A 72,089-nucleotide genomic window follows, 5' to 3' on the forward strand; every position below is an offset into this window, starting at 1 on the left:
GTGCTCAGCGTCCTCGGCCAATAAAATTCTTGTATCTTCTGTCTTCAGCAGTGCTCAGCAGCTTTTCGTCAGGCAAGACAGAATGTCTCCACATTTATGGCAAAGTATTCCAAACAGCTTCTTGCCTCTTCTGAACTTTACCCAAAGTAGAAATACTTTGTCTTCAAGTTTGTTCAGGTCAGCCGCTGACCTGACTTCCTTGTCACACAACTCAACAGGTTCATCTTAAGGCTTTTAGACGAAAGCTTCTCGATCCTTCTTCTTACTGGGCTTGCGTTTCCTTCACCTTGAGCTGCGTTTTGATCTGCTTGGGCCGTGTGGCTTTCATCCGTTGACTTGGGCTTGACTTTCTCTTGTGGGCCTTTGGGCCTTACAACTTAATGTCTTATAAATTAAATAACTCAACATTGAACAAACACATTAGTACAAATAAATCAAAGCATTTAAATTTAATGTGTTAGAATATTTTTATCATGGAGATTTAATTCTTTTTAATAATTTTGTCAAATCAAAATCATATGGAAAGGTGTTTCAACAAACTCCCCCATTTTCATGTTGGCAAAAATATTCAATAAGGAACTCAGTGTTGAGCTCCCCCATGATAGTTGACCTTTTCTTAACTTCTTAAGATTCTCCCCCGTAAGGGTTGAACCACTAACTTAGTTTTACTTTAAACATTTTAAGGTTTAATCAAGTAAGTCTAAGGTCAGCTTTAGAGCAAGGTCAGCACTTTGGACATTTTGACTTTACTCAGTTTTGATACTTAGTGAAGCGGAAGATTAGGTTCAATTATCAGAGTGGAAGTAAACTGAGTAAATTAGTTGGGGCTGAGTAGTTTTACTCAGTGGCATAGTACTTGTTTAATATTTATGTTCACAAGTTTCAGATTACATTGTTCAATGAGTTTTAAGTAAGAAGACATGTGAGAGAGGTCATGCATTAGATCAACACAACAGATAAGTACAAATCGATAAGTCAATAACATAGTTGTTTGTAAGAAGATACGATATTATATTAACTCAGCACAACACGAAGCATAACATCAGCAAACATCAACATTTGCACAAGTTAAAAGAAAAGATCTATTTTCTAATATTGACTTGAACTTGATTCGATTTGGGTTTGGTTTGCTGACTCGGCTTCGATGTGTCTGGTCGCTGAGTTTGTGTGGTGGGAGGGACAGCAGAGGTTGATCCGGGATGTTTCTTCTGTTGAGTTCCTTCTACCGGTTGTTTATCTTTCTCCCCCATTTTGCCAGTATCACCGGGCTGAGGGGTGGAAGCATAGAACTGCCCCTTTTGAACAGCACGAGTCAGGAGGGTTGAGTATTGTTTCATTTGACTCGTACTTTCTTGGAGACCTTTGAAGACCTGTAGACCACCTGCCATGCTGGATGCGGGAATTTGCATATGAGCACTGATGACATTGAGTATGAACTCAAGTGACTTCCCCATCCAGGTCATAGAGTCGGTCATCCTTGCATAGGATTGATGATACATCTTGAGCATTGAGGCATCATAGATATGGCGCTGAGCATTCAGATTACGAACATGCTCAAGGGTCGATCGAGCACAGTGCATGATGTCATTGGTCTTTACTTGATCTGTCTCCATTTCTTTTCTGGTCAAGCTGAGTAGGCGCACAACCTCAGCTACTTGCTCAATTGTGCATTGAGAGGTGGATGTGACTAAGTCCCGAGTTATAGTCAGCTCAGAGTTCAGCTGTGTGAAGTGATGTGTCACTTCAACGGATTGGGCGATCGCTGAGTTTGCGGCACTTAGAGCATTAAGCTTCCCTTTGATGGTGTCCATGTGATGAACCATATGCAAGTGAAGGTTGGCCATTCGAGTTGCAAACTCCTGTGTGGGCTGCTGAGCAACCATATTTGTGAGCACACACATTAGCTCTTTAAGACTTTTAAGCTCAGTCAGAAGTTGCATAATGGTGGTCAGTTGAGTAGGCTCAGATGAAAACTCAGTATCAGATGCGTGAGTGCATTGGATGTCAGTGATCAGCTCTTGAGCAGCTTGAAGAATTATTCTTCCAGAGTTGGAAGTGGTAAGGAAGCTCAGTGGGTCTGCTGCAGATGTCTCAGGGACTGTATTCTGGTTAGCAGCAGGTGTTTGGAAATTTGTTTGTTGTCCAGAAGTTGAGGTGCCAGCTTGATTGAGTATGGGAGGTTGAGTGATGGGAGTGGCAGACTCAGTATTGATTCCAGCAATAGGAGCTGACTGGTTGGTTAACTGCTCTGTAGAAGGATTGGTGTGCGCAACAGTAACATCTACCTGCTCAGTGTCATTATAGAGCTGAGTATTAACTTGTGGAGGAGTCAGCTCGAGTGTCCTGAGTAGGAGTTTCTTTAGATGCTTGTTCATTCAACTGAACAGCAGGTTCTTCGATCACTTGCTCAGTAGAGGATGGAGCAACGGTGTCGGTAGAGATGAGGCCCTTAGTGGCTTTGGCTTTGGCATATTCCTGTTGGCCAAAAACAGAGGCTTGTTTTTCCTTGGCAAGTGGAGTTGGTTCAATTGGTTGTGAGAAGAAGTTGAACTCCAAACCGGTTAGGTCAGTGATTGGGTCACGTAGCGGAGAGTCATCCAGCACATCAAACACTGGGGGGTTTGCGTGATGTCCTCTTGAACCGCTTTTCCCTGGATTGTTTTGGAGAAAGGGCAGCATTGATGTTGTCCGTTATCTCAGGAGACACATCGAGATGGGTGGCCTCATTGTGCTCATGCTCTTTCTCAGGAGATGCCGCTTCGTTTTCCTCAGCTTGCACTTCTACAGCTGAGTTGTTGGGTTTACCAGACGTTGTCTTCTTCTCAGGGCTAACTGACTTCTTAGCAGTCGCTTCCTTAGTATGGACGTCCTGAGCTCGCAGAAAGAATAAGTCTTCTGGAATGGTGAAGTCCAAGGGTGGAGCATCCAAGGGTTTCATTCCAGTAGATTTCTTCCTCTTTAGGGGTTGCTCAGTCTCCTCTGGTTCGTCCTCAACCTCTTTGACAGGAGCAGGTCTTTTCTTATCAGCTTTAGCAGGTTCAGCTTTTTTCTTAGCTGACTCAGTTGGAGACGGTTTGGTCAGCACCACTTTAATTCTCTTGGCAGTTTGAACTGCCGGTTTAGCTTTTGGGTCAACTGATGAGTCTGTTTTTCTCTTTTTCCCTTTACTGGGCAGCTCAGCCTATTCTTCCTTTTCTATCACTATTTCCTTTCCTTTCTTTGATTTGGATTTGAAAAGAAGGTTGTGTGCTAATCCAGTAAGGATCTCAACAGTGATTTCCGTCCCCACTGTACTTACTTCACCCTTGAAGCTGAACTTATGATCCTTGAGGATCTTGATGATGAGTGAGCCCATTCGAAGAACCCTAGTGCTTTGTTGAATTGCCTCGATCAAAACTACGAGCATATTCAGGGGCTTGTAATTCAGCATGTGCCAGATGAAGCACTGCTCGAAGTTGGACGTGAAAGATGTGGCGTTGACCTTTGGGAAAAGGTAGTTAGTTAAAATATAGTGAACATGTCTCTGCTGCTGAGTGAGTGAGGTGCATGAGACTTCACCTACATGCCCTTCTGGCTTACAGAACTCTGCATTATACTTGACTCGTTTATAGTCATTGGTTTTCCTTAACTCAGTTCCTTCCTCCTTTAAGTCTAAAAGTACGGCCAGATATGAGGGGTTGATGATGATTTGTTTGTCATTAACGTAGGTTACCATGAAGTCAACATCATCATTTGCAATTAACAAGTTTGAATAGAACTCAATGACTAGTCTTGGATAGGTCATGCCATTGAGGGAGAAGAGTTTCTTCCATCCGTTCTTAGAAATCCATTCACGGTAGGGTTTCTCAGCTTCAACAAAGCTCTTTGAGAACCAACGTGAGGAGATGACATCAAGGTCCTCAATATCTATGAATGTCGAGGAGAAGGTTCTTTCCTTAGGCTTCTTGTCCTTGTTCTTCTTCTTCTTCTTTGAAGGAGTTGAGTGTTCAGTGTTAAGGTCCACAACAAGGATGCTGACTTCATCCATGGGTTGGTCGTGCTGACCATGAGCATGTTGCGTTTCTTTCTCTGAAGTTTCCTGGTAGTCCTGCTCAGGTGGAGAAGCAGGGTTGATATCTGATCGGTTGTCCTCGTATTGATCATCGGAAAGATTCTGGGAATCAAACATGGTGTTCTTGAAGGTTTCTTAAGAAATGGAGAGAGATTGGGGATTTGAGAGAGAGAGTTTGAGTGCAAAAATCAAGCATAGAAAGTGAATAGTGAGAAATCTTTCACTATTTATAGTCGGTAAGTGTTGATTTGATAGGTCAGAGTAACGGTGGGAATTTGAACCATCGATAGTCAGTTATTACTAACATTAATTGCGAGAAACGATGCATGGTTTTACTAATGATGACGTCTACGTCATCCTAAAGGCTACTTAAATACGCGTGCAAACCCTAATTATACAAGTTGCTCTACTCAGCAACGAAGGTACTCATCAGTTCAAGTGCTGAGTATATAAGTCAGATTTATAAATTTGCATAGTAAAAGCACTCAGCATGCATAGCAACTTAGCATGTAATAATCACTCATCATGAATAGTACTTGGAATTTTATTGAAGAGGATTAAACATACCGATAGCTTCTCTTAGTGTGCAAAACTGCTCACGAGCCAGCGACTTCGTGAAGATATCAGCAAGCTGCGCATCCGTTGGGACGTAGGTCAGCTTTATCTCACCTTTGAGTACATGATCTCTGATGAAGTGATGTCTAATGCTGACATGCTTCATCCTTCTGTGCTGGATTGGGTTCTTTGATAGGTCAATGGCGCTTTTGTTGTCACATTTGACTTCAATTACTTTAGTTTGAACACCATAATCCTCCAGCTGCTGTTTGATCTAAAGGACTTGGGCAACACAGCTTCCAGCAGCTATGTACTCAGCTTCAGTGGTTGACAAGGCTACTGACGACTGCTTCTTACTGAACCAAGACACAAGACAACTTCCAAGGAAATGACATCCTCCTAAAGTGCTTTTCCGCTCAAGCTTGTCTCGTCCATAGTCAGCATTAGTGTATCCAAGAAGTGTAAAATCATGAGTGTTGTGATACCATAAACCTGCATTCACTGAGCCTTGCAAATATCTAAGGATTCTTTTTACAGCTATGTAATAAGATTCCTTAGGGTTAGATTGATATCTAGCACAGTAACATATAAAGAACTGAATGTCTGGTATGCTGGCTGTTAGATAAAGTAGAGAGCCAATCATACCTCGATATAATTTGCTATCCATTGACTTACCATTTTCATCAGCACAGAGGACAGTGTCAGTGCCCATTGGAGTTGATATTGACTTACAATTGTCCATTTCATATTTCTTCAATATCTCCTTTGCATACTTAGTTTGACTGATGAAGATGCCATTTTTACCTTGTTTGATTTGAAGTCCAAGGAAGAAGCTGAGTTCCCCCATCATTGACATTTCAAACTCAGTCTGCATCTGCTTACTAAATTCTTTGCACATAGACTCATTAGTAGCACCAAAAATAATGTCATCAACATATATTTGTGCCAGCAGGGTATCCTTACCCTTTCTCTTAATGAATAAGGTTGTATCGGCTTTTCCTCTGACATAATTTCTAGTCAGCAGGAAACTGGTCAGCCTCTCATACCAAGCACGTGGTGCTTGCTTGAGACCATACAGAGCCTTTTTGAGTTTATAAACATGGTTTGGGAACTTAGGATCCTCAAACCCTGGAGGCTGATTAACATAGACTTCCTCGTTTATAACTCCATTAAGAAATGCACTATTGACATCCATTTGAAACAATTTAAAATTCATAAAACTGGCATATGCACATAATATTCTAATTGCTTCAAGCTTGCCACTGGGGGCGAAGGTCTCACCGTAGTTAATACCTTCCCGCTGATTGTAGCCCTGAGCTACAAGTCTTGCTTTGTTTCTGACTACATTCCCTTGTTCATCTAGCTTGTTGCGGAAGACCCATCTTGTTCCTATGGTCTTCTGGCTTCTTGGATTTGGCACTAAGTCCCATACTTCATTCCTTTTGAACTGATCAAGTTCCTCTTGCATTGCACCCATCCAGAACTCATCGTTCTCAGCTTCTGAAAAGTTCTTCGGTTCCAGAACTGAGACTAATGCTACATTGCTGAGGTATCTCCTGAGTTGATTTCTTGTCATCAGGGTATTCTCAGCAGCATCGAGAATGGCGATTTTAGAGTGTCCTCTTGGGATTCTGATTTCTTTCAGTAGTGTAATGTCTTGAGCTGGCTGTGTTTCAACAAGCTTTGCAGGTATAGATTGGTCAGTGAAAACAATTTGAGTTTCAGTTTTGTCTTTAGTCAGCCCTTGAGGTAGTGACTCAACGGTTGTACTTTGGTCAGCGGATGCTGAGTTTGGATCATCCTCCATTGGGTGATTGATATTTCCTGCAGGGTTAGTTTCATCGAACTCAATGTGTACAGACTCTTCTAGGACCTGAGTTCGTTTATTGAAAACTCTATATGTTTTGTTGCTTGTTGAGTAGCCTAAAAAGATAGCTTCATCAGCTTTTGAATCAAACTTAGCAAGGTTGTCTTTAGTATTTAGAATAAAGCATTTGCAACCGAAGGCACGAAAATATCCTATGTTAGGTTTTCGTCCTTTCCAAAGTTCATAAGGGGTTTTCTTCAATATAGGTCTAACTAGAGCCCTATTGAGTATGTAGCATGATGTGTTAACAGCTTCTCCCCAGAAGTACTTTGGAAGCCTATTCTCACTCAGCATTGTCCTGGCTATTTAAACCAAGGTTCTGTTCTTCCTCTCAACTACCCCATTCTGTTGAGGAGTTCTAGGAGCAGAAAAATTATGGTCAGTGTCGCTGGCTTCACAGAACTCAACAAACTGTTGGTTTTTTAATTCTCCACCATTATCACTTCGGATGTGAGCTAATTTTAGGTCTTTATCATTTTCAAGTTTTCTAACTAATGTTGAAAACATCTCAAAAGTTTCATCCTTACTACTCAGCAGGATGACCCAAGTGTACCTTGAAAAGTCATCTACAATGACCAAGGAAAATCTCCTACCACCTAAGCTCAGCGGCTGGACTGGTCCGAAGAGATCCAAGTGTAGCAACTCTAGTGGACGCTTGGTTGAGACCATATTTTTACTTTGAAAAGATTTCTTGGTTTGTTTTCCTTGCTGACAAGCAGTGTATAATTGATCCTTTTCAAACCTGAGTTTGGGCAGTCCCTCAACTAATTGCTTTCTTGCTAATTTGGCCAGGAGGTCCATGCTTACATGACCAAGTCTCCTGTGCCATAGCCAGGAATTTTCTTCCTTTGAAACTAAGCATATATTTTTTGAAAACTTCTTTTCAAGATTTAGCATGAAGACATTGCCAACACGAGGGGCAGTTAAAATCAACTCATTTGTTTTCCCCTCGAGTATTTTACATCAAGTGGCATCGAATATAACCTTTCTACTGCTGTCACACAGCTGAGCTACGCTCAGTAGGTTATATTCAAGTCTTCTAACTAGGGAGACTGACTCAATAGTAGGATTACCACCAACGGTTCCTGATCCTACTATCTTACCCTTTTTGTTGTCTCCAAAACTTACGCTTCCTCCTCGTTTAAGCTCAAGTGTGATGAACTAAGTTTCATCACCCGTCATATGCCTCGAGCATGCGCTGTCAATGTACCACAACTTTGACTTCTCAGCACATCTCAGGCCTACCTGCAATATAACTAGTTATCTTTAGGTACCCAAGTCTTTTTGGGTCCTCATTTGTTAGGCTCAGCAGGTGATACATCATACTTAATTTTATGACGGCACACTTTGGTAGTGTGGCCAGTCTTCCCACAGAAGTCACAATGGACCTTCCTCTGGGGACGCATTATTGGCGGGTCAGCACCATTGTGCTGAGCATGCCAACACACCTTTGTGGTGTGTCATTTCTTCCCACAAAAGTCACATTGGACGTTTCGCTGGGGAGTCCATTTCCACTGACTAGTACCTGAGTACTCAGCGTACTAATGGAAATTTTTCTTATTCGAAACCTTGAGCTAGTTCTGAATAGATGCGATGTCCTTCCTCAGTTTCTTAGAATCTGATTGGACCTCAGTGACATACCTATGCATGATCTTTAGATTTTCATCTTGCATGGTATTGTCCTGGAAAAGATGACGAAGGTCACTGAGGTTGACCTCCTCAATCTCATCACATCGCCTGCTGAGTTCTCGTACTTTCTTGTTACATTTTTTAACAAGTGTGTAGAGATCACTCAGGGCATTAATCATTTCATTTCTGAGCAGGGGTAGAGTCATTACCTCAGTTGATTGTTCCTTATTGTCAGATGCACATGAGGGGTCGGCTTGCTCAGACGGGCAGGGGTCAGCGAACTCATCAGCCATGAAGCAGATGTTTGCTGACTCAGTAGCTTCAGCTCCTGATGAAGATGATTCATCGATATCGCTCCAAGTGGCCACCATTGCCTTTCTACTGCTCTTCTTGTCCTTCTTCAGGGTAGGACAACTTGACTTGATATGGCCAGTTTGATGACATTCAAAGCATGTGATGGGTTTTGAGCTTTCCTTCTTGTATTTGCTGTCGCTTGACTCAGGTTTGTACTTGTCATTTCTCTTGAATGGCTTCCTGCTGTATTTGTCATTCTTGTGAAACAGCTTCTTCATCTTTCTAGTGAACATGGCCATTTCTTCATCATCTGATGAGTCACCATCAGTTGAGTCAGCTTTCATGACAAGAGACTTTTGTTTCTTATCCTCAGCCTTTTCCTTCACCTCAAAGTTCTTCATTAAGATCTCATGGGTCAACAGAGATCCAATAAGCTCACCGTACTTGTAGGTGGTCAGGTATTGGGCTTCTTCAATGGCTGTCTTCTTTGGGGAAGACTCCTCAGTATTTTCTTCACTTGCTCTTCCTCAATAAAGTTTTTTCCGAGCCTCTTGAGTTCATTGATAATGTTGGTGAACCTTGAGTTCATTTCAGAGACTCATTCTCCATCATTCATCTCGAACAACTCATACAGCCTCATGTGATGGTTCACCTTGCTGGTTCCTTCATAGGTGACCTCCAGCTTCTTCCAAATCTCCTGTGCCAACTCGCAACCTGAGATTTTATTATACTCTGCAGCATCTAACGTACAGTGAAGCATGTTTATAGCCGAAGCATGATTTTGTAGCTTCTTGAGGTCATCCTCTAACCACTTAGCCTCAGCTTTGACAAGCGTTTGCCCGTCAATAGTTTCAATAGGAACAAATGGGCCTTGGACTATAGAAAGCCATGCACTCATATTTGTTGCCTGAATGAAGTTTTTCATTCTGTTCTTCCAAAAGGTGTAGTTGGACCCGAAGAACAAAGGAGGCCTAGTAATGGACAGTCCCTCAAGAAGAATCTGACTTGTCTGATTTCCTGGGAGGAAACGAGTGTTGTTCTCAGCCATTGTAGGGATCAGCTCAAGATAGTTATATCTTGTTCAGTGAGCTGTTAGGCTCTGATAGCACTTGTTGGTCCCATGTAACGTGACAATATTAGTTCCAGGGGGGGTTAGGAACTATTTAAAATTTTTGTCAGTTAAGACTGACTTCTTTTTCTGAAAAGACTTTAACTTAGTCTTTAAGCACAGCAGTGCTGAGTAGTTTTAGACACAAGCCTAGTCAACTAGTGACTAAGTCTGTTTCTATCCTTGAGTCAGGAGATAACACTTAAGTCTATTCCTGAACTCAGCTTCTCAGTTCACTCAACTCAGCGTGTGTTCGTTTTAGTGTTTTACTAGGCAGTATTTAAGCAAGCAAGATATAAAAGGAGTTAAAGGTTAGAAAGATATTACTCAGCAGACGTATCCTGGTTCGGCCTCTCTGCCTACGTCTAGTCCCCGGAATTCCTTCCGAGCTTTTCAGAATCCTCTACTGAGCTTTTTAAAGGTAGAGCACAAACCTTTTACAATAGCAAATGAGTATACAAGAGTACATTCCTCTATTCCTCTACTCAATCCTATTTCTACCGCTGAGTACTATGACCGAGTACTCAACTTCTCCTTTCTATACTTCTAGAAATGATAAGTTTTTGTTTGTCCTAAACAACAATTGCTAAGACACTTTAGATGAATAAGATCACTCTAGACTTTTACACAAGATTGGAATTGGTGTAAGATTTGCTTTGCTTTTCTCACAGAACTTCGAATATCAATTTAGTCAGCGTTTCGAATTGATTGAAGATCTGCATCGAATAAAGCGTTTGAGTGGCCTATTTATAGTGACACTTGATGCACCGGTAATTTCGAATTTCAAAATTACCGTTGGAGGGAAACGGATTCCTGTCGCTTTCACTCAGTACGTGCTCAGCATCCTCGGCCAATCAAATTCTTGTATCTTCTATCTTCGGCAGTGCTCATCAACTTTTCATCAGGCTGGACAGAATGTTTCCACATTTATGGCAAAGTCTTCCAGACAGCTTCTTACATCTTATGAACTTTACCCAAAGTAGAAATACTTTGTCTTCAAGTTTGTTCAGGTCAGCCACTGACCTGACTTCCTTGTCGCACAACTCAGCAGCTTCGTCTTGAAGCTTTTAGACGAAAGCTTCTCGATCCTTCTTCTTGCTGGGCTTGCGTTTCATTCAGCTTGAGTTGCGTTTTGATCTGCTTGGACCGTGTGGTTTTCATCTGTTGACTTGAGCTTGACTTTCTCTTGTGGGCCTTTGGGCCTTACAACTTAATGTCTTATAAATTAAATAACTCAACATTGAACAAACACATTAGTATAAATAAATCAAAGCATTTAAATTTAATGTGTTAGAATATTTTTATCATGGAGATTTAATTCTTGTTAAATAATTTTGTCAAATCAAAATTATGTGGAAAGGTGTTTCAACATAATCTTCTGAATTCAGCCTTTAAGAGAGGGTGGTGGAAGACTTTGACAATTTAGGAGTTGAAATGTGTATAGGTGGGAAAGGAATCATAGGCTTCAACATGTTCATCAACTTTGGATAATTTTGTGGGCCTGATACACTTCGAATTTGGAGATGATTATTATTAGTCACTTGTTCATCTTTCTATTAGTTTTCCAACACATTTTGAATCACTTCAATCCGAGTCTGTATGAGGAAGATAAGTTGAAATACGAAAATGTGTCAAATATGTCCTAGTGTGAACAATTGGACTTTTATCTTACAACACCCATCCGCGACTTTAGGTTGTGTAAATTTCTCCCACTATTTTTACTAAATTAATACCCCTCTATATTAATTTGAAGAATTTCATAAACTCCTTAGTGAGCTAGGATCCTATTTAGTGAAGTTTCCCCCTATAATGACTCAAAACAGGTTAGCTTCATTCAATATGTAGATTCATGTAATCAATCACATATACCATGTGATTCCTAGGTTGTTTGGTTACTAACCACATTAGTAATTAATACATTTTAATATTAATTCCAACCATTTTTCCCACCAGCTTCAAATAATATGGATGATTCACTCAATTACTTTAGACTAGTTTAAATCGTTAACCTAAAGTCCCACAGATAAGTCGTGTTGAATTATAATATTAGAAGGGGCAACAGTTATAACTTATTTATAGACTTAACTTTTGTTTAGTGAGAGATTTATTTTAAGTCTCATAATCTAACCTAGTATTGATTTGCTTTAGCATACATCAAACCATACATTCAACATTGGCGGTTATGGACATATCATCTAAATTATTCTGTTGAGCCAGAAACGGAATAAAAGGTTAACCCTAGGGAAAATACTAACAATTACATATTTTTCCTCCAGGCCCTCCGTCTTTTCCTTGGCGCCTTGAATTTATAACAATATTAATTTCTATACTACTTATAATAACTTCAACTAATTTGAAAGGATTTAGGTGAGAAGAGAAATATAATAGAGAGTAGATAAGGCAGGACACACGGACCATATTTTCCAAAAATACCAAAAGACAACATAACAATTATATAGGGGTCCAATAATGTCCATAACGTCAACCATGCCAAGACTCAATTAAATAAATTTATTTAGTTGATTATATAAAACTATTTATGCAATATTTTAGTTAATCAAATTAACCTTTAAATTAATTTTACTATCAATTTAGTCATTTTAATCAATTTTACATCATTTTATATTTTATTCTAATTAAACTATAACAAATATAAAATATAACTTATACAAAATCTGTTCATATTTAATTGTTTTACAAAACTTATTTAACCTTTTAATTTAAATATATTGTATATAATTAAATTAAACTCTTAAATAATTTTTCAAAAGCAATTAAATATCAACAATCAAACAACGAGATATTTTGGAAAATATTAAATTAAATAATAAACAATATAAATATTTAAAAACAAAATTTTAAACTCGGGTTTGGTGTGGCTGAACTGCCCCAAGGCAGTCGACCATGATAATACCATGAGGCAGCATCAACTTATTTGTCATATGTATTTTTTCTTTATTATTTTAAATTTAATTTATTTATTCCATAATCTATTTTAACTATCAAATAATCAACCATAAACTTATCATTAGATTAATTAATCAAATCACATTTATTAATCAACCTAATAATAACTTTATCAAATCTCGTTTATTGTTTAATATTTTCATATATGAAATAACAGATTTAACACTCGCTCTCATACCATTGAAGGAAAATAGACAAGCATATGCGCAGCGAAATTATAAAATTTTATCTATTTTCCTTTCCCAAGATCTGTTAATCGTTATTTAATATAAAGAGGGATTAAACATGTGTATCTTTATTGACGAACTATCTACATCTGCAAACGAAGTGCCCACAAGAATATCAACTGTAAATCACGAACACAAACAAAAAACAAAGCTAAAACGTTAGTAATCAACCAATTAAAGCAACCAAGTGTAGATTGCCTCCAACGGTATCCACACGAACTAAAAAACGAATGGAACGAGAAAAGTAATTTATCGAATAAGGGACGAGAAGAAATTTTCTTCTCTAGGAATAGCATGACCCAAATAGATGAAACCGTAGGCGGACTAACTATTATTAAAACTAAGTTCAATACAGGAATCAAACAACTTGGCGGGACCAGAGTTTGTAGATTAGTAGAGTCGCCAATCAAATGATTGGAAAAATATAACTGGATTCCTTGCGGGAGACCGGTTGGACTCGAAAAAATGGGTACGCTATGGAAAAGCTAGCATTTTCAAAAAGAAAAATGGTTAGGCACCCTAAAAATGCTCGGTGAATCACCAGCCTCATCATCAATACTACTAAGTACTAAATGGTTTAATCACGTATCCTTTTAGGTTTGAAATTCATTTGAATATATTTCTTTTCTCGCTATTAATACATAGTTTGATAAAAAAAACAAGTTACACATAAATTACATCAAATATTATAGATACTTATAAGCCAATCTATTTAATGAGCCAAAGACCTACAAAAAAGACCTAGGCTATGTCCAAACATCCACAAAAATTCCTCAAAATAGTCCAAATCAATTTCCAACATCTTTACCAACAGATCAAATTCGTTACATAACACCATTTACAACAGAATATCAATTCTAACCATTTTTTATGAAACAATTTCGTCACAAAACCTCAAAATGTTATTCCAACATTTTTATAAACAGAATCGATTCATCACAGAACACTACTTACCGACAGAATCTCCTTTGTTACCATTTCTGAGGATACAATTTCATAGAACCTCTGTTTGTTACGAAATTTCCGAGTGAAAATTCCATAAACCTTTTTTTATCAATAAAAAGCTCAAAATAAATCTAACCATATACATTCAATCCCGAACATATCCTCATCGGATCATTGTTCATATGACGAGATTTAAGAATGGTATTTGTTTTTATAAATGTTGTTTTCCAAGCTAGCTAAAATGCATCATCGCTCATTGTAAGAGATTACAACACGTAAAAAGAAAGAATAAAAGCAAGAGTTACAACACAAGATTTTTTTCAATGTTTTTTCGTCAAAACATTTTTTTCTTGCTTGGGATCCCTAAAAAGTCTGCCCCATGCCTCGAGATTCATGCCCTTTTTTTCTAAGGGCGCGAATCCCGATCTGCCTTTGGACTTGCACCCATATGAGCGTAAGTCTAAGGAGGTCCCCCATTGGCTTGCGTCAACACAAAGACGGTGCTCGGACCCAACTGATGCTTGGGTGCGGCTTAGCCGCCTCCTGGACGTTGCTCGGGTGTTGTTTAAGTGCTGCTTGGGCACTGCTCGGGCACCATTCGGCCACCGCTTGAGCGTTGTTCAGGCGTTGCTCGAACATCGTATGGAAGCTGCCTGGGCATGATTTGGTCAGTGGTTGGGCAATGCTAATGCACAAAATCTAAATTTGTCTTTATTTATTATTTGTTACTCTCTCTATTCCTTTATATAGGTCATTCTAGGGTATTTCACACAAATTAAGAAATATATTGGTTAACTAAATTTTTTTTTTTTCATGTCACTATTGGGGAATAAGCATTGAAATATTAAAAAACACATATACCAATACAAAAAAATTTAATATTTGGACAAAAAAACTAAACTAAAAATTATTGGAATCCTAAAATGACTTATATTTGGAAAAAACTAACTTGCTAGAATGATCTATATAAGGGAATGGAGAGAGTATTATTTTTTCGAGCATAAATGATTCATTCATTTTTAGTTGTTACGTCTCTTGACCCTTTAAGAAAGTTTTCATCACGGGTTCTCCGATTCTAGTGTCTACATCATCCATAACTAGAATAATTTGAATGATTTAGAATTTATTTTTGTAGATTAAGTAAATTGTTTTTTTCCATTGATTCTGAAATGTCCTTTTATGAGCGAATTGAAGTTTTAGGAATTTATTTATTTTATTATGGAAAAGAATTATTACTATTAAGTCTTACATTAAGGGAAATCTGATTTCGATTTTAAATTAAAACGACAAAATAAGTAGATAGTCATTCTGATTTAAAAAATTAAACCAAACGCTAGCGTTGCACAAAAGTATAAAGAAAATCGAAAACCAATTTTCGAAACCGGAACCAAACTAAAAATAGGTCAATCGAAAAAGATGAACTAGGTTATGGTTTTTCATTTTAAAAACTAACAACTTTAATTTTTGAATTTTTCCATTTTGAAGTCGTTAATGGTAATTTTTATAATTTCAAACTAAGCTATAATTTGTTTTAACCAAATGAAAACTTTAGATGCTGTTTGGACAAAAAAAAAATTAATCCTTGTTTGGAAAGAGATTAATGGAAATAATTGAATATAAACTTTTAAATTAACCTTGTTTTGGAGCTTATTGTTGAGAGTAAATGAAGGTTGGAGAGAATTAATGGTTTATTTCTATTAATTCTATATCTCTAACCTTCAAAATAGTAGTTAATAAGAGTAATGTAAACTGTGTAATAGTTTACTCTCATTTACATTTCATAACTCCCAAACAAACAAACAAAGTTAACCTTCATTTCTATAATTTTTCTTTTCGTTGAATTAACTTCTTTAACCTCCATTAACCTCTAACTCCCGAACAAACAAAAGCAAAGGTACCAATTTCATAAAAACTAGACCCAAAAATTAATTAAGCCAAAAAGTTACACACTCCCGAAACGGCATTACACGATCCAAAATGGCTGCAACGACAGCAAAGATAGTTAAAACGACAAACAGTAATTTAGTTTCCCACATATCTGTTAGTCATTTCTAACATTTTACTAAAATACCAAAACTAGCCCCTCTCTCGAACAAAACCCCCTTCCTTTTTCTTCACCCTTCGGCTTACGTTGCAGAGCTCTTCTATCTCTCTTTCTCTCCCTCCTTCAAGTTTTTACTTTGCAGCTTTCTCCGATTTATCGATCAGACAGCCCAACTGTCATCATTCATGACTCTGATGACTCCTCCGCCATTAGATGTAATCACCATTAACTCTTGCTCTTGTCTCTCTGATCACACTTGCTCTCGCTGACCACCTCTCATATCTCTTTCTCTCTCTCTATTGTCTACTTCAATTGAATTGAATTCAATTTCGTTTGACATGTTGAGCTTCTACTATTCGATGTTTATTTAATTTAACCTCATTAACTCTTCAGTTCTGGACTTATATGATTAGCTCTTAGGGTTTCGATCAGCGGATCCGAAGTCTCGCATTGACTGTCTTTCCTTTTTTGTTTTATTTTTTGAATTTCAAAATTTCAGCAGCAAGAAGAAGATGAGATGCTGGTCCCACACACTGACTTTGCAGATGGCCCTCAGCCTATGGAAGGTACATTCTGTACTACCGGTGGCATTATTGTTTGACGGTGGTAAATAATGAAATCATGAATCTGTGATTATAATTGTGTTTTTGTTTTTTGTTTTTCAATTGCACGCTTTCTATTAATTTTAAACAATTAGTTCTTTAAATGCTTTAATTTGACATTTTTCCTTTAGCACTGCTAGCAGTTGTTAAAATTAGTTTTATATGTGGGTTTCTAGCTTGCTATTTGTATTGCTCTGCTAGTTATACTTGAGCTGGGTGTTCTTAGATAGTGGATGTCTCATTGAGCCGAGTCCTTTTTAGGAGAGTAGAATTATATTTATGGTAACAATTTTATTTTCCAGTCTCTTCTATGACTAGGCAACTATTTGAAAGTATCCAAATTTGAAGTTTTAGTTACTTTCAGTTCCTTTATAGCTTTGTCTATGTAAAATAGAATTGTATTGTTTTCTTGTTTATATGCTGTCTCATTGCATTCACACTCAAGTCTCAACATGTTTATTTGGTTTCTGATTCTGTGGTTTATTGTTTTTAGTAGCACCTGCAGAAAATGCAACTGCAGTTGACGCCCAGTCAGTGGATGATCCACCATCAGCAAGGTTCACATGGACGATCGATAATTTTTCAAGGCTTAATACTAAGAAGCTCTACTCTGATGTTTTTGTTGTCGGAGGATTCAAATGGTACTTTAATCTTTAACATTGCTGTTTTCTATACATCTGTTATTGTTTAGTTCAGTTGGACTTTTTTCTGAATTTTTAAATTTGGGTTGGCAGGCGGATACTGATATTCCCGAAGGGGAATAACGTGGATCACTTGTCGATGTATCTAGATGTTGCAGATTCATCAAATCTGCCTTATGGGTGGAGCAGATATGCTCAGTTTAGTTTGTCTATTGTCAATCAAATTCATCAAAAATACTCTATTCGGAAAGGTATTTTCTTACAACTGCAGCATGAAATGACCTATATTATTATCTGATTGTCAGAGTCCCTGTGTTAAACTTGCTGAATATTTACACTGATAAGTGATCTTGTGTGGTTTGGACATGTAAAATATATGTTCTTATTTTTTCTTTTTTCAGCCTTCTCTTTGTATTTTTTTTTTCATTGAGCTTATTGTCTCTATCATCTTAGTTTGTGCATAACATGTAATTTTTTTATGTTTGTCTTTTCACATGAAAGTCAATTGTGCTTTTTTTTTATTTTGGCTTTTGAAAGTGAATTTTAGTTTTTCTTCAATAGGTCTTGATGTAGTTCTGGATTGACAGATGTTTTAAGTTTGTGAGGGTCATGATTAGCTGAAGCATAAGATAATGTTTTGGATTTTCCTTCATCTGGTGTTGCACAAGTTATCATATTGACTGATTTTAGTTGAAGACCATTAGTGGTTTTAAACATATTTTGTTCATAAATAGCCGAGTTAACTCAAGTGTTATGTTATTTTCCTTCTTCTTCAAGGATATGATCCTCTTCATCCTCATAGTCATTTACAGAGTCAGTTTCCCCATGTATATCAACGTCTCTTCAAAGTCTTATTTTGTTGTTGTTGTTGTTTATTTTGGACACTAGATGTGTCTAATCCAATGGTGGAGATCAAAACCCTAAAAAATCATGAACCCCCAATATAGCGCTGACCAGGGGCACAGAGGTGTGCCTTGGCAGCAACACACGCCTTTGAAGGTGCTAAGGAGTTTGTCCTAGTGCGTTGTGCGCCTGGAGCCTTAGGCGTGCCTTTAGCAACTATACAACAACAACAACAACAACAAAGCCTTAGTCCCGAAATGATTCGGGGTCGGCTAACATGAACCATCATATAAAACCGTGAAAATCAAGTCGTGTCAGCGACACAGATTCGCTCCCTCCACTCCGTCCTATCCACTACCATATTTTCCTCAATTCCCAATAAACTCATATCACTCTCGATCACCCTCCTCCAAGTTTGCTTAGGTCTTCCCCTACCCCTCACCACTACATCCCTTTGCCACTCTTCGGTTCTCCTAACCGGCGCATCAAGCCCTCTACGTCTCACATGGCCAAACCACCTTAGTCGGTTTTCTCTCATTTTATTCTCAATAGATGTGACCCCTACTTTTGTCCTAATTATTTCATTACGCACCCGGTCCTTTCTCGTGTGACCACACATCCATCTCAACATACGCATCTCCGCCACCGACATCTTATGGATGTGGCAGTGTTTCACTGCCCAACACTCCGTACCATATAACAATGCTGGTCTAATTGCCGTCCGGTAGAATTTTCCCTTCAATCTATTAGGCATCCCGGGATCACAAAGGCAACTATGTGGATAGTTATTATAGTGATTGGTTTTTGTTGATGACGGTGATTATAATCAAGTTTCCTATAAAACTAGCTGAGTAAGCTCAAGGATTATATTAATTGGATTATTAGCATCTGTTTTGGTATATCACATGACTTTTGAACTCCACAATGCCTCCTTTTTTTTTTTTTTTTTTTGCTAAGAACTACACGAGTTTGAGTATTGAATTGTTTCATGAAGTGGAAGCATGGGGATACTAAGTTCATAAAATAAATAAAAGCTCAACTTATTCCATACTTGGTGAAATTTGGCATGTTAGAACCTTTTCTTTTTTGTGCGCGAGACAAACATGGGTCAATCTGGCCACCAGTGGCTAAATGATGGGCCATTTTTTTGTTTGACTTTATGGACCAATTTGGCCCCATGCTCCCACGTCCTTGGCGATTTGTTTGATATTTAATTGTTATGCATATTTTGTATGCCAGTCTTGTCTGCTCATTTCCTTAAACTGCTGTAGATATTCCCAGCGTTTTGAATTGTTATATTTATAATGGCTTCTCTTTACCTATTCGGTCATTTATGCAGAGTTTTCACACACAAACCAAGTTGAGATCCAAATTATTGATCATTAGCAATATGAATAGTTGAAGTTAATTTTTTTGAACATGCGAATAACCATGGGCTAGGAAGCAAACCATCACAATCACACAAATTGTAGGTGATCTCAGCATTGGGGGATTGGTCGTTTTTCTTGATAAATTTACACTTATCATCATGCTCATATAGGATCTCAGAGTAATCTCTTTGGTTAATTTTTGTTTCATTATTGTTAGGCACTTGATCTATATATCATTGAACTTGCAATCCAAAATGTTTTTTGCATTTTGGTTACTGTTCCCCATGCGTAGTGGCTCCTTGAATTGATCATTTTTAAGACTAGGAATGTTTATATTCATGCTTTCTTCTATGTACCAAGTTGGTGCATGTCAAGTCATTTAATGTAGTTTTACAACGAAACCAACTTTTTCCTAATTGCTTGCTGGTAAATGGTGGTTGGACACTAATAGTTGAATATTTGGTTGTTACCTAGTTTGGTGATTTCTTTGTCTATCCACATTAGCCAACTTGCAACTCCATATTTATTATTTTGGATTTTACAATTCTACTTTGACTTTATTTTTGGTAAAATACAGTTAACACTCTTTCAACATAATGATTATTGGATGAGTCATTTATCATAATGTGATCGTACATTTATTTGGGGATATTTGTAGAAAGATTCACTCTTTTAACTATATTTGCTACTTCAATTAATCTATGAGGAAACGTTTGCAAGCCTACTATTTAGGAACGGTGGAAGTGAAATTCCATGGTTATAATGAGTAATTGAGATGGTATTAGGTACTCAATTTAGGAGCATGTTTGATTGTTTATATGGTGCGAGATATATATTTACCCGTAAGGTATGCAATATGGATATATTTCTGATAGTCATACAAGTAGCGGATAAAATAAAAAATGTAATGTCATCTTATGAAAATCGTAAGTGTTATATGTTTAGTGTTTGAATTTAATAATTGTTCGTATTTTTTAAAGCATTTAATTAATTTTAGTTCTTTGCGCTTCTATTGTAGATATTAATAATAACCAAAGCTAAATATAAAAATAAAATATATATAAGTTTGTGCTGGTTTGGTTTATGAAAAACATAAGTGTTGTATGTTAGGGGTATGAATTTTAATAATTATTGGCATTTTTTAAAGTATTTAATTAAGTTCTTTGCGCTTCTAGTATAGATATTAATAATAACGAAAGCTAAATATAAAAATAAAATATATATAAGTTTGTGCTGGTTTGGTTTATGAAATACAAGTATGACGAAACTGTTGTTAGAAACTACCCAAAAATTTTAGCAAACCATTAAACTAGGATTATTTTGGTTAGGTTTATCAGTTCCATATTTTGATGTACAACCTGTTGTAGATGCATGAGTTCGGAACTAATAGGGAAAGGAGATAATCTAGATTACAAATATAAAGCCCAAGTACAAGCAAAAGATGTCTTTTGAGCTGTTACTTTTTGCAGAAAGGTCTAAACTGAAACTGTTTTGGTGCATTTTTTAATAAGGAATTCATGATATGTATCATGTGTATACCCTAAGGCATGTAAACTATTAGTGAATTTAGGTTATTCTTGTAGCAATTAGAACAAACAGAGATGTATCTTCTGATGACACATGTTGCAAAGCAGGACATTACTTATTGTTTTTTCAGAAAGGCATATAAATATATTGCACATATGCAATGAAGTCTGTTAGTTTGTAAAAGTAATGATTATGTTCTGTTGTCTTATGCAGACACACAGCACCAATTCAATGCACGTGAGAGTGATTGGGGCTTCACTTCTTTCATGCCTCTTGGGGAACTGTACGACCCTAATAGAGGTTATCTTGTTAATGACACATGCGTAGTTGAAGCTGATGTTGCTGTACGTAGGGTCATTGATTACTGGTCTCATGATTCCAAGAAGGAGACTGGGTATGTTGGACTTAAGAACCAAGGAGCTACCTGCTACATGAACTCTCTGCTTCAGACACTGTACCATATTCCTTATTTCAGAAAGGTCAGTGTGTTTAACTTCATAACTTGACCTATTGAAATTAATCACAAGCCATTGTTTGGAAATGCTACTTGCAGGCTGTGTATCATATGCCAACAACTGAGAATGACATGCCATCTGGGAGCATTCCTCTTGCTTTGCAAAGTTTGTTTTATAAGCTTCAATACAGTGACACTAGTGTGGCAACGAAAGAGTTGACGAAGTCTTTTGGCTGGGATACATATGATTCCTTCATGCAGCATGATGTGCAAGAGCTCAATAGAGTTCTTTGTGAAAAGCTTGAGGATAAAATGAAGGTATAGAGATTCATTGGTTGCATGTTTCTACTATTCATTGCTAAAGTGTATAGAGGATCATTGAAATCTTATTTCACTGGCTCAGGGAACAGTTGTGGAAGGAACCATACAACAGTTGTTTGAAGGGCACCATATGAATTATATTGAATGCATCAATGTGGATTATAAGTCAACAAGAAAGGAATCATTTTATGGTACACATTTGGGTTACACTGAGTAAGTAAATTACCAAGATTCATCTTGTGGGCCTCACGAGATTTTATATATAATTGTAGATCTTCAGCTTGATGTCAAAGGCTGCAGAGATGTTTATGCTTCTTTTGACAAATATGTGGAGGTGGAACGTCTAGAGGGTGATAATAAATATCATGCTGAACAACATGGGTTGCAGGTAAGGTTCTCTCATGGTTTGACTAAAGTACTTGTTTTGATTATTATTATTATTATTATTATTTTAACATTTTAACTTGCTTATAGAAGCACCCCAAGCTTGAAGCTTTGTTTCCAAAATTTATTTTTGATTAAGTTGATTTATTTGCAATTGAGAAATAATTGCTATAGACTATAGTCCATTGTTTTTAAACATCTCTCTCTGGCTTTGCTTTCTTTACCTCTATTTAATAGTGTATTTGGGAAGTACAAATCTAGTTTTACTTATACTTTTGAGAAATGTTACCAAAAGAGTTTCTGTAATATGTATTTGACATTTCCAGGATGCTAGGAAGGGTGTTTTATTTATCGACTTCCCCCCTGTTCTTCAGCTTCAGTTGAAGCGATTTGAGTATGATTTTATGCGGGATACTATGGTGAAGGTTAGTTGTTGACAACAAGCTGTTTAGTTTCCAGTTATATGTACATTTCTTGTGGCCAACTGGATTACCATAAAAGGGTAGCTTCACTTTCTAGTAGTTTGCCACCAAATGGTGGGGTTTAAACTTGAGGTATCTTGAATTACAGTTGCTAGTGTTACAAGATTGAATTGATTTATCCTCTTACTGATTGAAATCTAGTGGGTGGATCTAGATTCAAGAACCAGGGCTGAATTTTCTAATTCAGGAGAGAAGAGAGTTAATTAAAGTGATTTTCTTGATTGCTTGCTCAATAAAGTTCTGGAAACATGGTTTAAAGATAGTGTTTTCTGTTCATCATTCATCTGTCATGCTTCCACTTTTCTTTTTTATTTTGTTCGTCTTCTGTTTCTCCTTTTCTTTTCCTTTTCCTTTCTTTGTGAAAATATTTCTTTTAGGCAAGAAGTTATACTGCAATACCCTTCTAGCCTTCTAGGTATTTCTATACCTGGTTTAAATATGATGAAATTTGAAGGGATATACCCTTTAATATTTAATTCCACTTCTCTTACTGAGACTTATATTATGTATTGTACCATTGTCACCAGTGTAATCTTTGTATTGTATCAATAGAAAATTCTTGTAGTTTAATGCTAGCTATACATTATTATATGCACCATCCCTTGCTTTAGATGCATATATATTTTTAATTGGTTTTTAGGGTTTGAACTTAAATTTGACGGTTCTCTTTTGTCCTTTTATCGTGATTCACAAATGAGGGTTTTAATTTCCATTTGATAACTAATAGAGTTTCCAAACTATTTCTGCTATAATAGCCTATTTGAGACTCCTGTTTGTTCATATGGTGGCTGCTTATCAATACCTCAACTCTTATTTTCTTTTTAATTTTATTTTGGGGAAGTCTAGGTAAACAATCATTTTATATTTTCAAATAGGAAAAGTTAGAGCAATTTTGTTCATATCTTCTCCCTGTTGTACTGTGATCTGCTGCTTGCTCATACCTGTATATGAACTCATCTTGATGATTGATATAAATGAAGATTTTGTGCTTTCTATCATATGTCACAAATTGATGAGTTAATTATTAACCGAGATAGTTACTACAAATTGAGATTAAGTTTCACTTGAGTAATAAATTAACAAACTATTGAAACTGCATAAACTAACTTAACCATAGATCATATTGGCTGAATTACTCTTATTAGTGATGCAAGGTGTGTGCATATAACGATTTTTCTTATGAAAATCTTTCTTTTTTCCTAATTAGCTGCATTTTATATTCAGGCACATACAATGAAGAGTGAAATTAATCTTGTTAATTTCTGAAAAGTGATGATGAAACAATTAATAATATTCAAGGGCTCATAAATAACACAAATTAACTTTTTCCTTGAGGACATTGATTTGTAATGTATACAAATTGATTTTCCTGAAAGTTAGGCTTTCTTTAGTTTTGAAAATAACAATCACTTTCCATTTTCATTTTCCAAGTTTCTTTTCCTTCTTCTAATTTTCTTAGTTTTCCATTTTCCAAATAGAAAAGCTGAGAACATGTTAATTGTTTTATGGAAAATAAATTATATTGGTTTTTAAAATTGATTATTCATTTTTATGCTAAGGCAGTGCTGTAAAAAAGTTTTTTCAAATTAAAAACATGTAAATGATCAATATAAAAATTCAGTGAACTAAAAAAAAAGAACATAGTTGATTTTATATAAAACATAATAAAGAATATTGCTCAATTTGTTTAAATTAACTTCATATTTATTCGACTGGATTTCATATAAATATTATATATAATACATAAGTGAAATAATGTTTTAAATAAATATATGTAGCATTTCACAAATACAATCTTTTGATTTTAGTTCTACTATAATAATATTATAACAAAATTTTGGAAAATATGATAAACAACAAAAAAAACATTTAAAAAATAAAAGTCATGCTGCTTGGATTTGATCCCAGCAACATCAGGGGATGTAAGTGGAAAACACGGCATATACCTTATATTCCACTTACACTTCTATTAAAGAAAATATTGGATAACATCGTTAAGAGTTTTCCCACAATTAAGTATAAATCAAAAGAATAGGGAAAATGGTTTTTCAATGTTCCATTTGGAAATTTAACTAAACAATAGTTTCTATTTTTCAGTTTTCTAGAAAGTAGAAATGTTTTTCCTCAGCTAAACAGGCCCCTTAAGGTTTTACTACATTTCCTTTCTAGGAATAGACACTGTCTTTGTAATAACTTTCATCTTCTATTGTTGTATTGGTTTCTTCACTTGTAACTTCTTGACCTAGATACATTGTCTTTAGTCAAACTTGTGTTTTCATGGTCATGGTCTACTCCATTTCTTTGGAATTTTAGCAACTTTACTGCTTAATCTATTTCACTAATCCCTGCAGATAAATGATCGCTATGAGTTCCCATTGCAACTTGATCTTGATAGAGAAGATGGTAAATATTTATCACCTGACGCAGACAGGAGCGTCCGCAACCTGTACACTCTTCATAGGTAAATTTTTTATATTAACAAAGAGTGTGGGAATAACCATTAGATCTAAAAGCAGATAATTATTTTCCTGTAAAACTGATAAGTGATTAACTGGAAAGTGAATGGAATGAAGGAACATGCTACAAGATCGTCTAATGCATTTGATTAAAACTGATATGGCTCTTGGGTTCATTAATGGGAGTAAGAGAATCAGTAATAAGCTGCAGAACTCTTTAAACCAAAGAGAGAGATCATGATGAGAAAAAGATATAATTTTAAGACTAACATGTTGTAGGACTAGGATCTAGTTACGGGAAGGGTATGCATTTTTGGTTTGGTTGACTAAAATGCAAGGGCTTGTCAGAGAGAACCCTTATATCTCTTGAAGTTAAGGGCTCGTTTAGAGAAAACCCTTCTATCTCTTGAAAATAATTTGTTGGAAAACACTTGCTTGATTTTTTGTTTCATTTATTTCGGACTAAATAACAGTACAAACAGCAGTTACTTCTTTCCAAGAGCAGCTTCTCTGGATAAGCAGAAATAACTGCAACATAACTGCCTTCAATAGGCTGTCTACAGCAAACCAACGCAAGCACACTAACAAGCAGAATTAATGCAACTGTCCTACTGCGGTTGGCACATAACTTAATTTTGTTGAGAATATGTGAGGATGGAGGTGCAGCAGTAGCCATGCATACAAGTTAACTGATCTACATTCTGAAATTTGGAAAATAATGTTGACATTATTTATTTATATATTAGTTCTCTTGCTAGAGGATCCAGAATCTGATTTGGCCTAATGTGCCATTATAGTTCTATTCTTGGGGAATGCCTTTTTTCTGCACTTGGCAACTAATTACCGTTTTTTTACTACCTCATTTATAACTTTTTGTTGTCTGTATAATTATATTATTCTGCGACTACCTTATTGTGCCGATTGCTTAAATTTCCAGTTGATTGATGTTCATATCATTTGTTTATTGGGGCTGTGTCTATGTAATGGGTCTCTATTATTTTGTGCTGACTTGTTGCAACTGGCAGTCAGATTTCTGAAAAGAATATCATATGCCATATTATTATGTCATTTGCATATGTTAGCTAATGAATATGAAACTATTGACATCCATATTGAGATATAATTATCTGTTGTTCTTTGTTGTCAGTGTCTTAGTTCATAGTGGTGGCGTGCATGGTGGACACTACTATGCATATATCCGGCCAACTCTTTCGGATCAATGGTATGTGTTATGTTTCAGCCATCGACTGTCTCATCTCTTTCTTGATTTATGTTTTTTTATATTATTGGGAATTTTATGTTAGGCCTTGTTTGATAACAACTTTCAGCACTTAAAATTGATATATTAAATGCTTATTGGTTTTAAGCTTGTTTCATAATACAACTTAAATATTTCAGTTAAGTAAAAAAATCACTTATGCTGTCAAGTCAAAATATTTAACTTAAAATTTTAAGTTGAACATTATCAATTAATATTTTTAAATTCAGTACTTATTTTTTGTATTCATCAAACAATTACGTCATTTAGTACTTTCAACATTTATAATATTCAACACTTAAAATTTACTTATATTTTCAGCACTTACTTTTAATTTCTATCAAACATCACGTTACACTATTTGTGATTCAACTCGATAAGGTAAGTCTTAAGTCAAGCTATTTGCCAAATTCTGCTGTAAAAATGGGGTTGTCTTGTAACAGTACTAGCTTCTCCTTTCATATATCTTCTTTTGGACAACTTTTTCTGGAAGTCATTTGGCGAACTTGCTTATGTTACTTGTTTCTTGCTTTTTCTCTTCTAGTTTTTGTTGATTGATAGAATTAGATATTTATGAAACTAGATTGGTTGCTTGGGCTTTACCAACCTGCAATTATTTCTTGCTTTTTCTGAAGGAGACCCTTTATTTTACAAATTACAATGTGTCAAATAGCTTCTCTCCTCCTTATTTGTGGCATGTAGGTTTAAATTTGATGATGAGCGGGTGACAAAAGAGGATATGAAAAGGGCACTGGAGGAACAGTATGGTGGTGAGGAAGAGGTACAATGTCTATCATTATTTGTTTGTTTTCATTTGATTTCCTACTTTTATTGAGCGCTCATGTTCTTAATTTTATGAAGCAGTTACCACAAGCAAATCCTGGTTTCAACAACTCTCCTTTTAAGTTCACAAAATACTCAAATGCCTATATGCTTGTATACATACGTGAAAGTGACAAGGAAAAGATAATTTGTAATGTGGATGAAAAAGACATTGCAGAACATCTTAGGGTAAGATGATATTGTTTACCAATGCTGATCTTTTTTATATTTCGTTGTTTCACAATTACTCTGAATTTAAAATTTTCTTTTTTCAGGTAAGGTTGAAAAAAGAACAGGAGGAAAAGGAACAAAAGAGAAAGGAAAAAGCTGAGGCCCACTTGTATACAATCATAAAGGTAACTAACTACTTTGAAATCTTTTTCAGTTCTCTCACATTATTCTTCAAAATAAGGTACTACAAAAAAACCATCCACTTTATGTCCACATGTACCTATCCATCACATGCATTTTGTACAAGCAGCAAATCAGCCAATGATTAGTTATTCTCTGGATTTAGGTTGCTCGAAGTGAGGACCTACTCGAACAGATTGGAAAGGATATATATTTTGATCTTGTGGATCATGACAAAGTTCGTAGTTTCCGCATCCAAAAACAGATGTCCTTCAATCTATTTAAGGTACCTGCTGCTTTCTTTTTTCTTTTTCTTGTCCAGTCTCTTTTTCTCTTTGGTGTACAATTTAATGATGCCTCCCTTTTTTTTATGGGTTCTCACTGGTTTGGTTCCCCAAAGATTTTCAAACCAACGTTTTTGCCTTAAATTTATCTAGCGAAAGGGATGATTCTCATTCCAAAAGTTTATGAAGAAGAATTGTCAACATTTGCTAGAATCTATTGGCTTTAATTGATGTGCAGTACATACTGTGCGGGCTGGAAATATCCTGCAATGTAATCCTTATCCAGTGTGTAACTAGTGGTTTTCATTGCTTTCTCGCATTATTTACAACTACATTCAAGTAGTTGTCTCAAAGAAAATGTGCTTTTTATCTTAACTTTTGTGATTTATGAGTATGGAATGGACCATAGTTGTCAAAGGCGAAAGGCGAGACGAGGCGATAAGGGCAAACTATCGCCTCGAGGCAAGGCGACCGCCTCTCGTTTAACTTCTAAAGTTGTAAAACAAAATAAAACTTCTAGTCTAATACTAAGATCCTAATTCCTAATAACATATCAAACAAACATCATCATCAATCCAAATACTCATCATCAAGCTCAATGTAATCGTCAAGGTTTTCAACTTCTTCACCCACTTCCACTAATACTCATGTCCAAAAGCCTGCAAAATTTGGAAAATCAGACACTTGTAAGCTACTGTTTCATACACTTTCATATGTTTTCACAAGCTTTCAAACAGTTTCAAACACTTCCATAACACAAATCACAAAATTTGGGCAGCATAATACTTACATAAGTCATAATAAAGAGTAGAAATTTGGGAGAATGAAGATGAAGAAAAGAAAAATAGAAGCGAGGAGATTATAGAAAGAAAAATAGAACAAATGAGAACAGAGAAGAGTATAGAAAGAAAACTGAAAAAAAAAGGAGAAGAAAACTGAAAAAAAAAGGAGAAGAGACAGTACCTGTCTCTTGATCGGTGCTGTTGGGTGGAGGAGAGGAAGTGTCTGTCGATCGGTGCTGTTGGGTGGACGTGGAGGAGAGGAAGTTTATGTTGAAAGCTTCGGTCAAACGCTGCAGGAGAGGAAGTATCTGTTTATGTCAATTGGCAGAAGAGGCAGTTTCTGTAACTTACTGCCTAAGTGCAGAAGGCGACCGCCTCTCGCCTGTGGCGGCCAGGCGGTCGCCTTCTAGTGCAGAAGGCGGGGAAAGGAACGCCTGGGTCGCCTCTCGCCTCAGGCGACCCACGCTACCGCCTTTCACAACTATGGTATGGACTGCTTACATTAAGCTTTAGCATGATGTTAACAATCTCTTGTTTGTTGATGTAGCAGAAGGGTTTACACAATAAGATATCAATGATAAACTTGTAATTTTTTCTAGTTTGGAACCCTGTTTTTATACTTGGACCTATCACACACTTAAACTTGCCGATTGGCACCATAAACTTGTCAATTTTAGGCTTATGGCACCCTTATTTGTTGATTTGGACACTTCAAAGTTGATCACGCATGCAATGTGAATTTAATTTGAAGTTGCCAAATCGGCAAATAAGGATCTCGGAGGCCCAAAATTGGCAAGTTCAGGATGGCAAACGGCAAAATATTACAAATTTAGGTGTGCGATAGGTCCAAGTATAAGTACAGGGTGCCAAATGGAAAAACGTTACATGTTTAGGTGTAATTATGTATCAACCCAGATAATTACATTATGAATTATAGCTTTTCCAAATAACAAAATCAATTTTACAAAAGTAAAATGACTAATTACTCCATTGAAGTGGTCAATTATCATTAATGAAATTTTAATTAGTTCGTGAGTTTCTACCTACCCCTCCGTGTACCACAAAGTTATTAGAATATTGTTTACCATATCCAGTCCATTGTACATGTTGGAGCAAAAGAATTAAGAAATCGGAAATTTTCTCTCCCTACTCTTCTCTTCCAAGCACTCTTTACTTCATCTCTTTTTTATATCTACAATTATTTACTATAGCAATTCTGATAGCGTTAACTTCGAAGCTGGTGAACTTTCATCTGATTCTTCCTAAGTAAGCTCAGCCGCTAGAAGATCACAGACGAAAGCCCCGAGTACAACTCTTCTTCAAGATTCTGATCATTCTCTGCCCAAGGAGAAAAATTTTGGTCGCACTACAGTCATCCTCTGGTTTTTGTTCCAGCCTTTCGTGAACCATTTCTTCGCTAATCCGTTTCAAAGCCCATTAAGGACGATTATTCTCAACTGATAATCCTACTTTCTATTTTTATTATAAATCTGGACTAAAACAACTCGGGTGCTAGGGGAGGCGATCGCCTCTAGCACCTCGCCCGCCTTCTAGTGCAGGAGGCACTAGAAGGATCGCCTCGGTCACCTTAAATTTGGTTTAGAACTAGTAATCTGTTAAGCTAGTATGTTTTATTTTACTTTAGAACTAGTAAAACATATATGATACAATCATTTATGAATTTTGATGTTTTTGAGTTAATTTTTAGTTTTTGAATTTTCTAATTTTTTTGTCGCCTCGCGTGCGTGAGGCAGGCGCTTCGCCTCGAGGCGGTAAGAAGCCTTATCGCCTTTCGCCCTCCAAAACTATGGGTATACCAACTAGTTGGGATTAAAGTCCGTTCTTGTTGTATGTTAATAAAATTACTAATATATTTTTATTTATTTATTGAGTTTGGACAGTCAGACTGTTACTTGATAATGAAACTAATTTATTTTTAATGTTGCTGAACTTGTTTATGAATGCTAACTTCGCACTTATGCAATTAGACATTATTGTCTAGTAAATAATTTAGAGAATGAATACTCTATTTCTTGTTAATGGCTGCAAAACAAACCAAAGAAAAAAGAAAGAAAAAGAAAGAGGGTCCAACTAAAATAATCGGTCAAGTTTTATTTTCATAACGTGATGTTGATGATTAACTCATTGAATATTTAATGAATTGGTTAATTGACCATGAAGACTTTTACTCCGAATGATATAAAGATTGTAAGTGAAAATTATCTGCACAAAATGATTCTTAAAAACTTAGTCTGCAGGTGCAGGTTTCTAACATTTCTTATTAATTATTCACTAAAATGTTTTAATTATCAACTTTGCTGCCTCCTTTTTGGGTTTTTGTTGCCTGTGATATTCTAATTATCAAGCTCTTTGTAGGAAGAAGTTACTAAAGAATTTGGCATACCCGTGCAATTTCAACGCTTTTGGTTGTGGGCAAAACGCCAAAACCATACGTATCGCCCAAATCGGCCACTGACTCCGCAAGAAGAAGCACAATCTGTGAGTATATGTTCCTTTCCCTCATAGTTATTAAAGGCGCAAGGGGGGTCCTGGAGCCTTGGCGCACACAAAAAAAATATCATAAATTCATAATACTAGTCACAAATAATCACAAATAGTCAAATAACAACAATAAAACCATAAAATGCATGAGTTAAGTTCTAGTTAACTACTAAGGCATGAGTTAACTGTTGCGATATGTGAAGTAAAAATTGTCGATCTTTGTCTATCCATGTTTTTCTTTTATTTTCTGAACTTAAAAAACCCTAAAATACCCTCAAAACCCTAAGTAACCTCAACCCTAAAATACCCTAAGGTAGCTGAGGCGCGCGCCTGACTGACCGCGCCCGCCTTTGGGCTCCAGAGGCGCTAAGGCTGGAGCCTTAGGCGCGCCTTTAATAACTATGCTTTCCCTGTTACTATGCTAGTTTATGAGACATGTTATCTTATCTGTAGTGATGTAAAAGCATTCAATTAGATACGTTTTTGTGTCCTGGGCTTGCCTCTTCTTCAATTCCTTTTTGTTTTTTTTTGTTTTTAATTTTCTTCACTAATTTAAAACTTGAATTCATGTTGCCCCATTTTCAGGTGCCCTAGTTTGCTATTGGGTACTTTACTAAAGTACTAGATGTCTCTTGGTTGAGATGATAAATATATCTAACTTTAAAGCTATGATTAAACAGCCTATACTTTTTTTTTTTATTGAAATTAGTGTATATGATAACACAACACAACTATAATAGTTAACCTAATGACCAATATCTGAAATGTGAATGATGTTAAAAGTTAGAGAGACTAGAAAAATAGAAGTTTGTGCTACTTACATATTGTTACTCACAATACTGAAATTTGCATGAACTTCTGAATAACACGGGTTTCATTTTTGCATTGGAACGATAACCAGAATTGTAGAATTGGTAGTGAGGTACATTTTTTTTTTGTTTTTATTTTTATTTTTATAACATGATGGTACAACTTATGAGCTGGACTCTGTGTAGGCTTCAACTTTATATTTCCTTTAGTTCTTCTCAGTTCTTCTTTGGTTCTTTCCTGAGTAGATAGATTATTAAGATTAGAGTTATTTTTATCAGAACATTAACGTACCAGTCAATATTATATGTAATGTTGTTTATTTTGGTTAACTGATATTGGCACCATATAGTAATTTGTCTTTTCTCCTTTTTGTTTTCTACCTTCATGTATTATTGATTTTCTTCAACTTATCCTCCTATAACAACCTTGCAAATTTGCAATTTAACCCCAAAACCGGAATGCCGATTGAAAAAAAACTCCATTTCCATTTTTTCCGCGACTTCAACAATCAAACTGGTAATAAAACTTAAGCCCTTGTCACAAGAAAGCCAGAGGTCAATCAATATGCAAACTACATTTCCTTTTTCCCCTTGTTTGGAAACTTCCATTTTGAAAAATATTGATGGCTTTCAGTTCAATTAAATAATTTATTTTTAACAAATTTTATGTTTGGAAAAGGAGTAAAATGGAAGAATTTAACTGATTCTACAAGCTAATTTGAGGGAATTGTACATCATGTTGGATTGAGGAAAATATGGTAGTGGATAGGACGAAGTGGAGGGAGAGAATTTATGTCGCTGACACGATTTGATTTCACGATTTTATATGATGGTTCATGTTAGCCGACCCCGAATCATTTCGGGACCAAGGCTTTGTTGTTGTGAAGTAAGCTTCAGTTGATTTGTATAGTGTTTTAGCAGAGCTGCTAAAACATTTATGATAAACTTTATATACTATTATGACCATGCTCTTTTTCCTCGAATTGTTTTTTTAGATAATTAGGAAATGTTCAATATTTAGTAACACATCTGAAATTGTTTAGAAGCTATTATTCTAATTCTTAAAAAAAATCGCATTATGTGGACTGATTCCTTTGGATATAATCCTGTGAAGTCCAATTCCACAACATCTCTCCTGTGCTACTTTTATTATTCAAACCTTTTGCTGGTGGAAAGGGGTGTGCATCATTATTTCCAAATATTTACTATTGTAGCAATTAAAATGAAATGGAATCTACAGTAAATGTTTTATTTGACTACATTTATAATCCTTGAGAGAATGTGCAGACTGAACCTCTTTGAAAAAATTTCTTTTTCCCCTAGTCCATGTCTGAATTTGAACATTTTGCTTCCCTCTCTAGTGTGCAAGGTCCAATAGTAAACCAAACATTTGTTGGAGAGGAACTACTCTAGTATTTGCAGATAACATTCTTTTTTCAAGCAATATGTTATTATAATAATAAAAACTTAAACAATAATTTCTGTTTTTATAGGGTAAATTTTACGTTTTCCTATCTAATTTCTGTGTACGGTTGGTGTACCTGTTCTTTTTTGGCTGAAGTAACAAATTTAGTGTGTGAGAAGCTAGGGTCTTATATTAGTCTGAATAACAATGTTGGTTGCAGTGAAGGGTGTTGTGGTGAAGGTGTATTGTTACAGAAATTCTACCTTGAAATTTCTGTTCAACAGATTTGCATAACTTGTACACTGGGAGGTTAGGTTTGGGCACATGTACCCCAACTTTGCTTCTTTTCATGTAGGAGCACTAAAATAACTTTTGGTATTAGTGTCCCTTAACTTCTTAAATTCTCATCAAAGATATTAGTATGTGAAGAAAGAATATGTTTGTTGCATGCAGCATGCATCTGAATACAAATCCACAAAAGCAAAAAATTAAAAACAATTCAGTTTATATTTTTATTGTGACTAAATTCTTATGCTGCCATGTGCTGCTGCTTTTGTCTTCTACTTCTAAGCATGCACATGCTCTTTCTTGTATTGCAGGTTGGACAACTGAGAGAGGTTTCCAATAAAGCAAATAATGCCGAACTAAAGTTGTTTTTGGAAGTAGAACTGGGACATGTACCGTTCTTAACCTATAACATCACTTCTTCCTTTTTTGTTCTCTCTTAACTGAGTTTTGATTTTAACACTGGCGAATTTAATGTGGCTTATCATGTGTTGATTCGAATCACTATGATAATACAGGATTTACGGCCTATCCATCCACCTGAGAAGACTAAAGAGGATATCCTCCTTTTCTTCAAACTCTATGATCCCTCGAAAGAGGAGCTTCGGTAATCTCATTTCCCCAGGTTTATCTTGCTTGCATATTTATGTAGTTAGTCAGGCTCACCTTCTGGCATAACAGGTACATTGGACGGCTGTTTGTGAAGGGGAGTGGGAAGCCTATGGAGATATTGACAAAGCTAAATGAAATAGCTGGCTTTTCTTCTGATCAAGAAATTGACCTTTTCGAGGTATGCCATCTGGTTTTGATTTGAAGTATGACAGTGCTATAGTTTTTTGAACTGGTTTCCACATCAATAATTAGGCTTGGTATAATTCTCAATTTCCTGTTTTGTATTCAGGAAATAAAATTTGAACCTAATGTCATGTGTGAACACATTGACAAGAAGCTCACATTCCGTGCTAGTCAGGTACTTAAATTATATTTCTATTTCCATATTTGTATATGAGAGAGCTGCATGTATTTTTTAACTTCTCTATCTTTGCTGACATTTTTGTTTGCTCTTTATACAGCTTGAAGATGGAGATATTGTTTGCTTTCAGAAATCCCCTCAAGTTGGTAGTGGTGAACAGTACCGCTATCCTGATGTACCTTCTTTTCTTGAATATGTCCATAACCGTCAGGTATATAATAAAGTATTTAGCAAAAATTATATTTAGCAAGGATTATAATTTTCTATTATATTGCTGGTAGTTGCTGCTGTACTTGTTGTTATGGGTTAGGAGTTCGCATCATTCTTGTTGCTAACCTTGCATTCAACTTCATTTTATTTTGGAAACTTTCACAAATGCATATTAAATTAATCCGTTTTTAGTGATGACCAAAATGAAAGATTGAAATTTGTGCCCTAGGAACTTCCCCCGCTCATTATCTTGTCTATGCCTGTTTGATATTTGACTGAAAGAGTAAAAAAATCGAACATATATATGATAATCTGACATCAGAGTTACCTTTTAATCAGAGTCAAGGGGTGACTACTGGTATCTAAATTTAGTAATTCCATTGTTCCATTGGGTGGATCGATGGCTTTTGTATTTAATGTGGGCTTTTGTTTTTCCTTATCTATAGGTTGTTCGCTTCCGATCTTTGGAGAGACCTAAGGATGATGAATTTTGTCTTGAGCTGTAAGTTAATTTATAACTAGTCGGATACCCCGTGTGTTGAGCGGGTTATATGATACTGTTTAACAAACTTTTCTTTATAAATTAATCTATCTAGGAGAAATCCTCAATATTTACAGAACACATAATGTTATTATTCTAATCCTACCTATTGTATAATAGAAAATAAAAATTTGACAATCTTGTCACTTCCATGATTGCGTAGTCACTTTTATTAGCACGCCATATTATGTCAATTTTACCTATTGTATATCACAAAATCAAAACGTGAAATCCAGAAACATGGATGCTAAAATAAAATTAAAGTTCCAATCAAGATAAAAAATATTAGATACAGATTAGAGAAAAGACTGCATAACAACATGAATGTTATTAAATTTTGAATAAGCTTTATAACGTTGAGTTAAAAGACATTAAATGAAAGAATAAATGTTTGAAAGACCCTAAATGAAAATTTGGGAAGTAGCAGAAAAATTCATCAACATGCCTGCTTAATAAACACACCAACATTAGAATACTACTAATCTAATCCAAAGCGCATCAAAATAAAAAACAAAACAAAAAAACCCCCACATAAACTTACAGTGTCAAGACTCTTGACGCCATTTGTCCAGCCGCTAGAACGTACATCTTGTGCATTCCTTTCAAGTCGCGAAAATATTGAGACTGAAAATGTATTTTGTAAAACACGTTTACCATATATTTCATTTCGTCCTCCTGTACAACTCCAATTGGCAATGATTCATTTAGCAGATTTCCACAATCATATAAAGCAAATGGGCCGCATGATTGGCCCCAGACTGTCAACAAAGAGAAAGAAACACCTAAAGTGGGTGTTTAATCCTGGCATAAATTTAAGCATATGTTGTGACACCGAAACAATTAAATAGTGGCTATCTATTATTCTAGTCAGGAAAGGCTTGCTCCAACAGTCTAAAATAATGCCTATTGATACCTTGTAGCTTCAAACTTGAAATATCCTCCAACCAACAATAAAATTGAAGGAAAAAAATATCAGCTGAGGAAGATGATATTCATTAATCATACACTACTTTTAATGATCCATCAAATTCCATCTCATTTTACAATTAGTAGATAATGATATGAAATTACAGGATAAATTCATCCAAGTACAAAAGTAGAGGAGCTACCACTTGCAAATAAATGATAATTAAGAAATTATCTTTTAATTTGTTCACTAACCAGCAACTTTCTGGGGTTCACCCCTCTTCCCATCATAAAGAAACCCTTGGAGAATGCTCGTGTTATGAATACGGGTTTGGGATCTTGTTATGGTACCTTGCACTCTAAAATCCTCTAGGAAAGAATGCTTAAAAGTCTTCCTTCCCTTCTCTATCTTGTTGAAACGGTTAGGAGCTCGTTAAGAGAGAACCCCACGATCTCAGAATTCTTAGGAGCTCGTTAAGAGAGAAGTCCGCGATCTCTGAAGATTTTAATTGGATTTTCAACTGATGCTATTTTATTAATAATCTCCCATCTCCCCTTTAAATAGAAGAGACAGATTTACAATATAGGAATAATGCTAGCTAGGGCTGCATAAGAAGCAACTGATTAGGAATAGGAAACAACAACTAATTAGGAAAAGAGAATAACCACTAATTGCAGAAATCAAGACCTATCCTATATGTATTGTAACTAACTATTGCAGAAATCAAATTAATGCATGAATCCTAAATAGACAGAAATTACTATAACTGAAACAAATCCTTGATGGAAACTAATTAATACATGACTCCTGATTAGGACTCTAAAACATAATACCAATTAGGACTCTAAACAGCAACAGCTAATTCATGACATTGCCCTTCGTAAATGTGCATAATCTCATGCGCTTGAAATTCCATGGTCATCTTCCTCAGTTTCTGATTGTCGCTCCTCGATTCCTTCCAATAAAATAATTTCTTGCATTTATATCCGGCAGTATATTTTTCATCACAATTATAACAAAGCCAACGCTCCTCCATCTCTCTGTGGCTCAATCTTTTGATAACAGGAGGTATAGCCTCGTGAATTGTTTGTGACTATTTGACGCAGTTCTGGTTGGCTTTCCCTGAAACGGCTAGTTTGTCCTCCATATTATCTTGCAAGGCTCATTGCTTTTTTTAGATCTGGCGGATTCTGGAGTTCAACCTCAACTGCTATAGAATCCTCCAGACCATTCAAGAATAACTCAACTTCCTGTCGAGGTAACAACGCATCAGCCCTTCAGCTGCTCAAACCGTTTCTGGTATTCTTCCACTGTCCCTGTCTGTCGCAGCTTGGCTATTTCCCCCAATTTGTCGCTTCGGATTGGAGGACCAAATCGCAAATTGCAATGCTCTTTGAAACCTTTCCAAGATAGATGAAGCTTATCTCTTTTCAATTTGATAAACCATAATTGTGCATCGCCTTCTAAGTATAACGATGCCAGGCCCACTTTCTCTTCTTCCACTGTCCGTTGGTGCCCAAGAAAATGTTCACAACCACACAACCACGCTAATGGATCAGCCGCTCCATCATACTTTGGAAAGTCAAGTTTTGCATACCTTGGAACGGTGATTTACAAAATAGGAATAATGCCTAGCTAGGGCTGCATAAGAAGCAATTGATTAGGAATAGGAAACAACAACTAATTAGGAAAAGAGAATAACCGCTAATTGCAGAAATCCAGACCTATCCTATATGTATGGTAACTAACTATTGCAGAAATCAAATTGATGCATGAATCCTAAATAGACAGAAATTAATTACTATAGTTGAAACAAATCCTAGATGGAAACTAATTAATGCACGACTCCTTAGGACTCTAAACAGCAACAGCTCATTCATGACAGCTTGTTCTCGAGCATAGTTATTAATGGTGTGCCTTTGGCCGCATGAGGCACAAGGCCCTAGGCCTAGCGCCTCAGTACCTCCAATGGCAGGCGGTGTCACTCTACGCTAAGTGCGCTTTTGTGCACCTAGACATGTTGATAAAGGGCGCGCCCTGGTGCGCCTATGTGGAAAGATGGTTTTGAAAGAGTTAAATAGGGTTTGGAAAGAGTTAAATAGGGTTTAAAAGAGTTAAATATAGATTTAATATTCACCATTGGATTAAAGACACATCTAGTGTCTAAAGTAATACTCCCTCCGGTCCACAATATTTGTCTTTTAAGGTTAAAGCACAAGAATTAAGAAATATAATTAATTTTAACTAAAAAGACTTTGTTACCTTTGCATTAATTGATTAATTTTTAACTATTCCCAAAATAAAAAGGTAACTTAAATAGGGGTATATTTGGTAAAAGTCAATTAATTGTATGGATTGAATCAAAACGTCATGTATTATGGAACAAAAAAAATATCGAGAAAGACAAATATCATTGAAACGGAGGGAGTAATAAAAAAGAAACTTCTATCTGCCTCAGACTTTCAAGAGACATACAACGTTACAAAATTACAACGAAAAAAGGCATAATGCATAGCAGCGAGAAAAGAAGAAAAAAAGAAGAGAAAGAAGAAGTACCACAGACCATACGTTGAGTGATGAATTTGAGACTTTTGATGAGAATTAGCTATTAGTCAAGTTAGGATTTACTATTTACTTGAACAAAGGAACTGTACCGTAGATTTAGAATATGGCACGGAGTGTTGGGCAATGAAACACAGCCACATTCATAAGATGTCGGTGGCGGAGATGCGTATGTTGAGATGGATGTGGTCATACGAGAAAGGATCGGGTGAGTAATGAAATAATAAGAACAAAAGTAGGGGTTACATCTATTGAGAATAAAAATGAGGAAAAACCGACTAAGGTGGTTTGGCCATGTAAGACGAAGAGCGCTTGATGCGCTGGTTAGGAGGACCGAAGAGTGGCAAAGGGATGCAATGGTGAGGGGTAGGGGAAGATCTGAGCAAACTTGGAAGAGGGTGATTGAGAGTGATATGAGTTTATTGTGGATTGAGGAAAATATGGTAGTGGATAGGACGGAGTGGAGGGAGAGAATTTATGTCGCTGGCACGACTTGATTTCACGGTTTCGTATGACGGTTCATGTTCGCCGATCCCAAATCATTTCAGGATTAAGGCTTTGTTGTTGTTGTTGATTAGTTTTATGTCGCTGACACGACTTGATTTCACTGTTTCGTATGACGCTTCATGTTAGCCGACCCCGAATCATTTCGGGACTAAGGTTTTGTTGTTGTTGTTGTAAGAATATTGTCATGGTTATGAAAAATTAATAACATCGGAGCGTTTCCGCAGTCGAATTAATTTTGAATTTGATAAATGCATTGCTTGTGAAGTATGTGTCCGTGTATGTCCTATAGATCTGCCTGTTGTAAATTGGAAACTGACATTCGAAAGAAACGGTTGCTAAATTATAGTATTGATTTCGGAATCTGTATATTTTGCGGCAATTGTGTTGAGTATTGTCCAACAAATTGTTTATCAATGACGGAAGAATACGAGCTTTCTACTTATGATCATAGTTTAAGGCGAGTCAAGGCGACAAGGGCAAAATATCGCCTTGAGGCGAGGTGAGAGGCGACAAAAAATTAGAAAATCAAATAAAGTAAAATTAACTCAATAAAAACTAGTAGTACTTAAGGATAGTTTAATTTCTAAACTTGTAAACCAAAATAACTTAAAGTCTAATAATAAAGTGCTGATTCTTAAATCAAAATAGCATAATATCAAGCATCTTGCATTCGGTTTTTTCGATGCAGTAGAATCAGTAGCACTAACACTACCACTCATTTCCAAACACCTACAAAACAGAAAAAATATAATCAGTTCAAAGCATATCTCAAAACTAGAAATTCCCACAAAAATTCGGCAGCATAACGGCACAATTACATGGAAAGAAAGAAAATATAAGAAGAAATCAAAAGTGAAGAATTAGAAACCCTAACCCTAAACAGAAAAAGAAAGATAAAATAAAGATAATTAAAGAGGAAAGGAGAGAAAAAACATACCGGTGATTGATGATCGGCCGCTGGCCAGCTGGGAAGCAGAGACTCGGTGGTGGAGGAGAAGAAGAGATAGCCGTTGGAGTTTTGGGGGGTGTCTTCCAGTCTCTCTGTTTAATTTTATTGGGCTGTTGTCTGTTCCTTTTTAAAGTCTTTAAATAGATTAGGGGCTTTTTTTTTTTTTTTTTTTTTTTTAAGAAAAGGCTGACTTAACGCCTTACCTGCAAGAGACGATCGCCTCTCGCCTCAGACCGCCTCTTGCCTGAGCCGGTGAGGCGATCGCCTCTTGCAGGTCAACAATGGAAGGCGGTGGGGTGATCGCCTGAGGCGACAGAGGTGATCGCCTTTTAAAACTATGCTTATGATCGTCATGAATTGAATTATAATCAAATTTCTTTGGGTCATTTACTAATGTCAGTAGTTGATGATTATACAATTCGAACAATTTTAAATTCAACTAAAAAGAAGGATAAACCACTTTGATTGATTAAAAAGTACAATTATTAAACTAAAAAAGCGAAAACTATGTTTTGATCTAAAGGTATAGTGCCTAAGTGCGCTACGTGCCTTTAATAACTATGCTCTCGAGTACATTGAAATTGCATCCCCTTTAAATATAATCAGCACAATAGATACCGAAGCCACATGTCGAATCAGCCTTCGCGCACCAAGAATAATAATGAATATAATGCACCCTCACATTTTCTTTGCCACAACAAAATAGAGTCCTGAACCAAAAAATTATACATCAAACTTCAAAATTTTCTGGATCAATAAGTTAAACACATCTATGAAACCTTGTATAAGAGAAATTAGATGCAGTGCAGGTCTCTAAGGGAACCTTAGGCTCTACGTCGATGGCGGAAATGAGATCAGACAGTAAATCAAAGCAGAGTAAAGCATCAAGAGATTGTTGAGAAAATGGATCAACAGTGGACTCAAGTTGAGCCACCAGCAACACACCAAATCGCAAATGCGCCTAATTTCTTTGCCGACCACTTAGCGCAACAGTTCATTTGTTGATTCATGAGCTAAATAAGGAGGCTGCCTTTACATTAATATCTATGGGCATGTTCTCCCTCAGAAAAGTCTTTGCCATTGTTGAAGTTGGAGTCCAAAATCCGATGAGAGAGAGTGAAATTCGAAGAGAAACCAACCTCTCTTAGATTTTTGAAATCTGGCATGAGAGGCAGTTTCATTCCTCTCTCACATTACCATCGTAGTCAAATTTTGGGTGAGAATAGGGGGAAATTCTGGTTGTGGTAGAGACAAAGAAGAACAGAGACGCATAAAGATAAACAAAACAGGGAGTGGAATTTGTATAGAAAGATGAAACATAGAAGATGAGAAGACTCTAGATTTGTTTAACGGATCAAATAAAAAGAATTAATTAATGTGAGGAGGCCAAAACAAAGGTTAAAAAGGAAAAAAAAACAAATTTAATGTTTGTACTAATATTTTTACACATCAGCAATTATGCTGACTTGGCACAATTTGAGACTAATGTGTGTTTCAGCTATTATATAGAGTAATAGTTATGCTAGTCTGGGTCATAAATCCATTAGATGCATTGTATATTTTATTTTGCATTTTTGTTTTCTTTTACCATAAATCTTCAGGTCAAAGCTTCACAATTATGATGATGTTGTGGAAAGAGTAGCTCGACATCTTGGCTTGGAGGACCCATCCAAAATTAGGCTTACTTCTCACAACTGTTATTCCCAACAACCTAAACCACAACCGATCAAATATCGAGGAGTGGATCATTTGACTGACATGCTGGCTCACTACAATCAGGTATACCACAAAAGTTTTGATTGGTACAGTTATTGTTCATTTTCTTTTTTGGTCTGGTGGCTGGAATACACTCATTTCTTTTTTGTTGCGTGTTAGACAAGTGATATCCTATACTATGAAGTATTAGATATTCCTCTGCCAGAACTGCAATGCTTGAAAACATTGAAAGTTGCTTTTCATCATGCTACCAAGGATGAGGTCAGTGCAAATAATTGATTTTTTTTAATATATTTAATTGTGTGGGTTTCTAGTTTTTTATTTGGTAGATAACTGTGTGTTCTTAGGTGGTGATTCATACTATTAGACTGCCAAAACAGAGTACTGTAGGTGACGTAATTACTGACTTAAAGACAAAGGTAAAACCTTGTGCCTTTCATGCATAATCTTTTCTTCACGTGTTTGATAAGCATATTCAATTTGGCAAATATGGAAATTAATGAATGTGTTATATATTTTGTTTTCTTTTGTGAACAATAAAAAAAATATTTTTAATTGCATATAACTATTATTTTGCTGTCATTTGGATCAGGTTGAGCTGTCTCATCCTAATGCAGAACTTAGATTGCTTGAGGTTTTCTATCACAAGATTTACAAGGTATGAAGTACATCTTGTATAACGTTCTATTCTTAAAAAAATTAGTATGTTGCACGGAAGCCCCTCTTCAGTAGAGTTTCCGCGTTTCATGTCCGTTTTGGAAGCAAAAACGCCCGGAAACCAGTATGACACGTTTTTGGGAACGTTTCCGTAAAAATTGAAAATAGGAAGCACATTTCTGGTGTAGGAAAACTGTTTCCTCCGACAAACGCAAATTAATTCAATTCCGACTATGATTCTACCTAATTGAAACTTCCTCTTTAGCTAGAACTTCTTAATTGATGATGATTCCTATTCCACGATTTCCAATTATTCACATTTTCTTCCCATTGTTGTAGTTATCTGTAAAGTATAAATACCAATTTTTTATTATTATACTTCTAATATGAGGCGAGCCTTGGCGCAACGGTGAACTTTGTTGCCGTGTGACTGAGAGGTCACGCGTTCGAGTCTTAGGAGCGGCCTCTTGCCAAAAATTTGGCAGGGGAAGGCTTGCCCCAGTACACCCTTGTGGTGGGACCCCTCCCCGGACCCTCGCTTAAGCGGGGACGCGTAATCACCGGGCCTCCCATACTTCTAATATTTATAAATATTTTACACGTTTCCCCCACATTTCTGTTTCCTATGTCTTTTAGAACATGCAGCATAGAAAAATTATATTTCTAGCTATATAAGTTGAGGATGTTGTCATTGTTATCATTGATTAACTTGATAAGCTTAATCTTTTGTTTAGTTTCCATGTTATCCTTTTTCATTTCCTCCTTTGTATTTAATGTTGAATTTCCATCTGGTCAATAATGCTTGGCTGGATTGGATGGATCTTTTATGATAGAACTTTGTAAATTTCTAAGTGGCTTCATGGAAAATATCATTGAACAGATCCAAAATCTTTGACTGTTTTTAAATTCTATGGTACCTTCTAAATTTCGAAACATTTTCCTAATATCAAAAGGCAATTGCAAGTGTAACCAAATAATAAAGTTGAAGGGTTAAAACATTTTTTTTTAAAATATAATGAAGTCTTTAATCGGAACAAAATTATATTTTGAGTTATCCATAAAAGAAAGTGATGAAGTTCAATGACTTGCAGGTGCGTATTTCTTACAAAAGACTAGTTTGAGGTTTGAATCAAATAAAACAAATCTGTAGGGAGCTCAGTAGAATAAAGTGACAAGTTTAGAAACGTAAGAGTTTTCCATTACCATGAATGGAGTGTTTACAAGCCAACTCATAGTCCGCTACATTTAATATCTTGTTCCTTATATGGGTTGGCCAAGATAAGTTTCGAGGGGAATATATGGATAACATTGTATGGACAGGAGCCTTGAAGTCTTCAATGATGATCTAATTTGTGGCTGAATGAATACGATAGAAATCATTCTTTGCCCTATCCAAATCAAATGCTTAATAATTATGATCTTTCCTAGAAGGGCCATGTTGTTATGTGTCCGCAAATAGGATCCCTCACCTTGATTTCTCTGGTTGCTCCTGATCTTAGATAAACCTATGTTTAAAAACCTAATGGTGATTTTGAAAATCGTCTCTTTATAAATAGACTAAAAAGGTTACAGAGGAAAAGAGTCCCACATAGAAAAACTACTGAGAGACCTAATTAATTCTGACTTGTAAATAAAGAGGGAATATACTAGCTAAGTGACCCACTCAAACTAAACTACTATAATTAAGACATGCTGGAAGCAGGAATTAAACAAATAGGAAGCCTGAATAATAGGAAAACACGTTGGATTGATATTTGTCCATAACATTACTCCCCTTTTGGACTAAGCTTGTCCGCAAGCTCGAATTTGGGAAGTTGGGATTCGCATCTGTCATTCTCCTTCATCCACTTGTTCGTCATCAAAAGACAGATGAGTTTCTTGCACTTATGTCTTGGTGAGTAAAGTCCATCACAATTAAAACAAAGCCCTCGAGCCCTGCGTTTTGCCATTTCAGTTTGGGACAGCCTTTTGATTGGAGGTGGAGTGCTACTACTCATGCTTGAAGTTGTTGAGGTGTTATTTGCACAAGTCTTTTGATCATTGGTGGTGGTTTGAATAGAGGGCTGAGCCCCTTTGGAACTACCCACGAAGAAGTGGCTTGTCCCATGCTTGTTCCTTGGCTGCTAGCAACTTCCTTTCAAAAGCCCTCGCAAAATTCATGGCGGTAGCTAGATTTGGAGGATTTTGCAAATCCACGTCCATCCTTAAGGTTTCAGACAATCTAGCAGTAAAGAAGTAGACTTGCTCAGTTCTCGCTAGAAGAGTCTGAAATTGTTGGTGGTACTCTTCCACTTTCCCGTTTGTCGAAGATTAGTTAATTCACCCAAAGGATTATTGCTCAATGGTGGCCCAAAACGCAGCAAACAATAGGACTTGAACTGATCCCAAGTGAGTCCAGACTCCTCTTGTTCGAGTAGGTAGTACCATAATTGTGCTTCTCCTGTCATGTGAAAGGCAGCTAATCCTACTCTCTTCCGTCTGTATTTTGATTGCTGAAAAATTGCTCACGGCGATATAACCAGCCTAAAGGATCCTCCTTTCTGGTGTAAGGAGACTGAAGTCGGGTATACTATGGAACAACATTGTTTGAATATCGGTGTTGGCCACTGTAATTGCCTGTTGCCTCTGATTCGTTGCTTCCAGTTGCAGCTTCATTTCGGGTTCCTTTCTTTTTCCCAAAACATTCAACTCCAACAAACGTTGGATTCCGTTCATGCCTTCTCTTAACTCTTGCAACTTTTGGTTAAATTTCTTATTGGATTGGGTCAGCCGATGATCCAGATCTTGAACCTTGGCTGTGCATTGCTCAAAATCACCCATGACGATAGGCACTGATACCAATTTGTTATGTGCCAATGAATAGGATCTCGTCACAGGTCTGTTCTCCAAAAAATCATCTTGATTTCCCTTGTTACTCCTGATCTTAGATAAACCTATTTTGATCACCCACAACGATAGGCACTGATACCAATTTGTTATGTGCCAGCGAATAGGATCTCGTCACAAGTCTGTTCGCTAGAAAATCATTTTGATTTCCCTTGTTACTCCTGATCTTAGATAAACCTATTTTGGAAAACCTAATGGTGATTTGTGAGAGATCGCCAACTCCCTGAATTATTATTGTGACCATAAAGCAATACCCTTTTATTATTGAAAATCGTCTCTTTATAAAGAGACTAAAAAGATTACAGAGGAAAAGAGTCCAATATAGAAAAACTACTAAGGGACCTAATCAATTCTGAATTGTAAATAAAGAAAGGAATATACTAGCTAAGGGACCCACTCAAAATAAACTACTATAATTAAGACTTGCTCTTAACTTTTGCAACTCTTGGCTAAATTTCTTATGCGATTCGGTTAGCTGACGATACAGATCCTGAACCTCTGCTGTCCATTGCTCAAAATCATCCATGACGATAGGCACTGATACCAATTTGTTATGTGCCTGCAAATAGGCTGCGAATAGGATCTCGTCACAGGTCTGTTCTCCGCAAAATCACCTTGATTTCCCCTGTTACTCCTGATCTTAGATAAAGCTATTTTGGAAAACCTAATGGTGATTTGTGAGAGATCACCCGAGTCCCTGTGTTATTATTTCGACCATAAAGCATGCCCTTTTATTATTGAAAATCGTCTCTTTATAAAGAGACTAAAAGAATTACAGAGGAAAAGAGTCCAATATAGAAAGACTACTAAGAGACCTAATCAATTCTGAATTGTAAATAGAGAAAGGAATATACTAGATAAGGTACCTATTCAAAATAAACTACTATAATTAAGACTTGCTGAAATTAAACAAATAGGAAGCCTAACTAATAGGAAACACGTTGGATTGATATCTGTCCGTAACACATGTTCAGTTTTGGAATAATTTTCAACGACCCAACTGTCCTATCCGCAATTTCAAACTTTAGAAATTAATTTTTCTTGGTGAAAATTTATAGCTTATAAAATTACCAAGTTGCATTTGTTTAACTAGACATCTACTTTAGTTCGTTAGGGTTGAGCTCAGTTTATTATTTCCTAAAATTGCATTCATCAGGTTGGAATTGCCAAAATTAGAAGGTTTCATGAATTTGTGGAAAAATGTGGAAGGTTTGTATATTGTATCACCGGGCTTAACACAAAATGACAGCTCAAAAATAGATTAAAGGTCGACTTGTACTCAATGTTCAAGTTCGTCCAAAATGATCTTTTAGGTCCTTTTATCTGTAGTTATAAATCTATTTAGAACAATCTTATGATGGTCGCAAATGGACCAATTAAATGATGACAAATTACCAATCTGTTAGATTTTGTGCTGATATGGAGAAGATGAAGAGTTAAGATTACTTAAAAAGAATCTTGGGCCAGAATGGCATTTCTTAAAAATTCAAGAATGGATTTGACCTTAATTCCACTCAGAAGTTATGAATGTCAAGTAATCCGAAGAAAAGGATTATAGGAGAATTGTGAGTGAGTTGATATGTTTTTGAACTGATTACTTTGAATTTGTAACTGTGTGGCTGATTCAGATGTGACAAATTTAAGGATGGTGTCAACCTCCTTTCCTGTCAGCTGTAATAATGTCCAGTCATCTAGAAGAAAAATGATGACAGGAGTTCTGTCAGTTGATATTTTGAATGAATTTGAAATGAATTAATATCTTTATTACTCAGATGTGACCTTTATTAGATAATTTGATTAATGGCCTTATTGTTAAATTATTGGGAAGTATTTTGCTTCATTATTGTTTATAATAGAGATGACTATTTAGTGTTGAACATACGAACTCAGCCTCAACCTGAATTAAGAAAGGATTTTTAACTTTTAACCTACAAACCAAAATGACTCCAGCATTTTATAGTTGAACTTGTATCTATTTTCATTTTCAGATTCAAAAAGTTGAAATTGCAAAAAAGAGGAAAACAATAATGACATTATCAATCCAAACCAATATCTGTCCTGGTAACCCAAATCTGAAATATCATAGGGATAGACCACATTAAACACAACCTGAATGTAAATTGTCCTGTCCTGATCCTTGCACTTGTGCCCCAGTTGGCCCCTCTTATATATTTGTTAACAAATCTAAATTGTGCTGACCTGATTCTTTGATTTGTGCACAAGTTGGTTTTTTTTTTTTTTTTTTTTTTTTTTTTAATGTATTTATCATCAAATTGAGCTTTAAATGCATAAAATAAAAGATCTTCAAATTAGCACCACACAGTCTCTTGTACCACTTGAGTGCCAGTGAATGAGCTAGGTAGTTATGTCAACGTGATTTCTCCTATGTTGTTGATTAAAACTTCACGACTCATCATCTTATGTTTTCGTTGTATAAAAATAGTTGAATTTGGGTGTGGCTTTTTGGGGCTAAAAGGTGGTGGGGAAATTTATTGATTACGAGAATAGGCAAATATAACCTGAGATGTGGCACCATAAAACAATACCTTCTTTGGAATCTCTCTTAGCATGCAGTGAGTTATCAATACATTTTTTTCCCCAATGAATATGAATCGTTTCATGGAAATTTTGTTATCAACTATGTTGCATGTAAACGGAAACGGACACCTGGAAATGCTAAAAGGGCGGCCCGGTCGCACTACGCGTCCCCGCTGAGCGAGGGTCCGGGGAGGGGTCCCACCACAAGGGTGTACTGGGGGCAAGCCTTCCCCTGCCAATTTATTTGGCAAGAGGCCGCTCCTAAGACTCGAACCCGTGACCTCTTGGTCACACGACAACAACGTTTACGGTTGCGCCAATGAAATGCTATTTCTAAAAAAATTTAGCTAGGAAACGGTAATGGAAACAGACACGAAACGTGGAAACCCTAATGAAAATGAGTTTCCGTGCAATATAGGTTATCAATGTTTAATTCTTTTTGCATTTTTTTCTCTGCGTATTGCATCAACTGTTTATTTTTGCACTATGTGAATAAATTTTGGCCTTTCATGATTTTTCACATTTTTTTTTTAAATTTAATTTGCAACATGTGCTTTCTATGCTATCTCATGTCTGAGCAACTATGTTTTTCAGATATTTCCACTCAGTGAAAAAATTGAGAATATCAATGACCAGTATTGGACATTACGTGCTGAGGAGGTCAGTCTCTCTCTCTCTCTCTCTCTCTCTCTATCTTCATGTTGTTGGGGATGGTGCCAGGGGTGCAATCATGCAACCGAAGATGAATTTGAGTGGCAATAAGTTCAATTTTGTTAAGCTAGATTTTGCATGTAAACCTTCCTCCCTCTTACTACATATGAATGTTGAGGTTGATTATTATGAATTACCCGAGCCAGCTTATGTACCTTGTTTGACGTGCGTTGAACTGTTGAACATGAACTATCATGGTTTGATTCTCTTGCAGCATATTGGTCGTGCAATGTTCAGATAGTGAACACACTTGCGCTCAAGCTTTAGAAAGTCATATACAAAAAGAATATATACCATTGCTTTTGTTCCAACCCTTTTATTAGTTTTTTTTTTAGTTAAACTTTCTCCAATTTTTCTTTACATTCTTATTTATTTTCCCTACCTGTTTGTGTGTTTCACATGTATGATCTTCTACTCAGATTCCCGAAGAGGAGAAAGACCTCAGTCAAAATGATCGCTTGATTCATGTTTATCATTTTATGAAAGACCCGGCTCAAAATCAGGTGGTTTGAATTCACTTTTATCAGTTCTTCATTTTTAACTGCAGTTTTACTTCAGAGTTCATTTTGTGGGGATTCAGTTGTCCTAATTTGTAAATTTGGTGGGGAACTGGAATTAATGCTTAAAATTTCTAAACGGAGGTTAAATATTAAATTCAGACTCAACCACGATTAAAAATATAAGTCTTGATTTTTATTCTTACACTCTTAACTGCTACCATAATTCAACATTAATTTGTAGTTTGGTTATTAGTTACAGAAAATAAGTTAATCATGCTCTTACTTCTCAACTACTTGTGATTCCTTGTAATATTTAACAGCAGGTCCAGAATTTTGGGGAACCTTTTTTCCTAGTCATTCATGAGGGTGAGACATTATCTGAAGTTAAAGCACGGATCCAGAAAAAGTTGCAGGTTCCTGATGAGGAGTTTGCCAAGGTTAGATCAAGTTTTTGTTTTTTCTGCTTTTCCAATTTGTTTTTAGTGGTTTAGACATGACCTTTCTCAGTAATTGCAGTTTCTTTTTAGTTTTTGTGATCCTACTAATAGCATTTGTGGGATTAAATTTTAATGCACAGTGGAAGTTTGCATTTTTGTCGCTTGGTCGTCCTGAGTATCTTCAAGACATGGACGTCATTTCCAGTCGATTTCAGGTGTCTTGTTACCTTCCTAATCTGTGTCTTTTGATACCAGTAACATCTCACCTGTAAGTTGCATGGTATATTCAATTTATGTTTCACTTACTGTATGGTTTTTTCTTCTTGGGTTCAGAGAAGGGATGTCTATGGTGCTTGGGAGCAATATCTTGGATTGGAGCACTCTGACAATACTCCGAAAAGATCATATGCGGCTAATCAGGTATTGAGCTTTGGACTTTAAACTTGCCTTACAGGGTTAATTTTCCATAAAATAAATGAACTTCGAGTAATAAATTGATTGGAGGGACACAGTCGTAATCCTAAATTTTGAATTTTGCAGAATCGACACACATTTGAAAAGCCAGTAAAAATCTACAATTAGAAAAGAGAGATGGGGGTACCCCAATGGTATTAAACAGCTGCAAAATGAGAGAAGCATGGCGGGGAAAACGAATTATTAGGTGTGGTAGAAATGTGATTCTTTCATGTAGGCAACAAAGCGAGGACTTGATCATAAGACCTCACTAGTTTTGACTTCTCTCTTCTTGTGTTGTGCCTGTGTATCAGGTGAAATAGTAGAGATGGCATCCAACTCTTAAATTCGATTGTAATCTAGTACATAAGATTTTGTTGTGGGGGATGGGATGTATAGAGGGTATAGGTTTGTGTACTTGAGGGTTTCTTTCTTTTTTTCCATTTTTTTTCTTTCTGAATTTACTCTTTTTCCCCCTTTCCCAGTCATCCTTTTGTGATTTTTCATTCGCACGCTGTATTAATTAGAGAATGTTTAGAGTTCTGTATAATGTGCTATTCGGGTTACTCTGGAGCTTCCTGGATTTCTGCAAATACAATACCGATTTTTCCATCTTTTACCTTGTTTTTCTTTTATCTATCCTTCCATCTGTAGCACACCCAAATTATTTGCATGACTCAAGTAGCAAGTGTTAATTAGGTAGATGAAGATATAGACATTTCAAGCATATAATGCAGAAAACTGGTGCTGCTTCATGAAATACATTAACAAGTGGTAAATTACATCCATAGCCCCTTAATTTTTGGCTTACTTTCTTTCCAGCCCTTGAATTACATAAAAAGTATCTCAACTTTCTTTTAACTAACATGAAAATTTCTTGATAGATAGATATCTTTTGGTTTTGAGTTCATTTAGGTGCAACTTGTTAGGAGAAAAAGTAGTTGGTTAAAGAAAAATGGTGATTTGAATATTCCTTAAACATGGTCTTAAACCATTTTGAAGTCGTTAATAATTATTTTGATGTTTATTGTATGTGAGTAAATGATGAAGTGTAGAGATTTTTATGTTCGGTTCATAAAGAGAATAAAGTCGTGGTTATGGATGTAATTTACCCTTGTTAATAGTGGATTGTCCGGAGTCTCATTGAACATTGATTTGCTTAATGGTTTGCTAGTATCTAGTTTTAAGGAGGCTTGAACCCCAAATGTTCACAAAGAAAATAATATAAATTGCAAGGATGTGTTTGCAGGAGTATCCAAATTCATGCGCTTTATAACGTGAGAATATTCATGTATTGCTAATGTTGAAAATATTCATTAGAGAATATTCTTTAAACATGGTCCAATCCAATTTGATATGCACAAAAATTTAACATCAATTGAACAAGATATACTGTTAATTCACAGTCGAACCAATCAAATCGACAAATCCGATCCGGTTTTCAAACATTGATAAAAACAGATAAAGTAAAACAACTTATTTCACGCGGCATTGCAATGCCAAATCCTGTCAAAATCCAAAGTCTTCCACGACCTGGGAGAGTCGACAAAAGTCTGGGTTCGAACGTGGAGTAGTTGACAAAAAATCAGGGGTTGGTCGGCCTTAACCTGACTTTGTTATTCAAGATCAGGTATGAGATTGGTTGTAAAAATGGGTCTGGTTAATTAGGGTTGGTTTTGGACGGGTAATTGATTCCGTTTTAACCATTTTGGATACTGTTTCAGTTTCGAACATTTCTTTTTCTTCGTGCTTTTCGTATCCCAACTCGACAATGATAAAATTTAAATTTTGCACGCATGACAGGATTGTCGAACAAATTGACAAAATTGTTTCACCATTTTAATAGGACTAGTAATTTTGAGTTGTCTTTTAATTATGGGACAATTACAAAACTAGCACCTTAGGTGTTAGTTTTCTTTTCTAACTCCTTTTGAAAAACTCACCAAAACTAGCACATTTCATTATCTAAATTCCAACCTTGCCCTCCTCTCTATCCTTTTTATAACGTTGTCTTTCTCCCCATTTTCCTCTTTTCTCTCGCGCTCTCGCTCTCGCTCTCTCTCTCTAAAGAACAAATCGATTTATAGACAACGAACAACAATCAATCCAACCCACAATTTTTGCTTCAAGATTTTATACACAATCATGTAAGTCTTTCATTTATTTACAATATTTAAAGCTTCGTCATATTCATGGTTAAGATGTAGCATTTTGTTTCTCTAAAACCCAATGTATATTGTTGCTGTTGCATTTTCATGTTATTCCTGTTTGTGCGAATCCCTAAAAACAGAGACATTGTTGTAGGAAGATGCATATGCGTTTTGAACTTCACTCATCAGCGATTTTTTACCGAAAAGGTCGATAGCCATCGATATGTCATTCATAACGACAGACATATCGGCGTCGTTAGATGATGAATATCGACGTATATCGACGTATTTTTTCCATTCTAAATCATAATATTCAAACACAAAACACATAAAACATAGACAATAACAATATTTTTATATTAAAACAAAGAAAAAAAATACACAAACGGGAGAAAAACGGAAAAAAACACAAGAAAACACAAAAGTTCATAAACATTAAAGACAAAAAATACATAAACTAAACATTCAGGTACTCAGGACCCAAAAGGGCGTCAGCGTAGTCCATCTTGGACTTCTCCAACTGCCTTTTGAGGCGCCTAATTGTCCTCCTGAGCCGCCTGTTTGTTTCCCTAACTGACTCCAGATGGTCAGCCATGACCTCAGCAGTGAAAGACATGGTGCGCGCCATGCCCCTCATGAATTGGACTATCTCGTCCGTGTCACCATCACGGAAGGATTCGCCGAACGTAGCTATTAAAGCTTCGAACTCAGGAAGAGGAGGTGGTTGTGGTGGCGCTTCCATTTCTGGATAAACTAGAGTGTTTGATAGTTTTTTGAGAGTTTACTAGAATGAGTATACTATGAACAGACAAAGCGTCTATTTATAGGAGAAAGAACCGTATTGTTCATGGGGAATCTCAACAGACAAGCCTTGTATTTAATGCTTAGAGTGATATTCAAAGAAGAGTGAAAGTCAAAGTGATCATTACATGCATTTAACGCTCATTAACAGATCATTCTAGAAAAACATCGTTTGATCTTCCGTCGAAAGCAGTCGATATATGATCCGTATCGACAGCTACCACGAGAATGCATCGTAGATATATGTCAAATATCGGCGGAGTAACCAGTCTTATGTGTAGATATGTGCCGATAGGTGTCTATATTTTAGTTGTATCGTCATAGATCGACATAGGTCGACATATATCGACATATCAATAATATATAATTTCCGTTAGCTTTCTTTGTTTAGTTACAAATAATATATAATTTGAGAGTAGCTTTCTTCGTTTAGTTACAAATAATATATAATTTACTTCTGTGTTTATGATAATGCAGAAATATGTCCACCCCGAATATTTGTCTGTGTATGCTTTCGTGGGATGGAGAATGGAAAAAAGAGGGGCCTATGGACACTATGATATACGTTGGTGGTCAATCGAAGGTGCTCCATTTTTCAACGCTAACTGATTATCAAACTTTGAGAGATAGAATTCACGCTTCCTTGAATGTTGATGCAACCTGTTTTGACATACAAATGGCAATGCACACAACATACGGTCCAAATAAACTTTTTGGAAGATTAGCACACATAGTGGATGACAGTGATATTGCTGGTTTCGTTGAGTTTTGTAGATGGAATAAACCCGATGTGATGCCATTATATGTGACTATGACTTCTCGAACAAGTGTTGCGGTAGTAAGGCGACCAATGGTTGCTGAAGTACGGCGACCAAGTGTTGCTGAAGTAAAACGACCAATTGTTGCTGAAGTAAGACGACCAATTGTTGCTGAATTATGGCCACAAAATGTTCCTGGAGTAGAGGCAACCAGAATAAGTTCTTATGTACCTAACATAGCAATTGAGACTCGTGGTCCGGCAAAATATGTCATGAATCCATATACCCAATCTCCTCTTGGGCTAGACGATATTACATTGGATCACAATTATGGGTATGATAATGTAGTGCACGGGGATGATCAAGGATATGGTAATGGATGTGATAATGATGACCATGGATATGATAACGACTACAATGGATATGACAATGATGATCACGTATATGATAACGATGATTGCTAAAGATCCGTTTCAGAACCATCTATTGATGAAGCAGGAATGAGAAGGAGAACGGATCCATTTCGGTTTGTTCCACAAGTACCAGAGGATGGAGACATTCTGATGAAAACTACAGAATCTTCGGGGGATGGTGGGTTGAAGGCGCATGATATGTTCAAAAGCAAACGAGAACTGCAAGATGCACTTGGGAGATATTCAATTGATAATATGTTCGAATGGAAGATGCACAGATCAACTAAGTCTTTGTTTGAGGTCCGATGCAAGCATGTTGACGCATGCAAGTGGCGGGCTAGAGGTGGAGTCATACTCGATTCAGATATGTTCATGCTTCGGAGAATTGACAGTATGGACAGTCACACTTGTGATATGGGTGGACAACTATTGCCACATCATAGGCAAGCGGGGAAACGAATCGCAGGTATCATACTTAGTGAGAAGTTAGATATGGAGAATTGGGTGTACCGTCAAAGTCACATCATTTGGGAGATTGAAAAATTATTTTCAATCAACTTATCTTACATGCAAGCTTGGAGAGCAAGATGTTGGGCAGTAGATAGCACGAGTGGTACACCTGAAGAATCGTACATGTTGTTACCTGATTATTGTGAAACACTGAAATTTGTTAATCTAGGTACGGTGACACATATTGAAACTGACGATGAAGATCATTTCAAATTCTTCTTCATGGCCAAGGGTGCTTCAATTCGGGGTTTTAACGCACATATTCGCCCCGTTATATGTGTAGATGGAACACACTTAAAGGTTAAATATGGCGGGGTACTTTATGTTGCAGTTGGAAAGGATGGTAATAATCAAATTTACCCAATTGCATTCGGAATTGGACCGAATGAATGTAATGAATCATGGGCTTATTTCTTCACCAGGTTGAAAGAATGTATTGGTGATGTTGAAGACCTCGTTATAATATCAGACAGGAATAAGAGCATTGATTATGCAGTCAATATGGTGTATCCAAATGCGGTACATGGAAGTTGTCCTCAGCATTTGAAACAGAATGTGAAGGCTAAGTTTGGGGGCGGGAAAAAGTTAGACATAGCGTATTGGCAAGTTGCAAAAGCCTGGCGGATCTCTGATTTCCAGGAAAGATTTGCCAGACTTCGTAGTATATGTCCGGGGGCAGCGGACTACCTAGAGGAAGCTCGAAGAGAGAAATGGACACGTGCGTACTTTTGCGCACGTCGATATAACATTATGACGGCAAACATATCAGAATCATTCAACGCGAGAATGGGAGATGGTAGACGTCTACCGATCACATTGTTGGTTGAGTATATAAGGACAATCCTCCAAGCATGGTTTCATGAGAGACGCACAAAAGCAGGTTTTATATTAGGACATTGTCCCTAGTATAATGTACTAGGAGTTCTTATATGCTAATATATTGAAAATGTTTTTGCAGGGGAACGGGAGACATATCTGTCCGCATTTTATAACAAGAAGATGCATAAACATGTTAATAAGTCAGTTCGGTGTTCATATAAGCCCATTGATGCTCACAATTTTGAAATCGGCGATCGAGGTAAGGGTGGGATAGTGAATCTGCGCGCGGGAACATGCACGTGTAGGAAATGGCAATCGTCACAATTTCCATGCAGACATGTATGTAAGATTGCATCAATGCATCGATTAGAGAATGCATATGCGTGGGTGCATCGCTACTACAAAAATGAGACTGTACGATTGTCATACCATGAGCCCATACATCCACTAGGCCACCAGTCTGAATGGAAAGTTTGTGAGACTCCTAAGAGGGTGCTTCCTCCTAAAAAGGCTGCGCCTAGAGTGGGACGTCCGAGAAATCAAAGCCGAATACCGTCAAGGGGCGAGGAGGTAACTCCAACAAGATGCACCAGATGCGAGCATACTGGTCATAATCGAGCGAATTGTACTAGTATGTTACGAGTTCCATCTCGGCTTCCACCAACAATATCGAGTGAAGCAAGCTGCTCTAAAAACTCAGCTGGAAATTTGTGATTGAAATTTTGTGTATTTTTTCCATGATAATTACACGATTGAGAGTTTGTGTCTTTTGAATCAGGAGTTTGTGTCTTATGATCCCATATGTCCTAGTAACACGCCGATATAGTCCCATATCGACTATATAGACGCCGATATGATCCCATCTGTCCTACTTACACACCGATATGGTCCCATCTGTCCTACTTACACGCCGATATGGTCCCATATCGACTATATAGACGCCGATATGATCCCATCTGTCCTATTACCACCAAACTTCTATCACCAATAACAATTTACATGAATAAGTTACCAACAAACGTATTATAACAATAACAATTTACATTAATAAGTTACCAACAAACGTTTACATTTTACAAAAGTTTACAATCCAAGTAAATTAGGCCTTGTAATTAGATCATTCTGGTTGAACAATCGTTGATTGAAGAGTTCCAAGCACACCCGCAGCCTATAGAAACGTCCATCAGACCCGGAGAATCCATAATCCGTACATAATGGCCCTTTTTCAACATAATGCTGAGCAAACAAGCATAGGAAGACACCACAATCATTGGATTTGCACAGCTGTTGTGGGCATCCGCGAGCCCTCTCCCACTTTATCAATCGATTACCGTTATCAGGCCTCCCACTTTTATTCCAATAATCGGCCTCTTCCATTGCTCTTGTCATAATACAAAACCGGGGTTCTAGCCATTTGTCTATTGATTCGTTGGATGCATTTGACTCCAGACTATCATAGAACTCCATCCTCATTTCTTCTAGGTAGAACACACCGAGTAACCAGTGTTCTCCTTTATAGTTGATGGGTATTAGCACATGTTTAACCTCATACCAAGGCCGAGTGTGAAACTCTGCCATCCCATTGATTCGTTGCACAAACAACTTGGATTGTCCCCATTTTTTGGGTTTGTCATAATTCTTGGTCATATTTGCAAACTCCATAAATCCAAAGAAATTTGAGTCGATGGAAGTCCAATCCTGACTTTGATGGACGTATTTTCCGTTCAATAACCACAAAAATGCATTTACAAGCTGCAACACATGCAAAAATAAGTACAAACACATACAAAGTGAGCAATATAAACCAAAACATACAAAGTGAGCAATATCTTACTTGGCTGTCTATGTACTTTCCAGTTATCTCTGCCTCTTCAAACCACGATACAGTCTGTCCCCAATCGGTTCCACCTAACTGCCTCAACTGATCATGGGGGGTAATCTTCTTCCAGTCGTCATATGCCTGTAGGAGGTGTCCTTTTATACGATCGCGACCATCGTGTTGTTCCACGGGGTACTGATCATCATCATCAGCAAAATGATATTCCATCCGAGGATCAGTGAATGGTGACTTAACGTCTTTCCCAGGTTTCTTTTCTCGCTGGGGTCTCCCTTTCACTTCGAGTTCCTCCTTAATGTTTCCATCCCTTCCTCTCTTATTCCTCTTCCACCTCCTCTTCCTCCTCTTTTGCCCTTCCTTTCCTCCTCTTTTGCCCTTCCCTTCCTCCTCATGTTTAACCTCGATAGTCAAATCTTCTATTTCTCCTTTGTCTTCACGTGTAGGTAAAGATGATTGGACAACTTGGTTAACCAGAAGAGAAAGCTTTCCATGATCTATCTCAGCATCATGGTCGTCATGGCTCTCATCCTGTTAAAACACCAATTAGAAGCACAGATTATATCATTATTCTATGTTAAAAGCACCAGATTAAACATTAAAAATAAACTTACATCAATCATTATAACGATTTCCCTCTCCTCCTGCTCTTTCTTCTCCCTCTCCTCCTGCTCCCTCTCTCATGCTCTTTCTTCTCCCTCTCCTCATGCTCCCTCTTCTCCCTCTCCTCCTGCTCTTTCTTCTCCCTCTCCTCCTGCTCTCTCTTCTCTCTCTCCTCCCGCTCTCTCTTCTATCTCTCCTCCCGTACGTTTCTTCTCCATATCTTCCTGATCTTTCTTCTCCATTTCCTCCCTCTCCCTATTCCTCTCCTTATCCTCATGCTCTTTCTCCTCATTCTCCTCCATCTCGTTTCCTCCGATATCCATCTCATACATATCAACATCCCGTTGTGACTTCAGTTCCTGCACATCACGTTCTACAACGGACAATCTATTTACAAAGGCATTCATTTTCCTCTCTTGCTGACCAAACTGTTCAATTATCATCTTCTCTTGCTCAACAAACTTGTCATTCATTTTCTTCTCGTGCTCAGCAAACATCCTCCTCAGTAGTCGTTCCAGACCAGATTGTTTCTTCTTCTGGACAGGTACTCTAGGAGAGACAATGAAGGCATTTTCATCATTATCAATCTCAGATTCACTGTCATCCTCTACATCAATATATCCCCCTTCATATGTACCCAATCCCTCATGTTCCTCCTTTTCCATGCCTTCTTCATCCTCTTGCTCCCTTTTCCCCTCTTCTTCCACCTCTTTCCCCTTTGCAACCTCTTGCCCCTTTCCCTTCTCTTGCCCCTTTTCCTCCTCTTGCACCTTTTCCTCCTCTTGCCCCTTTTCCAAATCGGTAAACACTTGGTCATAATTACACGGCAGACCATCCACATGGTTTACTAGATGTTCATACCATGAGCTTTCTTTCTCCATGTCTTCAGTTGTAAGTTGCGTGGCATTTGGTTTTATACCCGACTAAAAATACAAATGTACAAATAAACAAGTCAGTCAGATGTATAGCACAATAGTGACACATATAGGCACAATGCTTGGTCAACTTACTTGAAAAATGGCTAGAACTTTGGGCAATTTAGCGATACCGGTCTTTTTCCATAGTAGCCATCGTGGGATGCGAGTGCCTTTCTTCTCATACCATGCATGGGTGGCATCCCATACTTCCAACAACCAAGCCTGCAACAAAGTTCCAATTCATTGTTTATGCCTATTACCAACATTTCTAGTATACAGAATATACACACATCATACCTGAAATACGTGTGCAAAACCATATAGGTTGTATGAGACACGGTTAGTCCTAAAATTCTCCCTATAAGCGACCAATTGATCAATTCGGTCTTTTCCACCATCTATCCCATTAACAAGAGACCTGTAGGTCACATCCCAGCCACAAACACCCCATGGGAACTCGTTAAACAAACTTGGAAATTCAGCAAGTTCCAACACCCAAAGAAGAACTTTTTTTGCGGCAGTGTTATCCAACACACAGCCAATGGCAAAATACAACATGGCAAATGAAACTGCATCCTGATCAGATTCATTCTTCCAAACAGTTTGCAGCATAATTGTGTCCACGTTTTTAAAGGTTGGTGTAGGGATGCCTGGAAAAAACTTATTCCTAAATCTATATGGCTTATTTATCGCACTGAACCTTTCGAGAAATGCTTCCATGTCTCCAAACCGTAACCCACTTAGGAGTCCAAACTCCCAATCCCCAAATCTTAACTCAACACCTCTAACTTTGAAGCAAAGCTCCCTGGGTTTGAGGTCTTCACGTATGATCTCCCTTGTTAAAAGGGTATGACAGAGGACTCCTGCAAATACTGTATTGATCATATCCAAATACTGGCCGAAGCAACTCTTCCTAAATAGATTTACTTGGTCTACTGTTAAACAATCCTTTATAACTTTTGCTGCTTCTAGGTTACACCTAATTGTGATGATGCTTTCCGTTCCAAATGCTTTTTTGTATTTATATCCAGATTTCTTCTTGGCTTTCTTCTTCGAATGAGAGCCATGCTCATCTCTCTTCCTCTTGTCTACACGATCATGCTGAAAAATGTTGTAGACATATCATCAAGGAACATACAATTAAGCTAATTATAACGTTGAGTTAGAGTGAGCTAGCGTATGCTAAAATAAGAGAGTTATCGGCAATAAATCGTCGTTATGAATGTTCTATCGGCAATAGATCGTCGATATGAATGTTCTATCGGCAATAGACCGTCGATCTGAATGTTATATCGGTAATAGATCATCGATCTGAATGTTCTATCGGCCATTAGGCTGTCTATGACTATGTATTATCTACAATTAGGTTACCGATGAACATACATATCGACGAATTTCAACCAAACCGAATGACTTCCTAACATCAGACGAACCCAGATAAACCCTAACACTAGAAGAAGTAAACGAAACGAAACGAAACGAAATATTCCTTGTCAAACACAACAAATGTACATACAATACAAGATAGAAATGCAAATGTAAAGTCAAGTTATTTACCCTCTTTTTCGTCCTTCCTTTTGAATTCGATTCGTTGTCTGAGCTTCGTGTTCTCTCCATGTCCACTCGAAGTAACAGAGATTCGCCAGATGAAATGTACAGAATCGGGCAATGAATTCCCGGAAAGTTAGAGAGAGGAATAGAGGGGTGTTAGGTTAGAGAGATGGAAGTTCGAATGTTGAAGAGCGGGAGCGGAGTGTTAGAGAGGAGGGCAAGGTTGGAATTTAGTTAATGAAATGTGTTAGTTTTGGTGAGTTTCTCAAAAGGAGTTAGAAAAGCAAACTAGCCCCTTAAAAGGTGCTAGTTTTGTAATTGTCCCTTTAATTATGGATATCATTTTTATCATTTCTAGATAAATTAAAGGGTAAATAATTATAAAGTCCTTGAGTTTTTACTTAATACACTAGTTAGTCCCTCTGTATTTAGAAATAATTATATAGTCCCTTAGTTTTTAGTTTCATCAACTCCTTAGTCCTTATGTTTGAGTCAATGGTCAAACTATACCAAATAAATTTTAAAATACCAAAATTACCCTTTATTCTATATTTTAATAATAAAACATCTATTTTTCTTATTTTATGTTTTTTTCCTTTTTTCCTACATAGTCTCTACAATATTTTTTTTCCTACATAATCTCTACAATATTGAGTAATTAATTTATTAAATTTTATATAATTATAGAAATTTAATTTAGTAGCCTAAATTTTATTGACTAAAAAAACGAATGAAAAATATTTCAAAAATTATCAAAATAAAAGCAAAACTATATAAATTGTAAAAAGTAATCTTTATTTATCTCTAATAAATTTTATAAATGAAAAAAAATATGATTTTTTAAAAAATTTATTAATATTTAATGCTAGTTTAAAGACATTATATTAAAAAAATAAAAATTTAAGAGAATAAAAATACATTTTTAATGATTAAAAAAATACATTTTTAATGATTAGTATATACAATTACATAAATTTCGGTATATATATACTTCATAAACTTTATTAAAACTATTTCGATTAAATTTGAAATTAAAAAATAAGTTTTTATTATGTAAATAACTAGGGGCAATTTGGACTTTATCTACAAAAACACATGAAATGACTAGAGAGTTGATTAAAATAAAACTTAAGGACCTTATAATAATAGGATGGACCTACTAGTATGTTAAGCAAAAACATGAGGACTTTATAATTATTTACCCTAAATTAAATACATAGTGTATAGACTTTAAATCAAATGATACTTTAGTATACAACTTATATTTTTACATACGAAAATATTCGAGCTTACTCGTGAACTATGGTGTATATGATCGGAAAATGATTAGACGAACTCCGATCAACGAGCTGATTTTCATCTCCTTTAAAATGAAATGTATGCCCCCACCTAGTTGATTTATTCTTATCCTTCTTTCAGATTTCTCTATCGTTTATCATTTTCACTCCATTTTTTTTTTCTATACAATACTCTCTGTCTAAATTTTTATCTTTAACTCTACAACTCCTTAATGCGGACATCTCCTACACGGGTTCGAAGGAAGGAGCCAAATTTCCAAAGGCAGCAAAACTGCCTCACACGCCGTGTGCATCAGGCCACACGCCATGTGAGGCCAAGCCAAATTGACTCCAAGTTCAAACTTGCAGTGACACGGCACATCCTACTCGGCGTGTCACCAGCCCCTCGGCACGTGATGCTCGTGTTGAGAGGATGGTTCTTGCCACCCGATTATGAAGTCAATGTTGAGAGGATGGTTCTTACCACCCAATTATGAACAATACATCTATATTTCATATCGGAGTTGTTCACAAGGAGGGAAGAGCGTACATGAGTATATTTTGGAGTTCTTGAGGCTTTTCGGTAAGTGTTAACTTGTCAAAAACTGAAAGCCAAAAGAATTCAAGGTATCTTGAAGGGTTGAGATATAACATCCAAGATATAATTGGAATGCAAATGGTTTTCCGGGTGCAAGACGCTTGGAATCTTACTTTGAAGGCGATATCTCAATGAAGTGTAAGAGTAAAAGATAGGTATAGAAGATCCAAAAGTGATGGGGCATATGACGGAAGGGAGGCTTCCAAGAGCCATGACAGGGGGAAGAGTGTAGCTAGCTCTAGCGGAACTAAGGCTCCTATTACAGATAAGGCACCTAGTGGGGATGTAAGGCCCTATAGGGCGGCACCACCTCCTAGGGGTAACAACCCGTATGCTAAACCAACTTCTTTCAAGTGTTTTTGATCCAATGAGTGCCCTAAAAGACGAAGTGCTAATGTAGTTGAGAGATATGCAGATGATTGGGAGGAAAAAGATGATGTGTTTTGTGAGCCGATTGATGATGAGGACAATGGGAGTTATGAAGATGACCATGTGGTCCATGTTGTGAGGCAATTGTTGGTCTCTAGTCAAGTTGAAGAGGACCAACAGCACCAAATCTTCCGCACTCATTGTCTTGTGCAAGGAGTGAAATGTAATGTGACCATCGATTGTGGAAGTCAAGAAAACATTATTAGGGATGTAGCGCGCGTGCGTGCGCACACACACACACACACACACATATATAAACCACCTTCTCATAGATCTTTCTATTGAGCTTCATCCCACATAGTGTTGTCCAGAATATAAGGTTCATTGACCTTTCGATGTCGACAAGGATCCTTCGAACATTGAAATTGTTGTCCAAAAGGGAACAACTACTAGGACTTTGTTGTGGTGTACATAGGGGGATTATCCTACGAGGCCTTTCATTTTCTACAGTCGTTCAACATCCTCTACATAGGCAAACGCCCCATCACGTATAACTTAGATTTCTCCTTAGTATCAGATCCGTTTTGGCTCGTCCTAGTGTGGGGTTTGTTCCCTCTGATGATGAGTTCCTTCTTGTTGTGATCTAGATTTTATACTTTGGTCCTACTGGAGCAATTTGTCTACTTCCTACAGAAGTGTTTGCATCCATCCTTGGTATGGTAGTTTTTCTTGTGAAACTTGCAGTACTTGTCTTTGGCTTATGTGAACTGTGGGGGAATGCTCAACTCTAGATGGTGGCAGGGTCTGTGAGATCCGAAGAGAGCTTTGTAGGCTTTTAAGGGCTTTGTTTGGTGTTTTCTGACGTCATTCAGATCCGAGAATTTTTTTTGCTCTGATAGCCCTTGCGAATCTAATGACAAATAAATATTTAAAGAGATTGAATGAGTCAATGGGTTCCAAGTCTAATCCCATGTACCATTCTTGTGCCACCCCCACCAAAGTTGTCGAAAAAACCTTGCACATGATGTTGTCTTCCTTTGAGTATAAGTTGATCATACTCATAAATATGTCGTAACTGTTCATTAAGTTATTTGATGCCCAATTAGGTAGGAAACTTAGGGGTCTTCTAGTTTAGTGAGAAGTCAGACTCGTTGATCATTGGATTAGATGTGTTCTATTGGATGTAATCTGGCCACTGATGACCCTACCTAGGGCCTTATTGTCTAGGAATCTCTAGAATTTTGTTTGCTACATATGATTACTTATTTGGGGTTTCAGTTTCTCGGGGGATGTTGGCTGTCGCGGGTTCATCAGACGACTGACCTCGTATAAAAAACACACAAAACACACAATTAAGAAAGCAGCCATAAGAAGTTCACATCTCATTGAAATTATACACACTGATATTTGTGGGACTTTTGATGTTCCATCTTTTGGTGGAGAACGATATTTCATCACTTTTATTGATGATTTTTCACGTTATGGATATGTCTATTTATTGCATGAAAAATCTCAATCAGTAGATATCCTTGAGGTGTTTATCAATGAGGTTGAAAGGAAACTAGATAAAAAGGTGAAAATTGTTATATCTGATAGAGGTGGTGAATATTATGGAAGGTATGATGAAAATGGACAGCACCCTAGTCCATTTGCTAAATTCCTAGAAATTCGTGGTATTTGTGCTCAATACACAATGCCAGGAACACCGCAATAAAACGGTGTTGCAGAAAGACGTAATCGTACATTAATGGATATGGTTAGAAGTATGTTAAGTAATTCATCTTTACCCAAATCATTGTGGATGCATGTTTTAAAAACTATTGTGTATTTATTAAATAGGGTTCCTAGTAAGGCAGTTCCAAAGACTCCTTTTGAACTGTGGACAGGAAGGAAACCCAGTTTAAGGCACCTGCATGTTTGGGGTTGCCCAGCAGAAGTAAGAATTTATAATCCACAAGAAAAGAAACTGGATTCAAGAACAATCAGTGGTTTTTTCATTGGTTATCTAGACAAATCTAAAGGGTATAGATTCCATTGTCCTAACCATAGTACAAGAATTGTTGAAACTGGAAATGCTAGGTTCATTGAGAATGGTGAAGTCAGTGGGAGTTTGGAACCACGAAATGTGGAAATTCAAGAAGTTAGAGTGCAAGTTCCCTTGCCTGTAGCTTCCTCTCAAGTTGTTGTTCCTATACATGTTGATTATGTTAATGAATTACAAGAACAACAAATTAATGATCCAACTCCACTAAATGAAGTTTCTATGAATGAACCTATCATAAGTGAAGCATAAGAAACTACATTAAGGAGATCTATAAGGGAAAAGAGATCTGCGATTTCTGATGATTATGTGGTTTATCTGCAAGAGACAGAATTTGATGAAGGAATCGACAATGACCCAGTTTCATTTTCACAAGCTATAAAAAGTAATAATTCTACTAAGTGGTTAGATGCCATGAACGAAGAGATGAAATCAATGGACCACAACAAAGTTTGGGACCTTGTTGAATTGCCAGAAGGTTGTAAACAGTTGGGTGTAGGTGGTTCTTTAAGACTAAACGTGACTCGAAAGGCAATATCAAACGTTACAAGGCTAGACTTGTTGCCAAAGGTGGGTATTGATTTTAAAGAAACTTTTTCACCTGTTTCTAGAAAAGACTCTTTTAGAATTGGTAGCTCATTATGATTTAGAGCTCCACCAAATGGATGTGAAAACCGCTTTTTTAAATGGGAATTTAGATGAGGATGTTTATATGGTTCAACCAGAAGGATTTGTGGTTGAAGGAAAGAAAAACATGGTGTGTAAACTGAAAAAGTCAATATATGGGCTAAAACAAGCTTAGTGAGAAGTCAGACTCGTTGATCATTGGATTAGATGTGTTTTATTGGATGTAATCTGACCACTGATGACGCTACTTAGGGCCTTATTGTCTAGGAATCTCTAGAATTTTGTTTGCTACATATGATTACTTATTTGGGGTTTTAGTTTCTCGGGGAATGTTGGCTGTCGCGGGTTCATCAGACGACTGACCTCGTATAAAAAAGTTGTCGCTGTGTGGGGTTGATCGAGCAAGCCTAATGGCTTGTCACTCCTGTTCTATAGGGGCTATTGGATCAGAGAAATTCTCATTGTTTTTTGTTGTCCTCCCATTTCAGTTTTTGGGCTTCGATCATCTTCCGCTAAGTCTCTACATACTGAGCCGAGGTGGCTTGGAAGCTTTAAAGAGTCTCCATTAGTACCGCATTAGGGTCGGTGCTTTCTAGCTCTATTTTGTCCTGTATGAATACGGTGTTCTCCAAGTTCTTATGGATCGACGTGCTTTCTTTTTCCTTATCTTTTAATTGTTCGGTGTTTCTAATAATATTCTCCATCGAAGTAGGTCCTAGGGGAGGAGTTCCGGCCATGTTTTCTTTCATTTTTGTGCAGAGAGATTTATCATTCTGTTTCACTCTCGTCGCACCAAATGATGAGGTATCGATAATCTTCGACGGAAGCTTTCCAGATTAGTTTGTCCTATGCTGAGAATGGTCCCTTGTGTATACTCTGGTGATCGAGTTAGAAAGATATAAGAGAGTAGAGAGGGAGTTTTAATCATTTACTTGGATGACAAAAGATGGTATTTATAGGTGTTGGATATTGGTAAAAAACTAAAATATATCTAGATATGACCCTCTATAACAAGATGAATCTAGACTTTTGTGAATGTCTCCTTTTGGGATTAGATTAGGACGGACTCATTGAACACTACCACAATAATCAATATGACATTGTTGGTATCTAATCCGTGGCTAATCAAATAAATTTTATTAGTTCCAAGCTTATTATTCAAATCTGAATTTTAAAATCCAGGATAGTGGTAAGTTTAAAAGTTCCAGCATCACGCCGCTTGAGAGAGAAGGTCCTCCTTCTCTCTAGATCCAGCTCTCTTCCACCACCGCTCTACACTTTCTCCGCTTTCAGTTTTCTTTTTTCTCGTCCATCCCTCTTAAATCACTAACCCTTCTCTTGCTTGTCTTCGGTTGCTCCTATTTAGTTGAGGAGGAAGAAGGAAGCTTGTCTTCCTTCTTCCTCCTCCCACCGTTTTTTTTTTCTGTTTTTGTAATTATTTTCTTTTGTTTGTGTCAGTTTTGAGTTGGATCCTATATATTTCATCGTATCTTTGTATCCGTTTGAACTGCGTCTGGTGGTTAAACTTTCTGTTTTTGTAACCATCTCTGTTTTAGCAAGGACAGAAACGGTAGATCTTATCAGTAGATCACTGGATCTACGTGGTTGCAGAAGAAATGACTTAGATTCGAAGGTTCAGAATGGTTCCAGAGCTGAAGATTGGACTACAGTTGCTTTGCGGCGAATTTGGAGTTACGATCTATATATAGTTCAAATGTTGTTTATGTTTAATGTACCTTTAATGACGTTTTTTGCTTTTAATAGTCGTTTTCTTGCTTTTAATAGTTATTTTCTTACCTTTGTGAACTATGTATTAGGCTTTTGCCTATATGTATGTAAGGTTTTATTTTTTACTGATCTTTTATGTACTTGTAATTTTATGATTTCATGAAATATTAGCATTCCTACAAAAAAAAGATAGTGGTAAGTATTGGTGAGATGAATACAGTCTACGATATAAACACAACTCAAATTTACATAGATTGCGGCTCCTAATTCTCATAGGTGAGGTCAACGGTGGTCAGATTACGGTGAAATTGATAACGCTCCATAGTGGTCAACAATTCACTATAATAATAAGAGAAAAAGAAGAAAATGTGGAGTTAGGCAGCTGCCCTTTTGTTTCTTTTGTTCACATTCTACCTCACTCTCTTGTTCACCTTTTATGACGGGTAAATTACACAAATTATACAATTCCTTGTTATTTTTATCCTTGATAAAATGAAAATTAATTATTAAAAAAATAAGTATCAAAATTTATCATGAGATATTTTTAAACAAAATCAATTTTAGTCATATGTTACCGAAAATTTAAAAAGACTGGTTTGATTTCTATTTAACTTTCATATCAAATCTTTTGAAGAAGTTTGTCGTTTTTAATTGATTATTTGTAACTATATTAGTAACATAATAGATATTTTAGACACTTTGATAAAAATAGTTGTGATTTTATGTGGAAAAATTAATTGTTAACATTTAAACATATCTTTTGTAACAGTGTTAGTAATACATTAAATATCTTAGACATTTTCTTAAAAAACAAACAAATATATATTTTAGATATAATTGATGTTTAGAAGGTCGGATATGACAATTAAATAACATCCATACCAGCATTTTCTAATTTCCGATAATATATGACTAAAATTGATCTTGCTTGAAAACATTAGTGTTATTTTTGAAAATTTCATATGTTAAGGGCCAAATTTGTACTTCGTTAAAAATGATGGGATCAAATTTGAGTCTTATTCCCTAAAAATAAGTATTGAATATTAAATGTTAAATATTATAAGTGATTAAAATATTAAACTATCAGTTTCAAAAAAAAAAACTATCTAAGATAAATAATAAAAATAAATATTAAATAAATATTATTTAATAATTTTTTTTGGTAGAAATTATTTAATAATTTTTAACTTAAAATTTAAGATAAATATTTTGATTTTTTTAAAATAAGTGATTTTAACTTTATTGAATTTTTTAAGTGGTGGAATAATTGTAATTATCGACGCACCTAATAAAGGGAAAAGTACAAAATAAACTTTGTGGTTTCGGTGATTTGAACACGGTTTCGTATTTCAAAACTTGACAAACATATATTTTAAGGTTCATTCTGTTGGCAAACGGGATCTGAAAAGGTTAACAATATTAAAAAAAATACATGGCAATCATAGTCAAATGGGCATTTTTATTATCTTTAACGGTTATGTCATATTTTTTTAACACAGTTCGACTTTTCAAACTCTATTTGCTAACGAAATGAACCTCAAGTTACCTGTTTGTATAGTTTTGAAACACAAGATTGTATTTGAAAATGTCTGAAATCACATGGTTTATTTCTCTAAAATAAATAAGTACTTCACCTATTTAATTAAATGATTTTCTAGGTTATCAAACAAGGGCTATCATATGATCAAAATTGGACATGCATGTCACCTAACTTTACTTTTACTAACATAAAAGTTTTTATAAAAGTAAATGATCTCAAAATGATTGTTAACGACCTCAAAATGGAAAGTTCAAAAATTAAAGTTCTTTAGTTACACATTTTCGATGGAACTACGTTTTCAATTTTTCAAAATTACCAACTTCGGAGCTTTCTCACTTTAAACAGTCATTTTTCCTCTTCTAACCAAATAACACCTAAATGAATTTAAAATCAAAATTTTAAGAGCTAAAAGTTAGCTAGAATACCAATTCCATCAACTCTCTAACGGAGATCGAAGAAGCTATACAAGGGTTTTGCCAAGCCTCCTCAGATGTTTAAGAATTTTTTTTAGACCCACTGATGAAAGCTACGGTTGAGTCATTATTATCAGCAATTGGGAGGTGTGTTGGTTGTTCAAAAAAAATCCAAACTATTTCAGACTTCAAGAATCCAAACTTGAAGACTTTCATATTAATAAGGATAATATATAATAGTTAAGATAACTGTAGATTTGGTCTTTAGACTTAGCCTTTTTTTTTTTTAATTTAAATATTGAACATCTCTGCAATCTCATGTTATAACAAACATATTTATACCCATTATTTGCATTTTCACAAACCATAGAAATCATCATTGAGAATCAAATCATTTATGATATCACAGCTAATTCTGATCTAATAACTCTGTTGCCCTCTCTCCCCTCCTTTTCGATCTGCTCTCTTTTATATCTCTAAATTTCGAATTATCCCTACTATTCTTCTATCCTTTTTTTTCTCATTCAACTTCTATCCCATGCACTCGTAATTCTTAAACATCCATGGCTGTGCTACCTCAAATTCTAACATTGCTTCCTCAAATTCTCTTCCATTCACAACTCTCACTTCTCAAATCTCTCAAAAACCCACTCCTACTAATTTTCTCATCTGGAAAATGGAAATTCTGCCAATTCTCAAAGGTCAGAAATCAGCCTGTCATTTTGACTCTACACACACTGCTCCCCCAAAAAAATTGCCATATGGTACTGATAATCCTAAATTTGACAATTGGGAACAAAAGGATCAACATGTCCTTAATCTAATTATTTCCTCTCTTTCACCTACTGTTATACCACATCTCATTGGTGCAGAAACAACTTTTGCCACATGGAGCAAGCTCACAGAGCATATTCTGTTGGTTCTCGATCACAGATGCGTAATCTCAAACACCGTCTTTATAACCATCGTAGGGAGAATGATAGTATCTCTGTTTATCTTCAAAAAGCTAAATCAACCAGTGATAACATGTCTACCCTTCAACATCCAGTGATAGATAATGACCTTATTAAAGCAACTTTGGATGGTCTAGGCTCAACCTATCGTCCATTTGCTCGTGCTCTGGAGACTCGTCTTGAGTTAATTTATTTTGATGATCTTACTGTTCTTCTCTACAGTGAAGAGCGACAGTTGAGCAGAGAAAAAATTACACCCTCCTTCACACCATTTGTTCATTATATTGCACGAACTAATGAGCGTGGAAGGGGCTATGGTCGCTCTAATTTTATACACCTTCCTATGGTCGTGGCATTCTCCCTACCCCCATAAACAAATAGTGCGATTTGGATTACACCTACTCCACTCGATGTCTCAACTGTTACATGTCACAATTGCAAGGGTTCTGGTCACATTGCAAAATAGTTCCCTCCTCCCAGATTTAGTTGCAACACTAGAGGCTCTTTCAGACCGTTCTCAAACATGGCAGCCACATTAGACTTGAAGAGGTTGTAATAGGTAATGGAAATTCTATCCCCATCTCTAACATTGGTAATTCTTCCTTTCCTATTTCAAATGCTCCAGTTCACTTTCAAAATATTCTTCATGTTCCTCAAACTATTAATAATCTACTGTTTATGTCTTCTTTAAGCCATTTTAATCTCAATTCTGTTGAACGTTTTGCTAATCATTTTGTTTTGAAGGATTTGAGGCAAAGAATGTGATTTATGGCAGGTTGAATAAAAATGGGCTCTATACCATGTTGCTTCCATCTCCAAACTAGTCCCACATTCAAGCATTTAACATTAGGGCAGAGATGGACTGAATCCTACATTGGAAATGGGAAGAGATGTTGAAACACCTTTTCACATGATTTTGATTTGACAAAATTATTTATGTGAATGATAAAAAATATTCTAACACATTAAATTTAAATGCTTTGATTTATTCACACTAATGTGTTTGTTCAATGTTGAGTTAATTTGATTTATAAGACATTAAGATAAAAAAGACTAAAGGCCCATAAGAGGAAGTCAAGCCCATGTCAACAGATCAAGACCTCACGGCCCAGGAAGACAAAACACAGTCGTTTTAAGCAAAGCACTAACTCAGCATGAAGAAGGATCGAGAAGCCTTCTATCAATTGCTTCAAGATGAAGCTGCTGAGTTAAACGACAAGAAGTACAAGTCAGCGGCAGAACAGAACCAACTTAGAGACAAAGTATTTCTACTTTGGGTAAAGCTCAGAAGACGCAGTAAGCTGTCTGGAAGACTTTACTATTAATGTCGAAACATTCTGTTCATCTGACGAAAAGCTGCTGAGCACTGTCGTAGACAGAAGATACAAGAATCTCATTGGCCAACGACACTGAGCACGTCCAGAGTGAAAGCGACAGGAAGCCGTTAGCCTCCAATGGTTATTTCGAAATTCGAAATCACCGGTGCTTGAAGTGTCACTATAAATAGGCCTTTCAAATGCTTCATTCGATGCAGATCTTCAATTAAGTCAAAACGCTGACCAAATTCATACTTGAAGTTTTGTGAGAAAAGCAAAGCAAATCTTACACCAATTCCAATCATTGTGTAAAAGTCTATAGTGATTTCATTCATCTAAAGTGTCTTAGCAATTGTTGTTTAGGACAAACACTTATCATTTCTAGAAGAATAGAAAGGAGAAGCTGAGTACTCAGTTATAGTACTCAGCGGTAGTTATAGGAGTGAGTAGAGGAATAGAGAAAGGTACTCTTGTATACTCAGCTTCTGTTGTAAAAGGTTTCGTGCTCTACCTTTAAAGAGCTCAGTAGAGGATTCAAAAAGCTCGGAACGAGTTCCGGGGACTGGACGTAGGCGGAGAGGCCGAACCAGGATATGTCTGCTGAGTAACATACTTCTAACCTTTAAACTCCTTTATATATTGCTTGCAATAAAACTGACTAAGTAATGAACTCACGCTGAGTTGAGTGCACTAAGAAGCTGAGTTCAGGAATAGACTTAAGTGCTATCTCCTGACTCAAGGAAAGAAACAGACTTAGTCACCAGTTGACTAAGCTTGTGTCTTAAAATTACTTAGCGCCGCTGTGTAAACCTTTTCACAAAGAAAAGAAGTCAGCCTTAACGGACAAAATTTTAAATAGTTCCTATCCCCCCCCTTGGAACTAACCTTGTCACGTTATACGGGACCAACAAGTGGTATCAGAGCTTAAAAGCTCACTGAGCAAGATATAACTATCTTGAGCTGATCCCCACAATGGCTGAGAACAGCACTCGTTTCCTCCCAGGAAATCAGACAACTCAGATTCTTCATGAGGGACTGTCCATTACTCAGCCTCGTCTG

The 72,089-nt window shown here is 36.4% G+C and overlaps 1 protein-coding gene across 3 annotated transcripts; it reads left to right on the top strand.

Moving 5' to 3' along the window:
• The first annotated feature begins 15,744 nt into the window (after nt 1-15,744).
• Nucleotides 15,745-50,429, top strand: LOC136226413 (ubiquitin C-terminal hydrolase 12-like). Of its 3 annotated transcripts, none has more exons than XM_066014879.1 (32): nt 15,745-15,902; nt 16,187-16,253; nt 16,783-16,930; nt 17,024-17,181; nt 20,884-21,149; nt 21,224-21,442; nt 21,528-21,636; nt 21,718-21,833; nt 22,156-22,254; nt 24,663-24,772; nt 25,915-25,989; nt 26,728-26,806; nt 26,890-27,036; nt 27,123-27,203; nt 27,365-27,484; nt 30,641-30,763; nt 33,580-33,657; nt 33,784-33,872; nt 33,947-34,055; nt 34,167-34,235; nt 34,339-34,449; nt 34,895-34,950; nt 41,516-41,693; nt 41,790-41,891; nt 41,978-42,049; nt 42,223-42,288; nt 48,306-48,371; nt 48,842-48,925; nt 49,243-49,359; nt 49,500-49,574; nt 49,693-49,779; nt 49,900-50,429. In XM_066014879.1, exons 1-32 carry the CDS (start codon nt 15,873-15,875, stop codon nt 49,939-49,941), a joined length of 3,348 nt encoding a protein of 1,115 aa, XP_065870951.1. In that variant the 5' UTR covers nt 15,745-15,872; the 3' UTR covers nt 49,942-50,429. The 3 variants fall into 3 exon arrangements, with proteins under 3 accessions (XP_065870951.1, XP_065870952.1, XP_065870953.1); XM_066014880.1 differs by having other exon boundaries at nt 49,246-49,359; XM_066014881.1 differs by having other exon boundaries at nt 16,786-16,930.
• Nucleotides 50,430-72,089: the final 21,660 nt, after the last annotated feature.

Source organism: Euphorbia lathyris, chromosome 4 (genome assembly GCF_963576675.1).
Source record: "Euphorbia lathyris chromosome 4, ddEupLath1.1, whole genome shotgun sequence".
Classification (NCBI taxonomy): Eukaryota; Viridiplantae; Streptophyta; class Magnoliopsida; order Malpighiales; family Euphorbiaceae; genus Euphorbia; species Euphorbia lathyris.

Excerpts from the sequence above, each read along its gene's own strand:
- LOC136226413 (XM_066014879.1), top strand. The coding sequence starts at position 15,873 with ATGACTCTGATGACTCCTCCGCCATTAGAT. Across the intron at positions 34,236-34,338 it reads TCACATTCCGTGCTAGTCAG|CTTGAAGATGGAGATATTGT; the intron begins GTACTTAAATTA and ends CTCTTTATACAG. Across the intron at positions 34,951-41,515 it reads GATGAATTTTGTCTTGAGCT|GTCAAAGCTTCACAATTATG; the intron begins GTAAGTTAATTT and ends ATAAATCTTCAG.